Raw genomic sequence first — 55,690 nt, forward strand, 5'->3', positions numbered from 1 at the left:
AGAGGGGGGACGTGATGCATGGGCAACAGCCTGTCCTCCATATGACATCGCCCAGGCTTGCATCCGACCAGGATGCATCACCCATGGCCTGTCATGACCGAGGGGGGCTTACTACTACTATGGGTGTATAAAAGTTACCCCTCACATTCTTATTAAATTTTCCCCTCTCACCTTAATCCTATGTCCTCTGGTTCTTGATTCCTGTACTGTGGTTTACAAATTCTGTGCATTCACCCTATCTATTCCCCTCATGATCTTATACACCTCTATAAGATCACTCCTCATCTGCGCTCCTGCGTTCCAAGGAGTAAAGTCCTAGCCTGCTCGACCTCTCCCTGTAGCTCAGGCTCTCGAGTCTTGGCAACATCCTCGTAAATCCTGCCTGCACTCTATTAAATTTAGTTCAGGCAGCCTTTGGAGTTGACACAAAATGCCGAAGTAACTCAGAGGGTCAGGCAGCGTCTCTGGAGAAAAGGACTAGGTGACGTTTCGGGTCGAAACTCTTCTTCAGACTGTGAGTCAGGGGAGAGGGAAACTAGACGTATGGCAAGGTTCAGAACAAGTGACCAAGGAAAGGTGGAGCCCACAATGGTCAAATGGGTTTAGTTTAGTTTAGTCTAGAGATACAGCGCGGAAACAGGCCCTTCGGCCCACCGAATCCGCGTTGACCAGCAATACCCGCACACTATCCTACAAACACTAGGGACAATTTACATTCATACCGAATCAATTAACCTACAAACTTTGTAGTGTGGGAGGACACTGAAGATCCCAGAGAAAACCCACGCGGTCAGAGGGAGTACGTACAAACTCCGCACACAGCGCCCATGGTTGGGATTGAACCTGCGTCTCTAGCGCTGTAAGACAGCAACTCTACTACTGCGCAACCGTGCTGCCCTAATGTGTCATGTGTACGTAATAATTAGTCATATGGAAAATATGTCAAATAATATTTTGGTTTTGCAGAAAAGAAGATATTTTTAAAAGTTTGCCCACTCATATGTTCTAGGACATTTAAGTTTGTGAGACTGCACCTTCCATATCCAACTAATGACGAACTGCCTTCCTGAACAGTATTTGGTGAAAGTTCTGCTTGCATCTTGTTGAAGATCCGTCTGAAGAAGGGTCTCGGCCAGGAACGTCACCCATTCCTTCTCTCCACAGACGTTGCCTGTCCCGCTGAGTTACTCCAGCATTTTGGATCCATCTTTAGCATCTTGTTCCAAGGTCTTGCCATAATTTAGAGCCATCTTTCAATAGTGACAGAGCTGGAGGGGATCCAGTGGATGGTGGTGTTCCTATGCATCTATTACCTTAGCCCTTTTTTGATGTAGAGTTGACTGCAGGTATTTGGAAGGTATTGTCAGAGTAGCCAACACAAGCAGTTGCAGAGTAGATACAAGGAACTGCAGATACAGGTTTAGAAAGAAAAAGACACAAAGTGCTGGAGTAACTCAGTGGGTCAGTCAGCAGCTCCAGAGAACATGAACAGGTGATGTTTTGGGTTGGGACCCTTAATCAGACTGGAGAAGGATTCCGAGTAGAAATGTTACCTATCCATGTTCTCCGAAGATGCTGGAGTGACTGACCTGCTGAGTAACTCCAGCACTTTGTGACTTTTTACAAGTTTAGTTTAATTTAGTGTAGAGATACAGCCTGGGAACAGGCCCTTCGACCCACCGGGTCTGTGCTGACCAACGATAACCCTTACACTAGTTCTATCCTACACACTAGGGACAACTTACAGAAGCTGGATTTAGCCTACAAACCGGCACTTCTTTGGAACGTGGGAGGAAACCGGAGCACCCGGAAAAAAACCAATGCGGTCACAGGGAGAACGTGGAAACTCCGTACAGACAGCACCCGTAGTCAGGATCGAACCTGGGTCTCTGGCGTTGTAAGGCTGCAACTCTACCTCTGCGCCACCGAGTAACTCCAAGTAACGACAGTGCGTTTTGTATGCGGTGAGGTGGTTGTGGAGACTATGCAAATGGAGGATGAGTTACTGACCAAGTGCACACCTTTGCCCTGGATGGTGTTGAGGCTGTTGAGAGTTGCTAGAGATACATTCTTCCAGGCTGGCAGTGAGTGCCTTGAATAACTGCCCTGACTTGTGCCTTGCCGATGGTGGAAAGACTTTGCAGCATCAGGAGATGAGTCGCTCACGACTGCATGTCCACCATTTTATTGCAGTCACAAAATTTAGCTCTTACCCCGATGAAGCCACAGTTGGGTCAAAGTGGAGGTTTAATGGTGCAAAGTCGGGAAGAGAACTGAGCAAGTGGTCAATGTGAGCTGATCGAACCAAGGGTCCAAAGGACCATCGATCTGACTGGAAACAAGGAATTGCAGACGCAGGTTTATAAAACAAAAGACATAAAGTGCTGGAGTAATTCAGCAGGTGAGGCAAAATGGATTGGTGACGTTTCAGGGCCCTTCTTCAGACTGCTTGTAGGACACAGAGGGGCAAGAGAAAGCTGGAAGAGATGAGAGGCGGAACAAAGCCAGGTTGAGACAGATGACAATAGACAATAGGTGCAGGAGGAGGCCATTTGGCCCTTCGAGCCAGTACCGCCATTCAATGTGATCAGTGCTGATCATCCCCAATCAGTACCCCGTTCCTGCCTTCTCCCCATATCCCCTGACTCCGCTATTTTTAAGAGCCCTATCTAGCTCTCTCTTGAAAGCATCCAGAGAACCTGCCTCCACCGCCCTCTGAGGCAGAGAATTCCACAGACTCTGTGAGAAAAAATGTTTCCTTGTCTCCGTTCTAAATGGCTTACCCCTTATTCTTAAACTGTGGCCCCTGGTTCTGGACTCCCTAACATCGGGGACATGTTTCCTGCCTCTAGCGTGTCCAAGTCCTTAACAATCTTATATGTTTCAATAAGATGCCCTCTCATCCTTCTAAACTCCAGAGTGTACAAGACCAGCTGCTCCATTCTCTCAGCATATGACAGTCCCGCCATCCCGGGAATTAACCTTGTGAACCTGCGCTGCACTCCCTCAATAGCAAGAATGTCCTTCCTCAAATTAGGGGACCAAAACTGCACACAATACTCCAGGTGTGGTCTCACCAGGGCTTTGTACATGATGAGGTGGGTTTAAGATGGTTGGACAAAGGCCAGAGGTAAAAAGACAGAAGGTTTGAGACAAGTGGATTGAAGAGTTGCAAATTGTGAATCTGGAGAAAGGAATGGAGGTGAGAGGGAAGGGGAGGGGATAAATAGGTGTAAGTCGAGGTGGAGTGCAGGAGAGACAGGGGAGGTGGAGGGGGATGGTCTGGGGGATGAATGCGGAGGGGGGGAATTTCGTAGTCACTTAAAAATGGCGAATTGAATGTTCATACCGTTGGGTTGTCAGCTACCCAAGCAGAATATGAGGCGCATTCACTCCAATTTGTGTGTGGCCTCACTCTGGCAATGGAGGGGGGCCAGGACACAAACGTCAGTGTGGGAATGGGAAGAGGAGTTAAAACGATGAGCAGCCGGGAGATCCAGCAGGTGTTCGGCGAAACGGTCGCAGAGTTTACGCTCTGTCTCGTCGGTGTACAGGAGGCCTCATCGGGAACACCGGATGCAGTAGATGAGCTTAGAGGAGGTGCACATGAATCTGATCTGCTGCTGCTTGATCCGCTGAATTAGAATTAGAATGCCTTTCTTGCCGTTCGTTCCCTGCAGTCATAACAGCAAAAAAAAAAAAACACACACAATTAACACAATTCCACACAAACATCCATCACAGTGAATCTCCAAACACCTCCTCACTGTGATTAAAGGCAAAAGTCTTATCTCTACCCTGTTCTTCTCCCGTGGTCAGGCAGTCAAACTGCTGCATTTGATCAAGGCTCTTGATGTTAACGTGCCAACACGTTAATTTGCAAGTCAAATCTGCAGTAAGAAAGGAAAATTCAATGCTAGCATTTATATCAAGAGAACTGGAATGCAATAACAGGGATGTAATACTGAGGCTCTATAAGGCGCTGGTCAGGCTGCATTTGAAGGTCTGAGCAGATTTGGGTCCCAAATCTGAGGAAGGATGTGATGCCTCTGGAGAGGGTCCAGAGGAGATTTACAAGAATGATTTCAGGAATTAGTGGGTTAGCATATGATGAGCGTTTGACAGCACTGGGCCTCTACTCACTGGAGTTTAGAAGGTTGAGGGGGAACTTAATTGAAACTTACAGAATAATGAAAGGCATAGATAGAGTGGATGTGGAAAAGATGTTTCCACTGGTGGGAGAGTCTAGGACCAGAGGTCACAGCCTCAGAATTAAAGGGTGCTCTTTCAGAAATGAGGCGAGGAGGAACTTCTTTAGTCAGAGGGTAGTTAATCTGTGGAACTCATTGTCACAGAAGGCTGTGGAGGCCAAGTCAGTGGATATTTTTATGGCAGAGATAGACAAATTCTTGATTAGAACGGGTGACAAGGGTTATGGGGAGAAGGCAGGAAAATTGAATTAGGAGGCAGAGATCAGCCATGATTGGCGGAGTAGGCTCGATGGGCCGAATGGCCTGATTCTACTCCTCTAACTTGTGAACCTGTGATCCCCGCACACTAACACTATCCTACACACACTAGGGACAATTAACATTTATACCAAGCCAACTAACCTACTGACCTGTGCGTCTTTGGAGTGTGGGAGGGAACCAAAGATCTCGGATAAAACCCACACAGGTCACGGGGAGAACGTACAAACTCCGTACAGGCAGCGCCCGTAGTCAGGATCGAACCCGGGTCTCTGGCGCTGTGAGATAGCAACTCTACCGCTGCGCTATCGTGCCGCCCATTTGAAACCTGATGTATACAAGATAATGCCGGAAATATGGTGACTATCTACTATTCTTACTCAAATCATTGCACCCTTGTAATTAAGTGTGATGGTGCTTATGTATGGAAACATTTTACTGAATTGTACACAAAAGAAAAGAAAATTCTATATCTAGCTACATGTGATAATAAAGTACCATTGAACCATTGATTATGTGGCTGGAGTAATTAAGTTTCTGGTCCAGGGAAGTTGATAGTGAGAGACTTTAAATGACATTTTAAGTCACTTCCCAACCCTTTTAGTCCACATTGCATTTATCACCAAAGTATAGGAAGGGATTGTCAACAGTGCTAACAAGAGGTAATTAATCATCAATCATAGGGCAGCGCAGAGTCGCTGAGACCCGGGTTCGATCCTGACCTCAGGTGCTGTCTGTGTGGAGTTTTCACGTTCTCCCCTGTGACCTCATGGGTTTCCTCCAGGCGCTCCGGTTCCCTCCCACATCCCAAAGACGTGCGGGTTTGTAGGTTAATTGACCCTCTGTAAATTGCCCCCTAGTATGTAGGGAGTGGATGAGAAAGCAGGATTACATCGAACCAGTGTGAACGGGTCTATTCGCAAAACGTCACCTATCCCATTTCTCCAGAGATGCTGCCTGACCCGCTGAGTTACTCCAGCACTTTGTGTCTATGAACGAGCGCTCAATAGTCGACATTGACCCGATGGGCTGAAGAGCCTGTTTCCATACTGTATCTTTAGACTATCAATGTTGTTTTGATGGTTACTTGCTGTCAACATCATTCCAGTCTGGGTTCAATCATGGTCCAAAGAGCTGAATTCTAGGTTTGATGCATCTGCCTTTAATATCAAAACTGCATTTGAATACATGTGGCAGCTGGATCCCCTGATATTTGGGAAATAAATCCCTAGTGAGAGCTTCATCCATAATGGAAGAGGGGAACCCCCATTCCATAAACAATGAAGACATCTCCAATGACCTGGTACGGAAAACCTCATCCTGGGCACAGATGCTGCGTAGACTTGGGAGTAGGGGATAGAGTCTTAACAGGAAGCAGGGTGGGAAAAAGTGTAGTCCAGATAGCTATGGGAGTCAGTGGGTTTGTAATTGATGTCAGTCGATAGCCTGGCTCCTGTGATGGAGACGGTGAGATCTCCTGTAGAAACGGTTGGGAGATGTCGGAGATGGTCCAAGTGAATTTGAGTGCAGGATGGAAATTGATAAAGTCAGTGAGTTCTGCATGGGTGCAGGAGGCAGCACCGATGCAGTCGTCAATGTAGCGGAGGTAGAGTTCGGGGATAGGGCCAGTGTACGCTTGGAACAGGGATTGTTCGACGTACCCTACAAAGAGGCAGGCATAGCTGGGGTCCATGCACGTGCCCATAGCTACGCCATGGATTTGGAGTAGGAGGAGTCAAATGAGAAGTTATTGAGGGTAACAGGTGTGGGACCAGCATTCTGGCAGGCAGGTTTGCCACTGCTACACGGGTGGCTTTAAACTGAATAAGGGGGATGGGGTGTTGAATGGGACAGTGGAGGATGGAGTTAAAGGGAAAGGGTTTCTTAAATGTGTGAGCGTAGAGACCGAAGGGTGTAAAATGAGAGTAGAAGAAATAGGTAGCAAGGTGAAAAGTAAAAGTGGCAGGCAGACAAAACCAGGGCAAAAATCAAAAAGGGCCACTTTTCAACATAATTGTATAAGGGGTAAGAGTGTTGTAAAAACAAGCCTGAAGGCTTTGTGTCTCAATGCAAGGAGCATTTGGAATAAGGTGGATGAGTTGAATGTGCAGATAGCTATTAATGACTATGATATAGTTGGGATCACGGAGACATGGCTCCAGGGTGACCAAGGCTGGGAGCTGAACATCCAGGGATATTCAATATTCAGGAGGGATAGACAGAAAGGAAAAGGAGGTGGGGTAGTGTTACTGATTAGAGAGGGGATTAATGCAATGGAAAGGAAGGACATTAGTTTGGAGGATGTGGAATCGGTATGGGTAGAGCTGTGAAACACTAAGGGGCAGAAAACGCTGGTGGGTGTTGTGTACAGGCCATCTAACAGTAGTAGTGAAGTTGGAGATGGTATCAAACAGGAAATTAGAAATGCGTGCGACAAAGGCAAAACGGTTATAATGGGTGACTTCAATCTACATATAGATTGGGTGAATCAAATTGGCAGGGGTGCTGAGGAAGAGGATTTCTTGGAATGTATGCGGGATAGTTATCTAAATCAACATGTAGAGGAACCAACGAGAGAGCAGGCTATTTTAGACTGGGTATTGAGTAATGAGGAAGGGTTAGTTAGCAATCTTGTTGTACGTGCCCCCTTGGGCAAGAGTGACCATAATATGGTTGAGTTCTTCATTAGGATGGAGAGTGACATTGTTAATTCAGAAACAATGGTTCTGAACTTAAAGAAAGGTAACTTTGAGGGTATGAGACGTGAATTGGCCAAGATTGACTGGCAATTAATTCTAAAAGGGTTGACGGTGATATGCAATGGAAGACATTTAAAGACTGCATGGATGAACTACAAAAATTGTTCATCCCAGTTTGGCAAAAGAATAAATCAGGGAAGGTAGTACATCCATGGATAACAAGGGAAATCAGGGATAGTATCAAAGCGAAGGATGATGCGTACAAATTAGCCAGAAAAAGCAGCATACCGGAGGACTGGGAGAAATTCAAAGACCAGCAGAGGAGGACAAAGGGCTTAATTAGGAAAGGAAAAATAGATTATGAAAGAAAACTGGCAGGGAACATAAAAACTGACTGCAAAAGTTTTTATAGATATGTAAAAAGAAAGAGATTAGTTAAAACAAATGTAGGTCCCTTGCAGTCAGAAACAGGTGAGTTGATCATGGGGAACAAGGATATGGCGGACCAATTGAATAACTACTTTGGTTCCGTCTTCACTAAGGAAGACATACATAATTTGCCGGAAATAGCAGGGGACCGCGGGTCATAGGAGTTGGAGGAATTGAGTGAAATCCAGGTTAGCCGGGAAGTGGTGTTGGGTAAACTGAATGGATTAAAGGCCGATAAATCCCCAGGGCCAGATAGGCTGCAACCCAGAGTACTTAAGGAAGTAGCTCCAGAAATAGTGGATGCATTAGTAATAATCTTTCAAAACTCTTTAGATTCTGGAGTAGTTCCTGAAGATTGGCGGGTAGCAAACGTAACCCCACTTTTTAAGAAGGGAGGGAGAGAGAAAATGGGGAATTACAGACCAGTTAGTCTAACATCGGTAGTGGGGAAACTGCTAGAGTCAGTTATTAAAGATGGGATAGCAGCACATTTGGAAAGTGGTGAAATCATTGGACAAAGTCGGCATGGATTTACGAAAGGTAAATCATGTCTGACGAATCTTATAGAATTTTTCGAGGATGTAACTAGTAGCGTTGATAGGGGAGAACCAGTGGATGTGGTGTATCTGGACTTCCAGAAGGCTTTCGACAAGGTCCCACATAAGAGATTAGTATACAAACCTAAAGCACAAGGCATTGGGGGTTCAGTATTGATGTGGATAGTGAACTGGCTGGCAAACAGGAAGCAAAGAGTAGGAGTAAACGGGTCCTTTTCACAATGGCAGGCAGTGACTAGTGGGGTACCCCAAGGCTCAGTACTGGGACCCCAGCTATTTACAATATATATTAATGATCTGGATGAGGGAATTGAAGGCAATATCTCCACGTTTGCGGATGACACTAAGCTGGGGGGGCAGTGTTAGCTGTGAGGAGGATGCTAGGAGACTGCAGGGTGACTTGGATAGGCTGGGTGAGTGGGCAAATGTTTGGCAGATGCAGTATAATGTGGATAAATGTGAGGTTATCCATTTTGGTGGCAAAAACAGGAAAGCAGACTATTATCTAAATGGTGGCCGATTGGGAAAGGGGGAGATGCAGCGAGACCTGGGTGTCATGGTACACCAGTCATTGAAGGTAGGCATGCAGGTGCAGCAGGCAGTAAAGAAAGTGAATGGTATGTTAGCTTTCATTGCTAAAGGATTTGAGTATAGGAGCAGAGTTGTTCTACTGCAGTTGTACAGGGTCTTGGTGAGACCACACCTGGAGTATTGCGTACAGTTTTGGTCTCCAAATCTGAGGAAGGACATTATTGCCATAGAGGGAGTGCAGAGACGGTTCACCAGACTGATTCCTGGGATGTCAGGACTGTCTTATGAAGAAAGACTGGATAGACTTGGTTTATACTCTCTATAATTTAGAAGATTGAGAGGGGATCTTATAGAAACTTACAAAATTCTTAAGGGGTTGGACAGGATAGATGCAGGGAGATTTTTCCCGATGTGAGGGAAGTCCAGGACAAGGGGGCACAGCTTAAGGATAAAGGGGAAATCCTTTAAAAACCGAGATGAGAAGAACTTTTTTCACACAGAGAGTGGTGAATCTCTGGAACTCTCTGCCACAGAGGGTAGTTCAGGCCAGTTCATTGGCTATATTTAAGAGGGAGTTAGATGTGGCCCTTGTGGCTAAGGGGATCAGGGGGTATGGAGAGAAGGCAGGTACGGGATACTGAGTTGGATGATCAGCCATGATCATATTGAATGGCGGTGCAGGCTCGAAGGGCCGAATGGCCTACTCCTGCACCTAATTTCTATGTTTCTATGTTTCTATGTAAGGACCAGCTCCGCTAGGCTGGGGAAAGTGTTAGTAGACGGAAATTGGCTGATTCTGCGGTCGAGGAAGAAACGGAGGGCTTTAAGACCTTCCTGGTGGGGGACGGAGGTGCAGAGTGACTGGACATCCATAGTAAAAATGAGGTAGTGGAGGCCTGCAAAACGGAAGTCATTGAAGAGACGAAGAGCGTGTGAGATGTCTTGGACATAGGTAGTGAGGGACTGCGCCGGGGGGAATAGGATGGAGTCGATGTATGTGGAAATTAATTCAGTGGGACATGAACAAGCAGAACCAATGGGCCTGTCAGGACAGTTATGGTTGTGGATTTTGGGGAGATAGTAAATCTAGGCCGTGCGGGGCTGGGGAACGATAAGGTTGGAGGCTTTGGAGGGCAGAGAGCCGGAAGTAGTAAAGTCAGAAATGGAATGTGATATAAAGGCCTGGTGCTTGTCTGTGGGATCATGGTCCAAGGATAAGTAGGAGGTGGTGTCTGAGAGTTGTTGACTGGCCTCAGCCCAGTAGAGGTCAGCGCCCCAGACTTCCACGCTTGAGGTTAGAGCAGATAAGGGGAGTGGAAAAGTTGAGACAGTTGATGGCCCGCCAACATGTGGAAATAAAAAGGTTTGAGAGGGTAGAGGGTGGGGGTTGGAGTCAGAGGAGGGCAGGTGAGTAGATGGAGGCCGAGGCGATGTCTGGTGGGGGGATGGTGGGTGTTCAGAGAGGAGGGGGGCATGAGGACTATTGAATGGGTGGGGATTAAGTGGGGCAACCTGGTTAAAGGGGAAAGGGGTAGAAGTAAGGCGTTCAACAAGGTGGTCTGGAAGGTTAGATCGCATGGGATCCAAGGCAAGATAGCTGAATGGATGGCAAATTGGCTCCATGGAAGGAAGCAGAGGGAGATGGTGGAAGGTTGCTTATCAGACTGGAGTCCTGTGACAGAAGGTGTGCTTCAGGGTTTGGTGATTTGGATGAGAACATACAGGGCAAGATTAGCAGGTTTGCTGATGATACAAAAGTTAGTGGTTTTGCAGATAGTGAAGATGGTTGTGAAAGATTGGAGCAGGATCTGGATCGATCGGCCAGGTGGGCGGAGGAATAGTTGATGGAATTTAATACAGAAAAGTGTGAGGTGCTGTATTTTGGGACGTCGAACAAGGGCAGGAGCTACACAGTAAATGGTAGGCCTCTGGGTAGTGTTGTAGAGCAGAAGGATCTAGGAGTATAAGTGCATGGTTCCTTGAAGGTCGTCGCAGGTAGATAAGGTGGTCAAAAAGGCTTTTGGCACTTTGGCCTTCATCAGTCAGAGTGTTGAGTATAGAAGTTGGGATGTCATGTCGCAGTTGTAAAAGATGTTGGTGAGACCGCATTTAGAATATTGTGTTCATTTCTGGGCACCGTGTTACAGGAAAGATACTGTCAAACTTGAAAGGGTTCAGAAAAGATTTATGAGGATGTTGCCAGGACTAGAGGGTGTGAGCTCTCTAGGAGGATGATGGGAGATCTTATAGAGGTATACAAAATCTTGAGAGGAATAGATCGGGTGGATGCACAGGGTCTCTTGCCTAGAGTAGGGGGATCGAGGACCAGAAGACATAGGTTCCAGGTGAAGGGAAAAAGATTTGGTAGGAATCCGAGGAGTAACCTTTTCACACAAAGGGTGGTGGGTGTATGGAACAAGCTGCCAGAGGAGGTAGTTAAGGCCGAGACTATCCAAATCGTTTAAGAAACAATTAGACAGGTAAATGGATAGGACAGGTTTGTAGGGATATAGACCAAGCACATGCAAGTGGGACTAGTTTAGCTGGGACATTGTTGGCCGGTGTGAGCTGGGGGGGCCGAAGGGCCTGTTTCCACACTATAGCACTCAATGACTCTAACCAGAGGAACCCCTTATGCTGTTCCCTGTAGGAGAGGGGGGGGGGGAGCAGTAGGACCCAGCAGAGTCAGACCACATGCTGTTGGATTCTGCATCGTGGAGACTGTAGGCCCGGTGCTGAGCCTGGGACTCAGGTAAAGTGACAGCTGCGGCCTGCTGGTGGGCAGTGGAGCGGTGAGGGTCGATGGAGTTGCTGGTGGAGTTACCCGCGGGAGGGGGGGGGCTGGAGTCCGGGTCAGCGGACAAAGCGTTGGTTAGTCCCGGTCAGCGGATGGCCGGGGAGGCGGCGAGGGTCGGTGGCCGCCTACTCACCTGCCCTCCTCCGACCCCAGCCCCCACCCTGGTCTTGTCATCATCATCCCCCCCTGACCTCCCACTTCCTGATACGGAACGTCTGCCCTCAGCAGAGGCCTTACCTTGGCTTGGATCCCCTCCACCCCCACCTCAACGAATTCCGGGTCCGTCACGACCTGGAGCATTTCTTCCATTTCCCGGTTGTTCAACTCTTTAAATCCTCCTTCCCATTCTCAATCTGACCTTTCTGTCCTGGGCCTCCTCCGTTGTCAGAGTGAGGCCCAGCGCATATTGGAGGAGCAGCACCTCATATATCGCTTGGGCAGCTTACACTCCAGGCCTTGTCTCTCCATCCCCTGCGCCTTCCCAGTTCTCCCACCAGTCTTACTACACTTACTCCCACTACATTTTACCTCTGCACCGCCCACTCCCCTGACTCTCGGTCTGAAGAAGGGTCCCGACCTATTCCTTTTCTCCAGAGATGCCCCCTGAAATGCTGAGTTACTCCAGCTTTTTGCGTCTATCTTCCTAATAACGAGGAAGATGACTGATTGTTGGAGGCATCGGAGTCACTGCAGACAGGACACTATTGTGGAATGAGTCAGTGACTTCCCTCCATCATGTGTTAGAAGTACAGATGTGTGCTGCTGCTGCATGTTCTGCTTTTGGCTCCACTCCCAATTCCACAGACAATAAAGCAACTATGCTGCATAACAACTAATCAAAAATAATAAGATCAGTCTGAAGAAGGGTCTTGACCAGAAACGTCGCCTAATCCTTCTCTCCGTAGAGTTAAGCCCCTGTCCCACTTACGTGTCCTTGCCACGCTATTTACGTGACCTCGTGGTCGCTTTAAGGCGCGACGGTCCCCCGAAGGTCGCGCACGACTTCATGCGTCCGCACAGCCGTCTGGAGCGCGTGACGTCATTTGAAGATGGATACAAAATGCAGGAGTAACTCAGCGGGACCGGCAGATTCTCTGGCGAGAAGGAATGGGTGATGTTTCGGGTCGAGACTCTTCTTCAGTCTGAAAGAAGGGTCTTGACCCGAAACATCATCCATTCCGTAATTTGCGTGCCAAGGACACGTATGTGGGACAGGGCCTTTACTCCAGCATTTTGTGTCTAGCAGTAATAACAACATTCAAGTTCAGACTAACAAGTGTCAAGAGGCAAGTTAAAAGGCTTACAAGTCCCAACCATTGATCTTCTCAAGTAAGAGAGAGAGTCAAGAGAGTCAAAAGTTATGCGGCACGGTGGCGCAGCGGCAGAGTTGCTGCCTAATGGGCCTGTCCCACTTGGGCGACTTTTTAGGCGACTGCATGAGACTATGCAGTCGCCACATGTTCCCGGGTGGTTGCCGGGGAGTCGCCTTCATGGTCGTGAGGAGTTCCCGCATTCTGGGAACTTAGTCGCGGCCTCATTATGGTCGCCGTGAATTCTGCAACGTTGAAAAATAAGCAGCGACTGGAATGAAGCCGCCATGGAGAGTAGCGAGAATTCTCGAGCCGTAGGTGGGTCGCCAGGAGGTCGAAGGTTCTTGGAGGTTCTCGTAGGTTGGAGCCGGTGCTGACCGGTGAATTTCATTGGCTCATTGAGAAAAAAAAGGTAAGCAGTAGTTTTCAGAATTAAGGATAACCGACCAGTAATGTTAAATGTTCGCCGAGCTTCACAGCCGTGTATGTCTGGCTTATTAAAAGTTGCCTCTACTCCTTCTCCACCCTTCTCCACCCCCACGTCTCCCCGCCCTCTTTTAAAGGACTTACTGTACACTGTGTTTTAGCCGTCTTTTGACAGCGCCAACCTTCCTGTTCATCGCGGTGTGTGTCTATATCACATTGGCTTTGCACCGTTAATTTTTTAGACAGGGCAAGCAAGGGGAGGGCAGTCTAAAATATTCTCATGGGCTGGTGAAGGAAGTGATGTTTTTGTGTGTGAGTGGGTGGGTTCCACTCTGACAGTCGCCGTTCCAGTTCCCGGTTTTTCAGGCGACAGCCGGCAACTTGACAGTCGCCAGCCGTCCGCTGAAAAATCGCCTAAGTGGGACAGGCCCATTACAGCTCCAGAGAGCCGGGTTCAATCCAGACCACGGATGCTGTCTGTACGTTCTCACCGGGACCATGTGAGTTTTCTCCGAGATCTTTGGTTTCCTCCCACAGTCCAAAGACGTACGGGTTTGTAGGTTAATTGGCTTTGGTAGAAATGTAAAATTGTCCCCAGTGAGTGTAGGGTAGCGTTAATGTGCGGGGATCATTGTCGGCGCGGACTCGGTGGGCCTAAACCCCTGTTTCCACACTGTATCTGAAAACAAAACTAAAAAAAAGTAGTAGCAGGAACTGCAGATGCTGGTTTACTCACTGGAGTAGAAGGATGAGGGGAGATCTCATTGAAAGATACCGTATAGTGAAAGGCCTGGATAGAGTGGATGTGAAGAGGATGGTTCCACTAATGGGAGAGCTTAGGACGAGAGACCATACTCTCAGAATCTCCTGAGAAAGGAGATGAGGAGGAATTTCAGTGTAGTCCAAGTCATTAAGTATTTTTAAAACAGAGATTGACAATTTCTTGATTCGTATGGGTGTCAATAAACAATAAACAATAGGTGCAGGAATAGGCCATTCGGCCCTTCCGCCAGCACCACCATTCAATGTGATCATGGCAATGTGACCTTCGCTCCAAAATCCACAAATAGAACTGACCTGGCAGACCCATTGTTTCTGCTTGTTCATGTCCCACTGAATGAATTTCCACACACCTCGACTCCATCTTATTCCCCCCTGGTCCAATCCTTCACTACCTATGTCCAAGACATCTCACACGCTCTTCGTCTCTTCAATGACTTCCTTTTTCCAGGCCCCCACTCCCTCATCTTTACTATGGAGGTTGTCACTCTGCACCTCCATCCACCACCAGGAAGGTCTTAAAGCCCTCCGTTTCTTCCTCGACCGCAGAAACAGCCAATTTCCATCTACTAACACTCTCCTCCGCCTAGCAGAGCTGGTCCTCACCCTTAACAACTTCTCCTTCGACTCCTCCCACTTCCTCCAGATCCAAGGCGTAGCTATGGACACGCGCATGGGCCCCAGCTATGCCTGCCTCTTTGTAGGAAACGTCGTACAAAAAACTTATACATGACTATTCTGTCAGCGGTAAATTTTAGCCCGTTATTCCAAAAATACGAGTGGGTAATTCAATCTTTGGTATTAACGGAACAAGCTAGTTGCCATTCTTACACTACGATCGCACTCTTGTACTTAGGTGTGATTATCTTAGAGTCACACGATGGAAACAGGCTCTTCAGCCCAACCCAAGATGCCACATCGAAGCTGGGCCCATTCGCCCACATTTGGCCCATATCCCTCTAAACATTTTCTATCCATGTACCTGTCCAAGCGTCTTTTAAATGTTTTTATTGTACCTGCCTCAATTACCTCTTTAGTTTCGTTTAATTTAGCATATTTTAGTTTAGTTTAGATTAGTTTATAGATACAGCATGGAAATCTGTCCTTTGGCCCACCAAGTGCATGCTGACCATCGATCACCTGTTCACAAAAATGCTGGAGAAACTCAGCGGGTGCGGCAGCATCTATGGAGCGAAGGAAATAGGCGATGTTTCGGGCCGAAACCCTTCTTCAGACCTGATCACCTATTCACACCAGTTCAATGCTATTCCACTTGTGATCCACTTCCTATACGCTAAGGGCAATTTACAGAGGCCTATTAACCTACAAATCCACATGTCACGAGGCATGTTTCTGGCAGCTCGTTCCATACACCCACCACCCTCTGAGTGAAAACGTTGCTATTTAGGTTCCTATTAAACCTTTCTCCTCTCACCTTATACCTATGTCCTCTGGTTCTTGATTCCCCTCCTCTGAGTAAAAGATACTGTGTATTCACCTTATCTATTCCCCTGTTTAAGAAAGAACTGCAGATGCTGGAAAAATCGAAGGTAGACAAAAATGCTGGAGGAACTCAGCGGGTGAGGCGGCATCTATGGAAAGAAGGAATAGGCGACGTTTCGGGTCGAGACCCTTCTTCAGACTGATTCCTCTCAAGATTTTATGTACCTCTATAAAATCATCTCTTAATCTCCTGTACTCCATTCATTCATTCATTCATTCATTCATCATCGTTGAAAACATTCGCGACGCAGTGGTGCCGGTTTCCAAAAGGAACGATGAAGGACGCACCACACATCCCTGTCCTCCAGTTCCTGCAGACCTCCGCCGCTGGAAGTGTAGGATTTTGGTGTGTGTGTGCTTTATCATCATTCCTTACAATGCTATGTACGACAGTGATCGCAACGTCTACTGAAGTGTGGGTGGCCGTTGGCTCACAAGAAGCTCACATGCCCTTTGACAGGTCTTGTTCTTGGTCCTGCTGGGGGTCCACAGCCCCTTCCTCACCTGGCAAACCAGATGGGGGAGACGGTTTAGTCGCCGACTATCCGACCATGCCTCAATGACCTCCTCCATCAGTTCGTTCCATACACCTACCATCCTTTGTGTGGAAAAAGTTACCCCTCAAATTCCTATTAAATGTTCCCTGCCTCACCTTGATCATATGTCCTCTGGTTCTCCATTCCCCTACTCTGGGCAATGGGATGAGAGAGTGGTTGTTAATTTAAAAGAAGTAAACTAAGTTAGGCAGAGGCAGGGAACTTAATTACGGAGGGGGGGGCATCTGCCTGTAAACAGAAAGGCCCCCCTACACAGGGGCGGTGGAAAGCATCTTGTCCGGGAACATTACCATCTGGTTCGGGAATTGCTCTGCCAAGGACAAGAAGGCTCTGCAGAGAGTAGTGCGTTCGGCCGAACGCACTATGGGAACTTCACTCACCCCCCTGCAGGAACCATACAACAGGTTGCAGTGCCCTCCAGAGCAAACAAAATCCTTGCCTTCTGGCCTCTTCACACCCCTGCACCACGGATCTTTGGACAGCCGCTACAGTCAGGCAAACGCCTGGTCGGGTTGCTCCTGGGCCTGCCAAGGAGCCATCCACGAGTCAGGAGTTTCTTCCCAGAGGAAGCCGGGGTTATGTCCGCGCCCGGCTGGTACTAGAGAGGGACTACGCCCTGTCCACGGGCACCCTGGGGGGTTTCCGGGACCGCCGGGCACCACGAGGGGGAATGTATCCTTAATAAGGATGGGGACGAATAATTGTTGAATAGTATTATTGACATTTTAAAATATTTGTTTGATTTGTACAATGGGGGTGGGTTTTCATTTGAATTATTTAGTGTTGTAAATACTTGAATAAATCTAATTTTGAAAAAAAAAACAGAAACTTACTCCAGCACTTGGTGTATTTTTTAACCAGGGAGTTATTGTACCAGCGAGTAAAGCTAGGCGCCCTATTCATTATTCATTACCAGGGCGTGTTTAGTAACGCCCATATGTTTAATAAAGATGGTCATGTCAGGAACAGCCGTCCCCTGACTGAGTTGGCGTTTACACGTCTTGGGGAAGTTCAACTCAATCGACAAACGAGTGGAGTTTCACTTTGGTCCCAAGTTTAATTTGTGTCTGAAAGTTTCCTGGCTGCTGAAAGTTGTTTTCTGTCGGTAGTGTTTTTGCCACCAGACATGGCCTCGGTTGGAGCTGCCTGCCTGCCGGCTGTGCGGAGGATCGCTGTGTTCGGGGGCACCCACGGCAATGAGCTGTCGGGGGTATTTTTGGTCAGGCACTGGCTCCGGGACAGGTCGGAGATCCAGAGAGCGACGTGCGAGGTCCACCCTTTCCTCACCAACCCTGCCGCCGTGCAGAGGTGCACCCGCTACGTGGACTGTGATTTGAACCGAGCCTTCACCGCGGAAAACCTGAGGTGAGCCCTAGAACACGGGACTAACTGTACGGGGACAGGGAGATCTAGAACAGTGAACTGCACTTGGACAGGGAGATCTAGAACAATGTGCCTGTGCAGGGAGCACTAGAACAGTGAACTGTACATGGCCATTGAGATCTAGAATAGTGAACTGCACTTGGACAGGGAGATCTAGAACAATGTGCCTGTGCAGGGAGCACTAGAACAGTGGGTAACACTGGACAGGGAGATCTAGAACAGTGGGCAGCACCGGGGAGATCTAGAATACTGTGCGTGGGCAGGGAGATCTAGAACAGTGAACAAACGAGTGGAGTTTCACTTCTAGGTCCCAACCTGCACTTGGCCTGAGAGATCTAGTAGAACACTGTGCTGTGCAGGGAGATCTGAACGGTACAGTGGGGGACTGGGAGACCAGACAGTGGGCCTCGGTGGAGATCTGAACACTGTGCCTGGCCGGCTGATCTAGAACAGTCGCTGGTTTACGTGGCACCCACGGATCTAGAACAGCGGGTGCACTTTGAGTGGACTCTAGAACACTGGCTAGGACATGGACATGGGGAGATCCAGAGAGCGACGTGCGAGGGGCACCCTATCCTCACCAACCCTGCCGCTGTACAGAAATGATTATATTTGGCTACGTGGAAGATGGGAATTGAATTGAACACATCCGCGGAAATCTATTCCTTAATTATGAACTAATAATAGCAAAAAAAATAATACTTAAATTTTGGAAGGGACATCAAATACCAACGCTTAAAATGTGGATTGCAAGTATGTTGGACACACCACTAGAACAGTGAAGAAATGCGATTCTCCTAATGGATAATCAGACCAATGGGCATAACGAGGAGATCTCCATTCGTGTGCGTTTGAATCATATGGAGATCACAATTGTAAAAAATAACTGTTTCAGAACTGTACATGGCCATTGATATCTAGAACAGTGAACCTGCACTTGGCCGGAGAGATCTAGTAGAACACTGTGCCTGTGCAGGGAGATCTAGAACAGTGGACAGCACTGGGGACTGGGAGATCCAGAACAGTGGGCAGCACATGGAGATCTAGAACACTGTGCCTGGCCATGGCGATCTAGAACAGTGAGATGACTGTACGTGGACCTGGGATCTAGAACAGTGAACTGTACTTTGAGTGGACTCTAGAACAGTGGATAGGACATGGACACGGGAGATCTAGAACATTGTGCCTGGGCAGAGATATCTAAAACAGTGAACTGTACATGGCCATGGAGATCTAGAACAGTGAACTAATTGTACGTGGACCTGGGGATCTAGAACAGTGGGCTGCACCTGGGCAGGGAGATCTAGAACATCGGGCGACACAAGGGACAGGAGATCTAGAACATGAGCAGTACAGGAGCAGGAGTGCTAGAACTGTCCTAGAACATTGAATGGCACAGGAATGGGAGATCTCGCACGCTGCATGGTACAGGGGCAGGGATTCGAAAACACTCAACAGTACAGGAACGGGTGATCTAGAACAAAGGGTGGTGGGTGTATGGAACAAGCTGACAGAGGAGTTTGTTGAGGCAGGGGTTATCCCAACATGTAAGAAACAGTAAGACAGCAAGTTGGGCCGAAGGGCCTGGTTCCTCGCAGTATGACTATGACTCTACAAGACTGAACAGTACAGGAATATGAGTCCTAGAACACAGGGAGAAGGCATGTGCATGGGGTTAGGAGGGAGAGATAGATCAGCCATAATTGAATGGCGGTGCAGACTTGATAGGCTGAATGGTCTAATCCTGCTCCTAGAACTTATGAACAGTGAACTGAACAGGAACAGGAGTCCTGGAACACTGAACAGGCCTTTCGGCCCACATTGCTGATATTAAGACCTATCTTGCCTAATTAACAGATAGTATGTGTTTATCTTAGTTTAGTTTCATGTTTAGTTTATTGTCACGTGTACCGAGGTACAGTGAAAAGCTTTTTTGTTGCACGCTATCCAGTCAGCGGAGAGATTATACATGATTACAATCGAGCCGCCCACAGTGTACAGATACAGGATAAAGGGAATAATGTTTAGTGCAAGATAAAGTCCAGTAAGGTCCGATTACAGAAGTCTGAGGGTCTCCAATGACATTGATGTTAGTAGGTTGGGACCCATCTCTAGTTGTGGTAGGATGGTTCAGTTGCCTGATAACATCTGGGAAGAAACTGTCCCTGAATCTGGTGGTGTGCACTTTACATGCACTTTTGCACCTCTTGCCTGATGGGAGAGGGGAGAAGAGGGAGTGACAGGGGTGAGACTGGTCCGTGATTATGCTGCTGGCCTTGCTGAGGCAGTGTCAAGTGTAGATGGAGTCTATGGAAAGGAGGCTGGTTTGCGTGATGGTCTGGGCTGCGTCCACAATTCCCTGCGATTAGTTGCGGTCTTGGACTGTGCTGTTCCCAAGCCTTCTCCAAGCAGCTGTCTCATCTTAAGACAGGGATGAGAAGTAATTTTATCCCTGGTGTTATACGTCCTTGAACTAACCCATTTTGTAAGCTCAAGGCTGATAACGATACACTTCTGGTCACAGCACAGTCAACATTGTGAGGGTCAGTTAAGAAAATGAGAGTGAACCCCAAGACGTGATCAGTGATGATTATATTGAACAATGCAACAGGTTAGAGGGGCTGTAGTAACAAGGAACTGCAGGTGTCGGTTTACCAAAGAAAGACACAAAGTGCTGGAGGAACTCAGCATCTCGGGACACCATGGATAGGTGACGTTTGCCGTCGGGACCCTTCTGCACACCTGAGGGGCTGAACGGACTTTTCCAGCTCCTGTTTCAGATGACACGGTAGAGCTGCTGCCTCACAGCGCCAGAGACCCGGGTTCGATCCTGGCCTCGGGTGGTGTCAGTGGGTCAGGCAGCAACTCTGGAAAACATGGGTAGGTGACGTTTCGGGTCTTTCATTCCCGAAATGTCACAGGCCCTGCTTTACGGCGGCTAACTTAGTGCGGCACAGTGGCGCAGCGGGTAGAGCGGGTTGCTGCCCCACAGCGCCGGAGACCCCCGGTTCGATCCTGGCCTCGGGTGCTGCCTGTGTCTGTGTACGGTTTGCACGTTCTCCCTGTGACCATGTGAGTTTCCTCCGGGTCCTCCGGCTTCCTCCCACAATACAAAGACGTGCCGGTTTGTAGGTCAATTAGCCTCTGTAAATTCCCCCTAGTGTGTAGGGAGTGGATGAGAAAGTGGGATAACACAGAACCAGTGTGAACGGGTGATCGATGGTCAGCCTGAACCCGGAGGTCCGAAGGGCCTATTTCCATTCTGCATCTCTAAACTAAATTAAACGTTCTTCACAAGAAGTGGATCTTGCCGATGTTAACACTATCCTGTACGTCTTTGGAGTGTGGGAGGAAACCGAAGATCTCGGAGCAAACCCATGCAGAACGTACAAACTCCGTACAGACAGCACCCGTAGTCAGGATCGAACCCGGGTCTCTGGCGTTGTGAGGCAGCAACTCTACCGCTGAGCCACCGTGCTGCCCATAGCTGTAGGGCAAAGTGCCTCAGAAGGGGAAGTGGGCTGTGGAGATGGAAGACTAGGGAATTACAATGGGTATGGTCCTTCATTTTCTCACATTTCTTTTCCAATGAAACACCAACGGTGGTCTCTCTCTCCACTGATGTTGCCTGCAATAAACCCGTGTTTTAACCGACCTCTTTATAACGGATTTTGGTCATAGCGGACGAACCAACCGAACTTCGCTGACTTTAACAACGAGACCATGCAACAACACTGTATTGCAGGAGAAATGCGACAATGCACATTAGACTTGCTGCAGGTGTAGCGTGTAGTGAGGGTCTTCGTATGTGGGTGGACATACACATTAGCACAGGGGGCGGCACAGTGGCGCAGCGGTAGAGTTGCTGCCTTACAGCGCCAGAGACCCAGGTTCACTACTGGACTAGGGTAGTGTTAGTGTTACGGGGAGATCGCTGGTCGGTGTGGACTCGGTGGGCCAAAGGGCCTGGTTCCGCGCTGCATCTCTAAATAGACAATAGACAATAGGTGCAGGAGTAGGCCATTCGGCCCTTCGAGCCAGCACCGCCATTCAATATGATCATGGCTGATCATCCCCAATTTGTGCCCCGCTCCTGCCTTCTCCCCATATCCCTTGACTCCGCTATCTTTAAGAGCCCTATCTAGCTCTCTCTTAAAAGTATCCAGCGGACCGGCCTCCACCGCCCTCTGAGGCGGAGAATTCCAAAGTAAAGTGAAGCAAGTCTATCAATTGCAAAGAGTTGTAGATGTAACCCAGTCCGTCACACAGACCGGAATATCCACCACGGACTCCATCCACGGACTTCACGCTACCTCGGAAAAGCAGCCGACATAATCACAGACTGATCCCAGGTCATTCCGTGTTCCCACTCCCATCCAGCAGAAGGTACAGAAGCTTGAAAGTGCGCACCACCAGACTCAGGAACAGGTTCTTCCCCTCTGTTATCAGGCTTCTGAATGGTCCTTCCATAAGCTAGGGTACTGTCCCATTCACCTCTACCCCATTGCGGACATTGGACTTTGTCTCTGGAACTGATGCTACAATGCTGAGAACTATATTCTGCACTCTGTATCTTCCCCTTTGCTCTACCTAGTTTAATGCATTATGTTGTCTCTGTACTGTACACTGACAATGACAATTAAAATTGAATCTGAATCTGAATCTTGTGTTTGGCTTGGTTGTATCGGAATTGATTGGATAGCATGCAAAACAAAGATTTCACTTTACTTGGGTACTTGTAACAATATAAAACCTCAGCCTAAAGCTCCCTGTACTAAAGTAAGTAAGTAAGTAAGTAAGTAAGTTTTATTTATATAACACGTTTTAAGTCAACTCGCATTGACACCAAAGTGAAGGCATCAGCTTCTGTTGTGAGACCTGCCAACACTTCCTTGCCCTAGCACATGTGGGTTGAAAATGGAGTGGATTCCACCAGAAGTTGGCTGTTTGTCAGGCAGCTCTGTGTGTCTCTGTCTGTTGGGAGATTGTGTTGAGCTTGCCACCAAATACCTGCGTTCAGACCACCAAGACCTGCTGGATCTGCACGGTGGCGCAGCAGTGTGTTATGATTGTGTTTATAATTTGTTTGGTTGTTTTGTTGTTTGTCTTTTGCACAAAAGTCCGCGAGCATTGCCACTTTCATTTCACTGCACATCTCGTATGTGTATGTGACAAATAAACTTGACTTGACTTGACTTGACTTGACTTAACTTGACAGTAGAGTCGCTGCCTTACGGCGCCAGAGACCCGGGTTCGATCCTGACTACGGGCGCTGTCTGTACGGAATTTGTACATTTTCCCTGGGACTGCGTGGGTTTCCTCCCACACTCCAAAGACGTGCAGGTTTGTAGGTTACTTGGCCTTGATAACAATTGTAAATTGTCCTTCATATGTAGGATAGGGGTTAGTGTATGGGGGTGACCGCTGGTTGGCACAAACTCGGTGGGCCGAAGGGCCTTTTTCCATGCTGTATCTCGAAAGTCTAAAGTAAAGTAAACTAAACTAAAGTCTAAGATAAAATCTCCCAGTTGCTAACCATTTATAACTGAGGTGAGAAAAAACGTTTTCACCCAGAGAGTTGTGAATTTGTAGAATTCCCTGCCACAGAGGGCAGTGGAGACCAAATCACTGGATGGATTTAAGAGAGAGTTAGATAGAGCTCTAGGGGCTAGTGGAATCAAGGGTTATGGGGAGAAGGCAGGCACGGGTTATTGATTGGGGACGACCAGCCATGGTCACAATGAATGGCGGTGCTGGCTCGAAGGGCCGAATGGCCTCCTCCTGCACCTATTATCTATGTTTCTATGTTTCCCATTCCCATACTGACCTTTCAGTCCTGGGCCTCCTCCATTGCCGGAGTGAGGCTACACACAAACTGGAGGAACAGCACCTCATATTCCACAACCCAGCGGTATGGACATTGAATTCTCTAATTTTAGGTACCTAATCCACAAACACCCCCTCTCCTTTCCTTCCCTCCGCCCCTCACTTCCCTGTGTCCCATCTGGGCACAAATTTCTCCCAAAATCCCGCCAACTCCTCACACCTATATTCCTTCCTCTTGCTTCACTTCTCATCTCACACTTTTTGTCTTTTCATCCCTGGCCTTTGTCCACCCACCTGCAAATCAACCCTCCCCCCATCACCTGTATCCACCTATAACTTGTTTGGCTTTCTCACGCACCTACCTCTCTTTCAGCCCCGCCCCCCCCCTCCCCCATAGTGCAATCACTCTGAGGAGGGGTCCCGACCCAAAACGTTATGTCCTCCAGAGATGCTGCCTGAGCCGCTGAGTTACTCCAGCACATTGTGGGAAAGGGGTGTTTAATTGAGAGGTATAAACAAGGAACTGCAGATGCTGGTTTACAGAAGACGACACAAAGTGCTGGAGTAACTCAGCAGGTCAGGCAGCATCTCAAGATAACATGGATATGCATCGTTTCGGGTCAGGACCCTTTTATAGACTGATTTCAGGGTTTTATTTGTCAAGGCTGAGCAGACGAGCAAATCATTAATAATTCTGATGTAAGCAAAACGCGTGTATTGAGTAATTAAAGCATCACAGTCGGCGAAGGTAAGATTCTGAATATGAGGATGAATATTGTTAAATATTAATCTTGCCGATCAACTTTTTTGTTGCTGCCGCCAAACTCCTGGAAGGGGCTGGAATTTGTTCGGTGTGGGAGCTGAACCACATTTATGAAAGGGACGTGTGCAGGAAGGAACTGCAGATGCTGGTTTAAACTAAAGATAGACTCAAAATACTGGTGTAACTCAGCGGGACAGGCAGCGTCTCTGGAGAGAAGTAATGGGTGACGTTTCGGGTCGAGACTGTTTTTCAGACTAGTCGCGGGCAAGGGAAATGAGAGATATAGACGATGATGTCGGGAGTTAAAGAACAATGAATAAAAGATGTACAAAAAAGTAACGATGATAAAGGAAACAGGCCATTGTTAGCTGTTTGTTGGGTGATAAATCATCTTGGGATATAGGATAACATTCTCAGGGTACTGGATGCCATCATGAGGCATTGACTGAGAAAACAGGAGATATCCTTTAGACTTTAGACCTTAAAGGCCTGTCCCACTTGGGCGATTTTTCAGCAGACTGTCGGCGACTGCCAAGTTCACAGCACCCGCTGAAAAACTGGGAACTGGAACGGCGATTGTCAGAGTGGAACACACACACACACACACACACACACACACACACACACACACACACACACACACACACACACACACACAACACACACACACACACACGCACACACGCACACACACACACACACACACAGCAAAGGCGGGGGGGCCAGGGAAAGCGGGGGAGCACTGTCTGAAACTCACACGGTGCAAAGCCAAGGTGATACAGACACACACCGCGATGAACAGGAAGGTTAAAACGGCTAGCACAGTGTACATTAAGTCCTTTAAAAGTGGGAGGTAGGGGGGGAGGGGAGAAGGGGGCGGAAGGAGTGGTGACACTTTTAAGAAGCCAGACAACTTTGAATAAGCCAGAGATACACAGCTGTGAAGTTCGGCGGACATTTAACATTACCGGTCGGTTATCCTTGGTTCTGAAAACTCGTGCTTACATTTTTTTCCCGCAATGAGCCAATGAAAATGCCCGGTCAGCAAAGGCGATGAACTAAAACTACCTACGACTGCCCCGACTACCTATAACTACATGGTGACCCCACTACAACAACACCTACGACTACAGGATTATCGATTTTCTCCATGGCAACATGTTGAAATATTTGCAGCAACTATACTGAGGCGGCGACTAGTTCCCAGAATGCGGGAACTCCTCGCGACCGCGAAACTCACCAGAGACCACCAGCGAACATGTGACGACCATGTGGCGATCATGAGGCGAGCGCAGAGTCTCCTGCACTCGCCTAAAAAGTCGCCTAAGTGGGACAGGCCCATTAGACGTCAGAGATACAGTGTGGAAACAGGCGCTTCTGCCCTACTACCAGCGATCACCCCGTATCACTATCATTATCCTACACACACACACACACTCGGGACAATTTGCAATTTAACCAAGCCAATAACCTACAAACCCATACGTCTTTGGAGCGTGGGACGAAACCGCATCACCCGGAGAAAACCAACGCCGGTCAGAGGGGGAACGTACAAACTCCGTATATCCAGCAACAATAGTCAGGATCGCGTCCGGGTCTCTGGCGCCGTGAGGCAGCAACTCTACCGCCGCGCCACCGTGCTGCTACATTTTAATCTCGGATGTAGATGGAACTATCTGACAATAATTTTAAGGACAGGAGAAGTTTGGGCGGCACCCTGTCTGTGTAGGATAGTGTTGATGTGTGGGGATCGCTGGTCGGTGCGGACTCGGTGGGCCGAAGGGCCTGTTTCCGCGCTGTATCTCTAAACTAAAAAAACGAAGCTGCTAATTGCATTACAAGCCACTGATGAAAGGAGGGGTAAGAAGATAGCTTTAAAAGTAATTGAAAAAGTGCTCAGGTGCAGAGTACTGTCAGTTGGTAGAGGCGTTAAGTGGACTCCTTTGGGAGTTGCAGTTGCGTTTCATTGACATTAGTGCCCTGGACCTGAGGCCTTTGCTGATGGTATCGCGATAGCAAGAACAGAAGAGACAGTGCATGCAATTAAAGATTCATCACAGGATAGAGATCTAAAGTGCAGCATCTAGCTCATTTAATTAGTCCAATTTCAAGTCAAGAATATTTAATTGTCATATTTCATTAAACAGAACAATGAAACTCTTCCTTACTGCAGTACGACAGATATGTACAGAAACAGATATAGCTTAGTACTCTGTAAATAACATAATAAATAACAACATCGTTTGGTGTATATATTTCTCTCCATTTCTCCCTCCCCCTCCCCCTCCCCCTCAACCCTCCCTCCTCAACCTCCCTCTCCCCCCTCCCCTCCCCCCCCCCCCCCCCCCCCCCCCCCCCCCCCCCCCCTCCCCCGCCCTCTCTCCTTCTCCCCAATATAATATATATGGGAGATATTATAGATATATATCCACATATAATATACACACACCTGCGTGGATTTTCTCCGGGTGCTCCGGTTTACTCCCACACTCCAAAGACGTGCAGGTGTGTAGGTTAGTTAGCTTGGTAAAATTGCAAATTGTCCCTAGTGTGTGTAGGATAGCAGTAGTGTGCGGGGGTCGGTGGTCGGTGCGGACTTGTCGGGCCGAAGGGCCTGTTTCCACGCTGCATCTCTAAACCGAATTGAACTAATAACGGAACCAGTCTTTGCTACAACATGTTGTTAACCCTGCCCTTAATTCTTGACGGCAGCACTCCTGAATGAAGCAGTAGGGGCCTGAGCGTACAAACGTATTTCCATTCCTCTGGTCACACCGGCATCCCTAACATGGAGCGCAGCTGTTTCATATTGACTTACTGAGCCTGGGATCCCAGCCACTCCTTGCAGACTGCGGCACTTGATCCGGGTAGACGTGGAAACTGGGAATTGCAAAAGCCGCCCCTCGGGTCAAGTTGCCACAAGGCACAAGAGTGCGCATTTGACCAGAATAGATATATAGGTCACCAATGGTGAGTTTGGCAGCGCAATGGAGAGACACGGGGAACTGCAGGTGCCGGTTTGCAGAAAAATAGACACAAAGAGCTGGAGTAACTCGGTGGGTCAGGCAGCATCGCTGGAGAACATGGATAGGTGACTTTTCCGGTCGAGACCCTTCATCAGACATTTTGTAGTGGAGGGAGGTGGGGTGGGGAGAAAGATAGGTGGAAGGGGCAGGGGAGATGGGGCAGGACAAAGCATGACAGGTAATAGGTGAACACTTCGAGGGGGTGGTGGGTTGTTGAGAGATAGATGGTTGTACAAAGGCCAGATATGTTAAAACAGAGGGTTTAGGTTGGTTAGTATAGAGATTCAGCTAGGAAAAGGCCCTTCAGCCCATCGGGTCCATGCTGACCAGCGATCCCCGCACACTAATACTATCCTACACGCACTCGGACAACTAAAGGGCCTGTTCCACTTTCACGACCTTTCCGAGTTTGCCCTTGACTCATACTCGTAGCCTAGGTCATCACAAGGTCGTAGGTGGTCGTAGGTAGGTCTTAGCGTGATGCTAGTCGTAGGTACTCGTGGGTACTCGTGGCATCAAGTAGGTCGAGTAAAAAAGTGTGAATTAGGTTGTGAAAGTGGGACAGGCCCTTTACAGTTATACCAAGGCAGTTAACCAACAAACATGTACATCTTTGGAGTGTGGAAGGAAACTGGAGATCCCAGAAAGGACCTCGCACTGACCTCTGTAGTCATGAAGACCCTTGTGCTTGTGCTGGCCAAGCTGAAAAATATCACAATCCCCCTGCTGGACCCTCTGCAGTTTGCATATCGGGCCAATAAATCTGTGGATGACGCAGTCAACCTGGGCCTACACTTCATCCTCAAGCACCTAGACCGCCAGGGAACCTATGCGAGGATTTTGTTTGTTGATTTTTGCTCTGCATTCAACACCATTGTGCCAGAGCTACTCAACTCCAAACTTTCCAAGTTGACTGTGCCTGAACCCCTCTGTCGGTGGATCACCAGCTTTCTGACAGACAGGAAACACCATGTGAGGCTGGGAAAGCACATCTCGGACCCGCAGACCCCCAGCATAGGAGCACCGCAGGGCTGCGTACTCTCCCCTCTACTCTCCCTACATCAATGACTGCACCTCCACTGACTCCTCTCTCAGCTTCTCGAGTTTGTGGATGACACAACCCTGATTGGACTGATCCAGGATGGGGAGGAATCTGCCTATAGACAGGAAGTGACACAGCTGGTGTCCTGGTGCCATCGCAACAACCTAGAGCTCAATGCTCTTAAGACAGTGGAATTGATTGGAGACTTTAGTAAAGCTCCTCCTCCCCTCACCCCACTCACCATCAACACCACAGTCACATCTGTGGAGTCTTTTAAGTTCCTGGGAACCATCATCTCCAAGGACCTTAAGTGGGGGGGGCTACCATCGACTCCACAGTCAAAAAGGCACAACAGAGGATGTACTTCCTACGGCAGCTGAGGAAGCACAATCTGCCACAGGCAATGATGATCCAATACTACACGGCCATCGTAGAGTCTGTCCTCACCTTCTCCATCATGGCCTGGTTTGGCTCAGCCACCAAGCACGACACCTGGAGGCTGCAGCGAATCATCCGATCAGCTGAGAAGGTTATTGGCTTCCCTACCATTGATGAACTGTACACTGCAAGGGCCAGGAAGTGAGCGGGCAAGGTCATCTCTGACCCCTCTCACCCTGGCCACAAACTCTTTGAATCACTTCCCTCTGGAAGGCAACTCCGGACTGTCAAAGCTGCCACAGCCAGACATAAAAACAGTTTTTTTTCCACGAGTAGTTGCTCTACTCAACAGCCAAAAATCTGTAGCCTACTTTTGCTCTGGTATTTTATTTAATTCACATGTTTAATCAACAATGTTTTATTATTAATATTTTATGTGTCATTCCTAACTGTCACTGTATGTCATGTTGTCACTTGCGGGCGGAGCACCAAGGCAAATTCCTTGTATGTGAATACTTGGCCAATAAACTTATACATTCATTCATTCACTTATTCATTCAAACCCGGCACAGGTCACAGGGAGAAGGTACAAACTCCTTACAGACAAGTCTCCGTAGTCAGGATCGAACCCGGGTCTCTGGCGCCGTTATTCCACTGCTACGCCACCGTGCAGGTGTGAGACAAAAGGATTGAAGAGTTGCAAACTGCGTGGCCGGTGGAAGGAATGTAGGGGGGGGGGGGGGGGGGGGGGAGGGGCAAGGGAGGAGGACGAGATGCAAGGCAGAATCCCTGGAGAGCATGGGTAGGTGACATTTTGGGTCGGGACCTTTCTGCAGACTGATCAAATGAACTGGTCATTTGTCGAGTGCGACCCAGCTATCTGAACGTGCTTGTTACAGGTTTAACAAAAAACATTCTTACAAGTGAGAAATCTTTGTACACTGCAGCTTGCCGCAATGTGACTCCATGCTTCACGAGGTGAGGATCGCACAGCAGATCAACCAGATGTTCGGGCCAAAAGGCAGCGACTCTGCCTACGACCTTGCCCTCGATCTTCACAACACCACGTCCAACATGGGCAACTGCCTGATCCTGAAGACATCCAACGATGATTTCACCATCCAGCTGATTCATTATATCAAGGTGGGTGCCCTCAATGACCCCGTGTCGCGGGGTGACGCCTGTATGGCGGTGGGTAGTCGCCCAAAGAGTCGTACCTTTTTCTGGTCGCCGCTGGATTTTTAACATGTTGAAAATTTTCGGCGACCCGCTGCGATTATGACGGGTGCCGGCAGTCGCCGAAAAAATCCCGTAAGTGAGACAGGCCCTTGTCCTTCATTTAGAACGAGTGCTTGTAAGTTAATTGGCCGCTAGACATCGTCGCAAGTGTAGGTACATGGTGAAAGGCTCACGGTGGGTTTTAGCTTTAGCTACGTCAAGTTTAGAGATACAGCGCAGAAACAGGCCCTGTGGCCCACCAGGTCCGCGCCCACCAGCAATCCTCACACATTAACACTACCCCACACACACTAGGGATTTTTATTAACATTTACCAAGCCAGTCTACCTACAAACCTGCACGTCTTTGGAGTGTGGGAGGAAACCGGAGATCTTGGAGAAAACCCACGCAGCTTTTTTCCACGAGTAGTTGCTCTACTCAATAACCAAAACTCACGGGGAGAACGTACAAACTCCGTACAGACAACGCCCGCAGTCAGGATCGAACCCGGGTCTCTGGCGCTGCAAGCGCTGTAAGGCAGCAACTCTACCGCTGCGCCACCGTGCCGCAAATGGTTGATGAGCCTTTAAGAGAGAATAGATTGTCGAGCTTCCGGGGAGAAAATAATTTAACCATTGTCATCTCCAGGATGATTCGACAGCTGCGATATACTTTGGTGGTGAGAAAGCAAGAAGTGTTTCTCCAGATTCGGGGACAGTTTCTTCCCAGCTGTTATGAGGCAACTGAACCATCCCACCACAACCAGAGAGCAGTCCTGCGCTACTATCCACCTCTTTGCAGACCTTCGGACTATCTTTGATACGGGTGTATGGAGAGAAGGGTTGGAGAATAAGGTTAGGAGAGATCGATCAGCCATGATTAAATGGCACAGTAGACTTGATGGGCCAAATGGCCCAATTCTGCTCCTATCACGTATGACTTTACTGGCTTTATCTTGCACTAAACGTTATTCATGTTATTTCCATTATCATGTATCTATACATTGTGGACGGCTCAATTGTAATCATGTATTGTCTATTGTATTGACTGGTTAGCATGTATCAAAAGCTTTTCACTGTACCTCGGTACACGTGACAATAAACTAAACTCAAAAACCAAGAGAGAAAACGGGATTGCAGTGCAGTCATGAGCACTGTGTCATGAAATGGAAGAAGTGACACTTTTCTACTTTATTTTCTTGTTTAGTTTATTGTCACACGCTGCCTGCTGACCAGTCAGCGGAAAAACGATATATGGTCACAATCATGCCGTCCACATGAAAAAGTTCACTTAGAAACAGACAAAGACAAATACTTAAGACCATTCATAGCTTTAATTTTAACGTCCGACGGGTGTGGTTCTAGGGACTCAGAGGCAGCAGCAAAGATCCTATAGCGCAGCAAGATAGACCACGCCTTCTAAATGCAATGGGCTGACGTGTAGTACGCAACGGAACGGAACGTGGGCCTTTTTTCCATCCATTTCGGTAACCGGACCTGACCCGACTCGCAGTGTAATCATCATTGCAGGGGAACAGTTTGTGTTAATAAATTACAATTCTGAAAACGAGGAGAAGATTTTTCCCGAATAACTTTTTACGAGGATGTTTCCGTAACCGGCTTCCGTCTCCGCACTAGTATCTTCGCTAGTTTATCTACGGGACCTTTGGTGCGGAGACGGAAGCCGGTTACGGAAATGGGGCCGAAAATTACCCATGAATCTGCCCATGACCGTACTACGTCTTTTTTGTCGAGTGATCTATCTTGCTCGCTATAGGATCTTTGGGCAACAGTCTGTTCTTCTCCGCGGTTAGGCAGTCAAACCGCTGCGTCGATGTGATCGATGTTAACCCACCCCCCCACCACGGGCGATGGAAATTACCGTTGGATGCTCATCTGAACACAAAACTGACTTAAAACATCGATAAGCAAAACAATCTACTTGTTTGCCTCTCTCCTCTGTCTAAGAGTCAATATAAAATAAAGAATGAACATTTTAATTCTCCTAGACAACGACCAAAGAAAAAAGCTGTGGACAAAAGTACTGGAGAAACTCAGCGAGTGCAGCAGCATCTATGGAGCGAAGGAAATCCTTCGCTCCATAGATGCTGCTGCACCCGCTGAGTTTCTCCCGCACTTTTGTCTACCTTCGATTTTCCAGCATCTGCAGTTGCTTCTTAGTGAAAAAGCTGTGTATGGCTCGGCCCCCAAACTCTTGCAGTTTGACTGCCGGACCGCAGGAGAAGAACAGGGAAGAGATAAGACTTTTGCCTTCCATCACAGTGAGGAGGTGTTTGGAGATTCACTGTGATGGATGTTTGTGTGAAACTGTTAATTGTGTGTTGTGAGAACTCAGACGTAGACTGGTGCCTCTGGGTCCCTAGAACCACACCCGTCGGACGTTAAAATTACAGCTTTGAAGTAAGTAAGTAAGTTTATTGGCCAAGTATTCACATACAAGGAATTTGCCTTGGTGCTCCGCCCACAAGTAACAACATAACATACAGTGACAGTTACGAATGACTCAGAAAACACTAAACATTAATAATAATAAAACGTTAATGATAAAACTCCATTGATCAAGCATGTGAACCAACAAAATACCAGATCAAAGGGAGGCTACAGATTTTGGCTGTTGAGTAGAGCAACTACTCGTGGATAAAAGCTGTTTTTAAGTCTGGCTGTGGCAGCTTTGACAGTCCGGAGTTGCCTTCCAGAGGGAAGTGATTCAAAGATTTTGTGGCCAGGGTGAGAGGGGTCAGAGATGATCTTACCCGCTCACTTCCTGGCCCTTGCAGTGTATAGTTCATCAATGGAGGGAAGGCAATAACCTTCTCAGCTGATCGGATGATTCACTGCATCCTCCAGGTGTCGTGCTTGGTGACTGAGCCAAACCAGACCATGATGGAGAAGGTGAGGACAGACTCTACGATGGCCGTGTAGAATTGGACCATCATTACCTGTGGCAGATTGTGCTTCCTCAGCTGCCGTAGGTCTTAAATATCTGTCTTTGTCTGTTTCTAAGAGAACTTTTTCACACAGTGTGTAGATACATGATAACGGGAACATCGTCTAGTGCAAGACAATGTCCAGTGAAGTCCGATTAAAGATAGTCTGTTTTATAACCTCAGTTCCTTTTTAATACATCACCTATCCATGTTCTCCAGAGAGATACAAACTGACCCAATGAGTTACTGCAGCACATTGTGCCTTTTTTAAGTGATAGGTGGATACAGGTGATTAGTTGATGGGTGGCTAAAGGCCAGAGATTAAAATGATATGAAATAAGGAGTGAAGACAATGGTTTCCCTGGGGCAATTGGAATGAATCTCATATCTAATGAATGTGCTCTTTCCTCTCTAGAATACGTTGGCGTTTAGTAATTGTAACGTGCTACTGCTTGAAAACGCAGCGGTTCAATACGGTGCGATAAGAATGGTTGCCAAGCATTCTGTGGGTAAGCAATGACGTGAGGTGTACGCGGACATTTCCGCAAGAAAGATCATGATTTACTGTTTGGGAAAACTGCCCTCTGCCTAAGAACAGGAATCCTTTACACTTTAGAGATACCGTGCGGAATTAGACCCTTCGGCCCACCGAGCCCACACCCACCAGCGATCACCCCGTACACTAGCTCTGTCCTACACACTAGGGACAATTTACAATTTTATCAAAGCCAATTAGCCTACAAACCTTGTGTTAAAGAAGGAACTGCAGATGCTGGAGAATCGAAGGTACACAAAAAAGCTGGAGAAACTCAGCGGGTGCAGCAGCATCTATGGAGCGAAGGAAATAGGCAACGTTTCGGGCCGAAACCCTTCTTCAGACTGATCGGGGGCGGGGACAAGAAAGGAAAAAGGAGGAGGAGCCCGAAGGCTGGGGGATGGGAGGAGACAGCAGTGGGACTGAGGAAGGGGCAGGAGACAGCAAGGACTAACAAAAGTGGGCGAATTCGATGTTCAGGCTCCCAGGATGCAGACTCCCCAAACGGAATATGAGGTGCTTTCCTCCAATTTCCGCGCTGCACTATGCTGCCTATAATTTTCTTGCCTAGTCAGGAGTACTGCGGACCGAGCGGAGGCACGGCGACAACGATTCACCTCCACTGGCCTGCCTACAAACATTTTTGGCGTGTGGGAGGAATCCGGCGCTCCCGGAGAAAACTCCACGCGGTCACAGGGAGAACGTGCAAACTCCGTGCAGACAGCACCCGCGGTCAGGATCAAACCCGGGTTTCTGGCGCTGTAAGTCAGTAACTCTTCCGCTGCGCACTATGCTGCCTATATTTTTCTTGCCTAGTCAGGAGCACTGCACAATAGCAGACACACATTTCACCCTGGCCTGCTAAATTTCACTGGCACGTCAATGGAGTGGATTTGGGACCCAGCATTTAATGCACAGATTAACAATGTAGAACGTTTAGTACATGGGCACTGTGACGTCCGCCTACAGTCCTGACCAGGGAAACTGCACAACAGATTTGAATGAAAACAAGGGCTGTTTTGACTCAGTATCTTCCACATCCACATTTTGGAACGTATCACCCCCCCTCTCCACGCTCACATTTCATTCCTACCATCGGGAAGAAGGTGCAGGAGTCTGAAAAACTGTGACCAGCAGGTTCAAGAACAGCTTCTTCCCAACAGCCATCAAGCTCTTGAACACGACAAAACACTAATTGAACTGTGAACCATGAACCATCTTGCTTGCACTAAAGATATCACTCTGTTTGAGCTAATAGTGGCGTTTTAAATTTATTGTTTTTTAAGTTATTTATGTTATCTATGTGTATTGTGTTTACGGGCTGTTGAAAGTAAGAGTATTATTGTTCCATTTATGGTACATATGACAATTAAACACTTAAAGTGCTTTACAAGTCATGAAGTATTTCTGGAGACAGCCCAGGAGATAATCCAGGAGAGAGATCCCTTTTCGACAACAGATTTATTTTCCCCTTTCTCCAATAGTACCTTACAGCGCATACAATGCCAGAGACCTGGGTTCGATCCCGACTATGGGTGCCGTCTGTACGGAGTTTGTACGTCACAGTTCGATTAGCTACGATAGAAATGTATTTATCCCAGGAGGGAGATTGGTCTGCCAACAGTCTGCCACAAAACGCAACATGGGGCATGAAGTGCCGAGTGGGGATGTGGGGGTGGGGATGGGGAGTCAGTCTACCCCACGACAGAAGGGGGAAGAGTTGTACAGTTTGATAGCCGCAGGGAAAAAGGTGGTGTCCTGTACGTTCTCCCCGTGACCGCGTGGGTTTTCTCCGAGATCTTCGGTTTCCTCCCACACTACAAAGACGTCCAGGTTTACAGGTTAATTGGCCATGGTGTAAATTGTAAATTGTCCCTGGTGTGTGTAGGGTGGTGTTAATGTGCGGGGATCGCTGGTCGGCGCGGACTCGATGGGCCGAAGGGCCTGTTTCCACCCTGTATCTCTAAACTAAACTTAAAAAAACCGAAAAGTGTTGCCTGTGCTGCTTATAAACCAAGCGGGAGCACTGGGGAGTGGGTGCAGCGAGAACGGATTTACAGCCGGCACGGAGTAATGTTTGTGGCTGACACCAGAGCAAAGTTCATTCCGAACGCACTGGCGAATAGACTTGGAACTTGATGCTTCCCTGCATTGATTTCAGTGCAAATTTATCTTGTGCAAAAGTACACACTTCACAAAGCTCGCTCTGTGACTTGGCTCTGACCTTTGGTGTAGACTTTGCGGTGAATTAGATGGCTGAACTCTGAAAATTTCCAACGCAGTGGCGCAGTTGGAAGAGCTGCCGCCTCACAGCGTCAGAGACCCGGGTTTGATCCTGACTACGGGTACTGTCTGCACGTGGGCTTTCTCCGGGTGCTTCAGTTTCCTCCCACGTTCCAAAGACATGCGGGTTTGTAGGCGAATTGGCTTCTGTAAATTGCCACAAAGGTGTAGCATGCCAGACTGGGATTAATTAGAATTACGTTACTGGTGATCGATGGTCAGCGTGGACTCGGTGGTTTCCATGTGCTGTCTCCAAATCTCCTTCCCTTCCTGGAGCAGGATTAGGTTTTATCCGCTCCCTCTTTGGAGTGTGGGAGGAAACCGCTGCACCTGGAGAAAACCCACATGGTTACAGAGAGAACGTACAAACTCCATACAGACAGCACCCATAGTCAGGATGGAACCCGGATATCTGGTGCTGTAAGGCAGCAACTCTACCGCTGCGCCACTGTGCTGCCCCTAATCCATTATTTTTCATTACCCTCGTAGACCAGCCGATTCAAAGTACCAAAGTATTATAAGTGGATGAGAGGGCTCTTTGTGTAGAAAGGGCCTGCAGATGCTGGTACATACTGAAGATAGACGCAAACATAGAAACATAGAAACATTGAAAATAGGTGCAGGAATAGGCCATTTGGCCCTTCGAGTCTGCACCGTCATTCGATATGATTATGGCTGATCATCCAACTCAGTATCCCATCCCTGCCTTCTCTCCATTCCCCCTGATCCCTTTAGCCACAAGGGCCACATCTAACTCCCTCTTAAATATAGCCAATGAACTGGCCTCAACTACCTTCTGTGGCAGAGAAGTCCACAGATTCACCATTCTGTGTAAAAAATGATTTTTCTCATCTCGGTCCTAAAAGACTTCCCTCTTATCCTTAAACTGTGACCCTTTGTTCCAGACTTCCCCAACATCGGGAATAATCTTCCTGCATCTAGCCTGTCCAACCCCTTAAGAATTTTGTACGTTTCTATAAGATCCCCCCTCAATCTTCTAAATTCTAGCGTGTACAAGCCGAGTCTATCCAGTCTTTCTTCATATGAAAGTCCTGCCATCCCAGGAATCAGTCTGGTGAACCTTCTCTGTACTCCCTCTATGGCAAGAATGTCTTTCCTCAAATTAGGAGACCAAAACTGTACGCAATACTCCAGGTGTGGTCTCACCAAGACCCTGTACAACTGCAGGAGAACCTCCCTGCTCTTATACTCAAATCCTTTTGCTATGAATGCTAACATACCATTTGCTTTCTTCACTGCCTGCTGCACCTGCATTCCTACTTTCAATGACTGGTGTACCATGACACCCAGGTCTCGTTGCATCTCCCCTTTTCATAATCGGCCACCATTCAGATAATAGTCTACTTTCTGGTTTTTGCCACCAAAGTGGATAACCTCACATTTATCCACATTATACTGCATCTGCCATGGATTTGCCCACTCACCCAACCTTATGAGATGTTGCATTCAATTCCCTCGTCCAAATCATTAATATATATTGTAAATAGCTGCATCTGCCATGCATTTGCCCACTGACCCAACCTATCCAAGTCACCTTGCAGCCTCCTAGCATCCTCCTCACAGCTAACACTGGGAAAAAGGATGGGTGATGTTTCGGGTCGGGACCCTTCTTCAGACTGAAAGTAGATGGGAGATAACTGGAGGAGAGGGCTCTTTGATTGGGCAGGGTACCTGGAGCATGGAAGTCATGAGATGCAAGCAGCTAGAATGCATCAGCCAAGTGAGGCAAACCCCAAATCCACCTAATGCTCTGCTTTCTGATGTAGTGAAGAGGGGCTTGCAAGTCTAACGCAGGGGTCGGCAACGCAGGGGTCATAACTCAAAATCATCCGGCCCGCAGGCGTAGTTTTTTTCCCGTAATCATCCGGCCTGCCGAGCGCGGAGCGCTGTACTGCATCCTTACAAACGTACAAACTCCGTACAGACAGCACCCGAGGTCAGGATCGAACCCGGGTCTCTGGAGCTGCAAGGCAGCAACTCTATCGCTGTGCCACCTTGTGAAATTTATTTTCTCTCTGCCTTCCACAGGTCTGGAAGTGGGACCCCAGCCGCAAGGCGTGGTGAGGGCAAACATTTTGGAGAACATGAGGAAGCTGGTCAATAGTGCGTTGGACTTCACACAATTCTACAATGAAGGTGAGACTGAGCCTTGCCATTGTTTGTTCACAGCGGCATGGTGGCACAGCTGGTAGAGCCGCTGCCTCGCAGTACCGGAGACCCGGGTTTAATCCTGACCACGGATGCTATCTGTGTGGAGTTTGCATGTTCTATCATTGATCACCTTGGTCACCTCCTCTTTCCAAAGACGTGCGGGTTTGTAGGTTAATGGGCCCTCTGTAAAATTGCCCCTCTTGTGTCGGGAGTGGATGAAAAAATGGGATGACATGGAGCTACTGGGCTGCCATACAACGGCAGTGTATAAACGGTGGCACAGTGGTGTAGCGGTAGAGCTGCTGCCTCACAGCGCCAGAGACCCGGGTTCAATCCTGACCTCATCTGCTGTCCGTGTGGAGTTTGCACACTCTCCCTGTGACCACGTGTGTTTTCTCCTGTTTCCTCTCACATTCCAAAGGTTTTTAGGTTAATCGGCCTCTGTAAATTGTCACTAGTGTACGGGTGATCGGTGGTCGGCACGGACATGGTGGGCTGAAGGGCCTGTTTCATCACTGTATGTCTAAAGAGTGGCACAATGGCGTAATGAGGGTGGTAGAGTGGCGCAGCGGTAGAGTTGCTGCCTTATAGCGCTGGACCTGGGTTCAATCCTGACGTCATCTGCTGTCTGTGTGGAGTTTGCACGTTCTCCCTGCGACCGCATGGGTTTTCTCCGGGTGCTCCAGTTTCATCCCGCACTCCAAAGACGTGCAGGTCTGCAGATCAATTGGCTTTGGTAAAATCGTAAAGTGGCCGTAGTGAGTGGGATAGTGCGAGTGTACGGGGTGATCGCTGGTCGACGAGGACGCGGTGTTTCTGTGCTGTATTTCTTGGGTCCAAAGTCTTAAAAGCAAAACTAAAACTAAATGGGAGCTTTCCCTTTAAGTCCTTGAGCCTGTCAATACTGTTGGTAATGTGTGACCACACTCCAAAACTCTCCTTTCTCCTGTAGCTTTGAATAGTTTTGGGTTAGCAATAAGATAGCAACATCAGATTTTCAGTTACTCATTAACCTAGTATCTATTACAATTTGCAGTCGAGAGTAGCATTTCCTACCACTCTCTGCTTGGTGAATTTTTAGACTCTGGCCCCTCATCCTGAATTCCCCAACCGGCCCTATCTAGTTCATCTTGTTTCTTCCATATATTGATAACCTCAATCCAATCAACCTTTACCCTTCCAGATACACAGCCAGTACAATTCCAGTTTCAGTCATCTCTCCTCTTTATGCTTCTCTGGATGCTTTCAAGAGAGAGCTAGATAGGGTCTTAAAAATAGCGGAGTCAGGGGATATGGGGAGAAGGCAGGAACGGGGCACTGATTGGGGATGATCAGCCATGATCACATCGAAGGGCCGAATGGCCTACTCCTACACCTATTGTCTATTGTCTATTGTCTATTTAACTCTTGCCATCCAGATGCCATTCTGTTAACAAGGAAAAGACACAAAAAGTTGGAGTAACTCAGCGGGTCAGGCAGCATCTCTGGAGAAAAGGAATGGGTGACGTTTAGGGTCGACACCCTTCTTCAGACTGAGAGTCAGGGGAGAGGGAAACGAGAGATATGGATGGTCATATAGAGAGATATCGAGCAAATTAATGAAAGATATGAGAAAAAAGTTTTCCACCCCTAGAGTTGTGAATTTGTGGAATTCCCTGCCACAGAGGGCAGTGGAGGCCAATTCACTGGATGGATTTAAGAGAGAGTTAGATAGTGTTCTGGGGGCTGGTGGAATCAAGGGATGTGGGGAGAAGGCAGGCACGGGTTATTGATCGGGGACGATCAGCCATGATCACAATGAATGGCGGTGCTGGCTCGAAGGGCCGAATGGCCTCCTCCTGCACCTATTTTCAATGTTTCTATGTTTCTAATTGTATATGTTTCTATAAGATCCTATTGGCATGGATAGAAGATGGGATGACTATTGGGAAATGGAGAGTGGACTTAGATGAGTATTTAACGCTGGCAGGATGTTTTGAGTGTCATCGAGTCATACAGCTTAAAAACAGGCCATTCGGCCCAACCTTCCCATGCTGACCGAGATGACACTAGTCCCACCTGCCAGCATTTGGCCCACATCCCTCTAAATCTTTCCTATCCATGTACCTCTCTTTTATTTGGAGTGGTGCACCAATGAAGTTCCGGATGTGCCAGTGATCCAGAGAGACACAGGAGAGTAAGTCATGGAGATGACCCAAGGAAGCTACAGAGTTCGGGTTCAGCGGCAGCTTCTTCCCTCAGTAGGCCGCAGTCTAATGGAGTTCAGCTGTGCGGCCCGCTGGTCTAAACCGCTGGTCTGAATCCTTCTGTGATGGACCGGCATGGTGGCGCAATGGTAGAGTTGCTGCCTCACAGCGCCAGGGTCCCGGGTCCCCGGTTCGATCCTGACTCCGGGTGCCGTCTGTACGGAGTTTGTACGTTCTCCCCGTGACCTGCGTGGGTTTTCACCGAGATCTTCGATTTGCCCCCGCACTCCAACGAGGTACAGGTTAATTAGGTTAATTGGCTTGGTAAATGTAAATTGTCCTTAGTGTGTGTAGATAGCGTTAATGTGCGGGGATCGCTGGTCTCGATGTGGACTCGGAGGGCCGAAGGGCCTGTTTCTGCGCTGTATCTCTAAACTAAACTAAACTAAATTCAACTCATGGAACCAATATTTATATCCATGTAGGCAAGGAATTCCCACCATGTAAGCTTGACGTTTACAAGGCATTTGAGAAGGTCAACTACCCCAGGGATGAGGAAGGACAGATTATTGGCATCATTCACCCTCAGCTGCAGGTATGTGTGAAATGTATATTCCTCATCACTGTCTCCCTCTCTCTCGCCTTCCTTCCAAGAAATCTGGCCTTCGTTGTGAGGGCTCCAATCGCCCAGAACGCATGTAGAGAATGCTGAAGAGATTTATCCAAATGATCAAAAGACACAGATTGCTGGAGTAACTCAGTGGGTCAGGCAGGCAGCATCTCTGGAGAACGTGGATAGGCTACTTCATACTCCTCCACTGCGGCATCTCCTCAACCTATCTACCTTCTCCAGAGATGCTGCCTGACCCGCTGAGGTAGAACATAGAGCAGTACAGCACAAGAACAGGCCCTTCGGCCCGCAATGTCTGCGTTGAACATGATGCCAAGACCAACTCTTATCTGCCCGCGCATAATCAATAGACAATAGACAATAGTGCAGGAGTAGGCCTTTCGGCCCTTCAAGCCAGCACCGCCATTCAATATGATCATGGCTGATCATCCGCAATCAGTACCCCGTTCCTGCCTTCTCCCCATATCCCCTATTCTGCTATTTTTAAGAGGCCTATCAAGCTCTCTCTTGAAAGCATCCAGAGAACCTGCCTCCACCGCCCTCTGAGGCAGAGTCACCATTCTCTGAGAAAAAGTGTTTCCTCGTCTCCGTTCTAAATGGCTTACTTCTTATTCTTAAACTGTGGCCCCTGGTCTGGTCTCCCCAACATTGGGAACATGCTTCCTACCTCTAGCGTGTCCAAACCCTTAACAATCTTATATGTTCAATGAGATACCCTCTAATCCTTCTGAACTCCAGAGTGTATAAGCCCAGCCGCTCCATTCTCTCAGCATATGACAGTCCCGCCATCCCGGGAATTAACCTTTTAAACCAACGCTGCACTCCCTCAATAGCAAGAATGTCCTTTCTCAAATTAGGGGACCAAAACTGCACACAATACTCCAGGTGTGGTCTCACTAGGGCCATGTACAACTGCAGAAAGACCTCCATAGATAATAATCCAAAATCAACCATGGAACCATATTTATATCCTGTAGGCAAGGAATTCCCACCATGTACACTTGACGTTTACAAGGCATTTGAGAAGGTCAACTACCCCAGGGATGAGGAAGGACAGATCCCTCTATTACCTACATATCCATGTGCCGATCCAACAGTCTCTTAAACACTACTGGTGTATCTGTCTCAACCACTGCCCCCAGCAGTGTGTTCCAGGCACTCACCGCCCTCTGTGTGAATAGAGATTGCCCTGCATATTTCCTTTCAACTTTGCCCCTCTCACCTTAAAGCGATGCCCTCTAGTATTTAATGAGTTACTCCAGCACTTTGTGTTTTTGTTCAGGATTGCAGCATCTGCGGTTCCTTGTACTTACTCTTTATCTGAGCGATGCCATAGATGAGGGTCATCTGTTGCGTGGATGATGCGGGGAAGTTGCTGCTATTGTCCTTGGGTCAGGGGAGTGGATCTAATGAGGATCTAATCCGAGGGAAACGTCACCTATTCTTTTTCATCAGTTCATAAGTGATAGGTGCAGAATTAGGCCCTTCGAGCCTGCACCGCCATTCAATATGATCATGGCTGATCATCCAACTCAGTATCCCGTACCTTCCCTCTCTCCATACCTCCTGATCCCTTTAGCCACAAGGGCCACATCTAACTCCCTCTTAAATATAGCCAATTAACTGGCCTCAACTACTTTCTGAGGCAGAGAATTCCACAGATTCACCACTCTCTGTGTGAAAAAAAAAATTATCATCTCGGTCCTAAAAGACTTCCCCCTTATCCTTAAACTGTGACCCCTTGTTCTGGACTTCCCCAACATCGGGAACAATCATCTTGCATCTAGCCTGTCCAACCCCTTAAGAATTTTGTAAGTTTCTATAAGATAGAAAGATAAGATAGCCTTCTGTGGCAATGAATTGCACAGATTCACCACCCACTGACTAAAGAAATTCCTCCTCATCTCCTTCCTAAAGGAACGACCTTTAATTCTGAGGCTGTGACCTCTGGTCCTAGATTCTCCCATAAGTGGAAACATCCTCTCCACATTCACTCCATCCAGGCCTTTCACTATTTGGTATGTTTCAATGAGGTTCCCCCTCGTCCTTCTAAACTCCAATGAGTACAGGCCCCAGTGCTGTCAAATGCTCATCATATGTTTACCCACTCATTCCCGGGAGCATTCTCCAGCGATGCTGCCTGGCCCACTGAGTTACTCCAGCACTTGGTGTCTATCTTCCACCATTACCCTTTGCTTTCTTCCATGAAGCCTATTTTCTATTCAGTCAGCTAGTTCTTCCTGGATCCCATGTGATCTAACCTTCCAGAGCAGCCTACCATGCGGAACCGTGTAACACATGCCTTGCTGAAGTCCATATGGACAATGTCCATGGCTTTAACCTCGTCAACAGAGGAACATGATGTTTGAATGTCGGGTTTGATAAACGTACAAGTCCTCGCCCCGGTTAGCATAACAGCACGGCTTTGTGAATGACCTTGTTCCATAAGGTCAGAAGACCAAATCTTTTGAGTCGTGGGGCTACCTATTACTTAATTCCTTGGTCAGGTGTTGTGTGTTTTCCGAGTCAGATTAGTTACTTAATTGTTACATTGGACCAACTGATGTGTAAATTGCACAACCACAGTCTAAGTTGTACGTGTGAGTGCACCATAGGTTGCAAGATTCATTGATTTTAACCCAACATAAGTTACCAATTTAGTTTAGTTTAGTTTATGATTGTCACGTGTACCGAGGTACGGTGAAAAGCTTTTTGCTGCGCGCTAACCAGTCAGCTGAACGACTGTACATGGCAGCAATCATGCCGCCCACAGTATAGGGAGGTTTCACGGCAGTCGGGTCACGACCCATGACCCGTACTGTTGCTACGCTACTCCAAGTGGAGTACACGCGATGAACTGCAGGTAGGCACTTACCATTGTTTCCAGCGTAGCGGGCCCGTTAAAACCCGCTGAAATTGTCCATTTTTGCGCTGTAAATAATTATGGAAATCGGGATAAGCGTGAGAGACATTTAGCCGACTTCAGAATTCCAAAAGTGAGGAGAAATGACGGTAGATAAAAACGAGAGCTGAAGGGACAACAACAGCCAGAGTGCTTGGCGAACATTGGCCGTTTGCTCACTGCATTTCATCAACTAAGGCATTATTTGTGGGGTTTTTTTATTCCTTTGGCATCTAAAAAGTTTCAGAAGTGATAAATCTGGCTGTAATGTTTTTAAATCGCCCATGGTTCTCAAGTGGGTTTTTACATACAAAATGAAAACGCATCTGAAGAAAAATTTACAGCCAGATTTATCACTTCGGAGACTTTTTAGATACCAAAGGAATCAAGAAAAAACACAAATAATGCCTTACTTGATGAAATGCAGTGAGCAAAAGCGATAATTCCCAATATTGTCAATTTCGATATCTGCACGGCCAATGTTTACCAAGCACTTTAGCTGTTGTTGTCGTCCCTTCAGTTCTCGCTTCTCTATACCTTCCTTTCGCTTCATGTTTGGAATTCTAAAGTTGGGTACATGTCCCTCACACTTACCCCGACTCCCACAATTTTTTACAGCGCAAAAATTCAACATTTTGGTGTTTTTAACAGGTAGGAAAGTACGCGTTTCTAGCATTAATAACATATACCGGAAGTGACGGATGTCCTCCAGATGGATTGAGTGGCTCCGCGAGTCAAGCCCTGTGACCCAGTGACCTTACGTGCAACCCCCCTATAGACACTGGATAAAGGATACAGCTCCACCATCGTTTTTCCGGCACCCTTGGTTCCAGAGCCTTCCTGGATTATCCGTTGTGCCGGAACCAACAGAGGTCACGGCCTTGGGGGGGATGGGCTGAGATACTGGCTGCGGAAGTCGGCTATGGGAACGTATATGCCGGTTCTGGCCGGGCCGGAGTTCCAAAGCCCTGGCTGCAGGGGACAAGTTCAACCCTCCGATCGGTCGTGGAAGTCCAGGTGAGGTTGAGATCGGTCGCCTCACCTGACCTAGGCACCACATTTTCAGGTGGACTTAGACAATAGACAATAGGTGCAGGAGTAGTCCATTCAGCCCTTCGCGCCAGCACCGCCATTCAATGTGATTATGGCTGATCATCCCCAATCAGTACCCCGTTCCTCCTGCCTGCTCCCCATCACAGGAGCTGGACGTTTGAATGTCGGACTTCTGGGGGAAGGGGGGAATTCTGTCCAGATTAAAGGCGGGGGGGCTCAGGGAATCCAGTTGCTGGAAAATCAGGAGCGGACCTGTATAATGTTTAGTGAAGTTAAATGTAAAGTTCAATTAAAGATGGTTTGAAGGACTCCAACGAGGTCGATGGTAGGTCAGGATCGCTCTCTAATTGGCGAGAGGACGGGTCATTTGCCTGATTACAGAAACTGTCCCTGAATCTGGAGGTGTGCGTTTTCACACTTCTGTACCTCTTGCCTGACGGGAGAGGGGAGAAGGGGGAATGACCGGGGTGAGACTGGTCCTTGATTATGCTGGAATTTATTGCCACAAGAGGCTGTGGAGGCCAAGTCAATGGATATTTCACATGTGGAGATTGACAGGTTCTTGGTTAGTACGAGTATCGGGGGTTAAGGGGAGAAGACGGCAGAATGGGGTCAAGGGGGAAATAAACTATAAACACACCTGGTTCATTTATGTTCTTGAGGGAATTTTGTATTCGTTACTGATAAATGTGGTTGATTCTGAACTGCCTTCTTTGACCTGGAATGATATCTGGGTTAGGGGGTATTAACCACAGGGAGAGGTTGGACAGACATGGATTGTTTTCTCTGGAACACCAGAGGTTGTGGGGAGACCTGATAGAAGTATATAAAATGATGAGAGGAATAGATAGGGTAGACAGTCAGAACCTTTTTCCTAGGATGGAAACATCAAATACGAGGGGGCATAGCTTTAAAATGAGAGGGGCTAAGGTTAAAGGGGATGTGGGGGGTAAGTTTTTAACACAGCAGTCGGTGAGTGCCTGGGTTGCACTGCTGGGGCAGATACAATAGTGGTGTTTAAGAGACTTTTGGATAGGCAGGGAATGGAGGGATATGGATCATGTACAGGCAGATATGAGTTGATCCTGACAGAAGGGTCTCGTCCCAAAACGTCGCCAATTCCTTCTCTCCATAGATGTTGCCTCACCCGCTGAGTATATACTATATATATATATATATTCGTAAGTTGTAATACCAGAATTAGCTCATCAAGTCTACTTTGCCATTCAATCATGGCTGATCTATCTTTCAGTCATAACACACAGATGCACACATATATACATATATCTATACACACACACACACACACACACACACACACACACACACACACACACACACACATATATATTCCCACACCCACGTATGTATATGTGTGTGTATATATATATATATATATGTATATATATATATATATATATATATATATATATATATGTGTGTGCGTGTGTGTATATATATATATATGTATATATATATATATATGTGTATATATGTGTGTATATATATATATATATATATAAAAGAGATACCGTACTTCTAATGTATTCAGCACAGACAGTGTGGGCTGAAGGGCCTGTTCCTGTGCTGCACTGTTCTATGTTTGGGGGCAAGTTAGGGTGGTCAATAAGTGCAGATGCTGCCACTAGTGTCCACGTTCGGTGATTAAACAGACACCTTTTCGTTTCTTTGTCAGGACAGTGACTGGAAAGAACTGAATCCGGGCGACCCGTCGTTCCTGACCTTGGACGGCAAGACCATTACTTACAGCGGCAGCAGTGCCGTGTACCCGGTGTTTGTGAACGAAGCGGCTTATTATGAGAAGGATTCGGCCTTTCTGTTAACTCAGAAAGTCACACTGACGGCAAACAGTGTGAAGGTGTCAAAACATTAACCCAAGGAATCCTCCTCAAAGTCTTAAATGATGTCAGACCAAAGATGGGTCCCGACAGTAGCACGTACAATGGATGGGAAACCTGGTGATTACTCTTATATATATATATATACATATATATGTTTAAGAAAGAACTGCAGATGCCGGTAAAATTGAAGGTAGACACAAAATGCTGGAGAAACTCAACGGGTGAGGCAGCATCTGTGGGAGAGAAGGAATTGGCGACGTTTCGGATCGAGACAGAAGAGTCTCGACCTGAAACGTCGCCAATTCCTTCTCTCCATAGATGTTGGCTCACCCGCAGAGTATATGTGTATATATATATATATATAATACATACGTTCATAAGTTGGATTAGCAGAATTAGCCCATCAAGTCTCCTTTGCTATTCAATCATGGCTGATCTATCTTTCAGTCATAACACACAGACACACACATATATATCTATAGACACACACACACACACACACACACACACATATATATATATATATATATATATACACTGTATATACCCACACCCACATATGTATATATGTGTGTGTATGTGTATATATATATATATATATATATATGTGTGTGTGTGATTTTCCCCAGACAATGTGAGAGAGGGAGAACATAGTTGCCACATGATATGTCCACTCAACTTGATCGATTGATTCAACGGCACGGCATTGATACAGGCCCTTCAGCCCACCGATTCCACACCGACCATAGTTCATCCGTTCACACTTCCTCATCCACACTAGGGGGCAATTTACAGGCTAATTAACCTACAAACCCGCACGAGTTTTGGGATGTGGGAAGAAACCGGAGCACCAGGAGGAAACCCACGAGGTCACAGGGAGAACCTGCAAACTCCACACACAGACAGCACCCGAGGTCAGGATCGAACCCGGGTCCCTGGTGTTGTGAGGCAGCAACTCTACCAGCTGCGCCACCGTGCCGCCGTTAAAATGAGAAAATCATCTTCCTTGATCCATTGTCCACAACGTCCTGGCCACGAGACCAGTTGCATTGGAATGCTGCCGACTAAAGATTACATCAGTCGAGTATTATTTTCGATTGAAATTAAATTAATTTACCACTCAGTAATTAATTTAGATTATTTGCACATTGTGATTTGCAGCATTACGGGAGATTTATTTTGTTCTGATTTTCTATGCAGCACTTTGATAAACAGTTACATAAATGTAAAGTTGTTCCTAAAAAAAACTCTGAATAAATGGATATGAATCTTTGCTAATACAGGTGAGGTATTTTTAGAGTCACAGAGTCATACAGCATGGAAACAGGCCCTTCAGCCCATCTTGCCCATGCCGACCATTTACACTAGTCCCACCTGTCTGCGTTTGGCCCATATCCCTCTAAACCTGTCCTATCCATGTACCTGTCTAAATGTTTCTTAAACATTGTGATAGTACCTGCCTCAACCACCTCCTCAGGCACCTTGTTCCAAACACCCACCACCCTATGCATGAAAAAATGTTGCCCCTCAGGTTCCTATTAAATCTTTGACCCTCTCACCTTAAACCCATGTCCTCTGGTTCTTGACTCGGTGCATTCACCCTCTCTATTCCTCTCATGATTTTGTACACCTCTATAAGATCACCCCTCATCCTCTTGCGCTCCAAGGAATAGAGTCCTCGCCTGCCCAACCTCTCCCTGTAGCCGAGTCCTCGAGTCCTGGCAACATCCTTGCAACATCTTGTTGCGATTTATTAAGGAGCAATAAATTCTCCATCTTAAATATCTGTATGCGCGCCCTATAACGTTATTGAAGGTGATGTGAAGCGGGAATATCAATGGCGTAAAACTCCCGAATATTTTCATCATCTATTCCCTATCAAATGTGCAGTAGAATCTAAATCAGTATTAATATAGTTTAGAGTTACAGCATGGAAACAGGCCCTTCGGCCCGCAGAGTCCACGCCGACCATTGATCACCCGTACACACTAAAGGGCCTGTCCTACTTTCACGACCTAATTCAGGAACTCTGCCGAGTTTGCCCTTGACTCGTACTCACAGCATGGTTGTTAGGAGGTCGTAGGTAGGTCGTGATGCTAGTCGTAGGTACTAGTGGCATCAAGCAGGTCGGGGCTTTTTTTCTAACCTGATGAAAAATGTCCACGTGTCAAAAAGGTCGTGAAAGTGGGACAGGCCCTTTAATCATCGCATCCCTTGTACATTGGAATAATCTCGTTTGAATTTTCTTAACATCATCCTCTTAAAGGTGCATAAATCCTAACTGCCCTGTAAGGCTGTGGGAGGAGAGGCAAGGTTCTGATCTGCTCAAAGACTTTGAAGTTTGATTTAAGGAATATGAACTGCCATAATTGGAAAGCCCACATGCCGATCATGATGAGCTGTGAAAATTACGTTGCTATCATGAAGTATTTTATCTCCTACTAGATCTATGCTCTCTAGTTTCCTTAGCGTCATAGTGTAGAAACAGGCCCTTCGGCCCAACTTGTCCACACTGACCAACCTGCCCCATCTGCACTAGTCCCACCTTCCTGCATTTGGCCCATATCCTTCTATACCTGTCCTATCCATGCATCTGTCTAATTGCTCCTTAAATGATGCGATAGTCCCTGCCTCAACTACCTCCTCCAGCAACTCGTTCCATGCACCTCTTACCCTTTGTGTGAAAAGTTTACCCCTCTGATTCCTATAAAATATTTCCCCCTTCACCTTAAACCTGTGCCCTCTGGTTCTTGATTAGATTGCAGCAGACTCGTGTGCGGACTGTTGTCAACGCTACTTGCAGTTGTATTTCAGCAGAGATCTGGTGCTTTGCGTTTGTAGGGGACAGCACACTGTGTTATAGAAGCCAGCCACCCTTGGATGAACTGAGAACTACTAAGAACTACTCAGAGGTGGCACGGAGGCGCAGCGGTAGATTTGCTGCCTCACAGCGCCAGAGACCCAGGTTCGATCCTGACCACAGGTGCTCTCTGTAAAGAGTTTGTACAATCACCCTGGGTTTTCTCCAGGTGCTCCGTTTTCCTCCCACACCCCAAAGACGTACCTGTTTGTAGGTTTATTGGCTCCGGTAAAATTGTAAATAGTCCCTAGTGTGTAGGGTGGTGCTAGTGTACAGGGTGATTGCTGGCCTGTGTGGGCATGGTGGACCGAAGGGCCTGTTTCTGCACTGTATCTCTAAAGTAAAGTCTAAAAGTTAAGTAAGACTCGAGATTGGACTGAAAATAGTAAGATCAACAAGTACAGACGTATAAAGCTTAGAGGTGGAATACCCAATGACCCTTTAGTTTCTACACTCAAAATTTAGAATCATACAGTCATCGAGTGATACAGTGTGGAAACAGACCCTTCGGTCCAACTTGCCCACAACATGTCCCAGCTACACTAGTCCCACCTGCCCACTTTGGTCCATATCCATCCAAACCTGTCCTGTCCATGTACCTGCACAACTCTTTCTTAAACATTGGGATAGTCCCTGCCTCAACTACTCTCTTTGATCTAACAAAGTTTTCCATTTGTAATTTGAGATGTAACTTTTGTTAGAAAAGCTAATTTTTGAAGGTATGTGGTGTTTTTATCTCACCTAATATCTAAACTACCAAATAACGTTTTACTTAATTCTAACTCATTGATAAATTCTTCAAATGTAATAATTTCAGAAAATGCCAGTTTTGGGATATTTATTTTACAAGTGAATTCATTATGTTTTAATGACACTCAGGGCAAATTTTAACTATTTTAACTGAAAGGAAATTAATTTTCTAGGGTATTGTTTAAACTAATTTTTTCTTGCAAAATATGATGAGATTTTTCACTAATTTTACTTGTTCTAGCGTTATTATCATTAGAGATGTCTACAAATTCAATGTGTTTTAAAAATAACTTTGTGTGTTTGTTTTAGAGGTTTAGTGGTAGTTATTGATGTATCATTGGTTAACTATGCAAACTATATAATCACTGGAGGAGTCCTTCCCAGTAAAGGTGCAGTCAGTTTTTCAACATCGAGGTTCTTTATGAAATCTAGCCATAATAATTGACAGAAAGATTTATTTTACTTAATAATTTCTTCAATTTTGATTGTTCGAACTGCCATTATGTTTTCTGGACATGTTTTAACAGTATTAAAATGATTTCAAATAAAATGTATTAAGTGCTAATAAAAATGTGATTGTCTTAATGTTCATGTTATAGGATTTGAATTAGGCCATTCGGCCCATTAAGTCCACTTCGCTATTCAATCATGGCTGATCTATCTCACCCTCTCAACCCCATTCTCCTGCCTTCTCCCCATAACCCCTGGCATCCTAATCAAAAATCTGTCAATTGCTGCCTTAAAAATATCCATTGGCTTGGTAACGGATTCCACAGATTCACCACCCTCTGACAAAAAAAATCCTCTTCACCTCCTTTCTAAAGGTAGTTAATTGTATTCTGAGTCTCTGGCCTCATGGACACTCATCGACTCTCCCACTAGTGGAATACATCCTCTCCACATTCACTCTATCCAAGCCTTTCACTATTTGGTATGTTTCAATGAGATCCCACCTCATTCTTCTAAACTCCAGCGAGTACAGGCCCAGTGCCGTCAAATGCTCGTCATATGTTAACCCACTGATTCCTGGGATCATTCTCGTAAACCTCCTCTGGACCCTCTCCAACGCCAGCACATCCTTCCTCAGATATGGGGCCCAAAGCTACTCGCAATACTCCAAATAAACCTCAATGTTTCATTTCAAACAGTGAAATATTTTAGCTTAAATTTCAGTGGGAAGTAGTATGTTATTTTGGTAAAATCTAGCATTGAATAGGGCAGCACGATGGTGCAGCGGTTGAGTTGCTGCCTTACAGCGCCAGAGACCCGGATTCGATCCTGACCACGGGTGCTGTCTGTACGGAGTTTGCAAGTTCTCCCCGTGACCTGCGTGGGTTTTTCTCGGGGTGCTCCGGTTTCCTCCCACTTTCCAAAGACGTGCAGCTTTGTAGCTGAATTGGCTTTGGTAAAATTGTAAATTGTCCCTAGTGTGTGTAGGATTGGGCTAGTGTATGGATATCGTTGAACGGCATGGACTCGGTGGGCCGAAGGGCCTGTATCCGGGCTGTATCTCTAAAGTAAAGACTGATTTATTCTCCAAGACAGCTTGTCAGAAACCCTAGTCACTTGCCTTTGAAGTGAATTCAGCTGTTCTACATGTTGACCAAAGATCTTATAGCAGATCTTTGATGTTGACTCCCAGAAGTCTCTCAGACTTCAGTCTAAAATTTGAATTCAAAAGAACAAAGATATTTGAATTTTAAAAAAAAGATGCAAAGTCGGGACAAAACTGCTCTTGAAGTTTTACTCTGTTCCCTACGGTGTATCATTAGTCTAGTTGACGCCGATGTACATGAATCAAAAGTGATGCACGGTGGCGCAGCGGTAGAGTTGCTGCCTTACAGCGAATGCAGCTTCGGAGGCCCGGGTTAGCTCCCGACTACGGGTGCTGGCTGTACGGAGTTTGTACGTTCTACCCGTGATCACATGGGATTTCTCCGAGATCTTCGGCTTCCTCCCGCACTCCAAAGACGTGCAGGTTTGTAGGTTAATTGTCTATCTTCAGGTTTGTAGGCTAATTGGCTTGGTTAATGTAACAAATTGTCCCTAGTGTGTAGGATACCATTAATTTGCAGGGATCACTGGTCGGCGCAGACCCGGTGGGCCGAATGGCCTATTTCGCTAAACTAAAAAAAAGAAGTTAGCAAGTGCAAATCGGTCAGTTATCTAGATATAGACACAAGGACACACAGACACCATGTGTAGGAAGGAACTGCAGATGCTGATTTACACCGAAGATAGATACAAAGTGCTGGAGTAATTCTTTGGGCAGGCAGCATCTCTGGAGAACATGGAAGGGTGACATTTCAGGTCAGGACCCTTCTAAACTAAACTAAAGTTGGGTCACCTATCCATTCTCTCCAGAGATGCTGCCCAACTCTCTGAGTAACTCCAGCATTTTGTGTCAACAGGAATTGCAGATGCTGGCTTATTTTTTTTAAAAGACAGAAAATGCTGAGTCACAGTGATGTGTCTCCAACATTCCTCCTCCTCTTGGGCCCCACCCCCAACATTTTCAGTATTTTGCTGTCTTCCTCTCAGCTGGGACTTTTCTGAAATGCAAAGTCCAATAACTATATATTTAAGCAATATTATTCTATTAAATGTGATCTTGAGAGTACATAATATTTTCTGTTGTATTCATAACACAACAATAATAAAAAGATCTTTGTTTTTGATTGCACCTACCAACATGCATACATTATTATATTACTGTGGCGGTCCCTGAGTGGTAGGCCACTCCTTGGATCATCCCCCTCGCCGATTGAGGGACAGGGGCGTTGGTCTGCCACGGGGTTTTCCGGTCGACTACTGAGGGGTAGAGATAAGAGTGTCAGTGTGTACTTGGACTGTTGGAATTAAAAAGCTTCTTTTGAATCCGCCTGGCGTCCGGTCTTTTCCTGACCTTGACCAGGCCACTACACTGGTGACTCCGACGTCGTTAATATGTACCGAGGGCAATTTTTTGTTCCAATACTCCCCATTCCCAATTACTTTTACATTGAAGTGATTGAAATCCAAGTGAAGTTTAAATGGCATCAGAAAAATAAAACCTCCGGAATGGATGATATTCATTACGTGATCGGTTGGAGTCAGTATCAGCACAATTACTATATGAAACTTTGAATTTTCAGATGTCCTTGTTCAAGCTAAAACCAAAGGCAAATAATAACCTCCTCACACATTCTCCTCTAAGTATCTCTGTCACTCCTTTAAAATATGCCCCTTCTTTGAAGAAGCTCTTAACCATCGCATCTGAATCAGTTTCCATCTGATTACACTCCTTGAGGATGCTCATCTACATGTTCAATTAATAAAACAACAAGATTGGGGACATTTCTACTCAACCTGTCAAAGGAATTTGGGGGGGGGGGGGTGTTAGAAATAGTCAGTGTGGTAAACCAACATAATAGTTGAGTGGCAAATGACAATAGTGCTACCTTCCTAATATGTAACTGAAGGAAATAATGGGTTATCATGGCTGTATACTGTGACAGACAGCCTGACACCTTGCATGTCATTTTAATATTACACTTATCCCATCCCCCTAGATATTCCGGATTAATAAATTAAGGTTTTGTCAACTAATTACAAATCAGGCTAATTACAAATCAATAACATTAGCCAACTCCGAAACACAAAGCACTAAGCATTGGGATCCAGACATCATGGACAACTGACCACTTTCTCTGTCTGAACCAGGGGCCGCGGAGCGTTTTTGAAAGTGGGGAGGCTGTGCGATCACTGATCACTGGCCTTGGGGGTAACCGGCGAGGGAGTGGAGCAATCGAGTGGGGAGAGGGTGTGGAAGTAGGGTGTCTCCCCCTCCGAGGGTAGGGACTTTTTGAAATTTGATGTATTAAAATCATGTTTTGTTTGAAGTATTTTTAAGAGGTAACATTTTAAGGGGTAACTTTTTCCACACAAAGGGTGGTGGGTGTATGGAACAAGCTGCCAGAGGAGGTAGTTAAGGCAGGGGCTATCCCAACATTTAAGAAACAGTTAGACTGATACATGGATAGGACAGGTTTGGAGGGATATGGACCAAAAGCAGGTAGGGTAGCTGGGACATGTAGGCGGATGTGGGCAAGGTGCGCCGAAGGGCCTGTTTTCACACTGTATCACTATATGATTACATTATACCTCCACCATGCATGAATGCTTCAAAATCAAGTGGTCGAGTTTTATTGCCATATACTCAAGCATAGAAACATAGACAATAGGTGCAGGAATAGGCCCTTCGGCCCTTCGAGCTAGCACTGCCATTCAATATAATCATGGCTGTTCATCTAAAATCAGTACCTCTTTCCTGTTTTTTTCCCCTAATCCCTTGATGTCGTTAGCCCCAAGACCTAAATGTAACTCTCTCCTGAAAACATCCAGTGAATTGGCCGCCACTGCCTTCTGTGGCAGAGAATTCCACAAATTCACAACTCTCTGCGTGAAGAAAGTTTGTCCTCATCTCAGTCCTAACTGGCCTACCCTTTATTCTTAAACTGTGACCCATGGTTCTGAACGCCCCCAACATCGGGAACATTTGTGTCCTGCAGTTACAGTAAGTGAAAATCTAGCAGGCAAGCAGGATGCTTTCTCCAACCACCCCCATTTGAAATCCACTATCTTCCACAGTTTCTACCCAGTGCTTGGTACTTACTTCCAGCAGCCACTGGTTGTCCACCAGGATGCACCGAGCCGCAGCCTGATCCATGCTGGTCACCTGGGCAAATTCGGCACAGAAACTTTCACGGCAGTGGCGCAACGCTTCCGACGGCCCGGGACTCTTGCAATGAGGGTGCTCCATGGCCGGAGCTGCAGCGAGTGACTCGCCAGCCCGGCAAACACTCGCCGGCCCGGTAAACACTCGCCAGCCCCGGCTCCCCGTCCGCATCTGTCCCCACCGCCGCTTCTGCTTCCATCCCTCCCTCAGCCCCGGCTCACCAACATCCATGCAGTTGATATGAGTTTTGAAATTTTCGTTGATCACAGAATTTCTCACGACAGAGAGTGAGAAATTTGTGATCAGCGTGAGAGCGTGACAATTTAGCGAAATGCGTGATTCTCACTCTCAATGTTGGCAGCCTTTGTCACCCACTTCCTACACACTGGGGGCAATTTTACAGAGGACCAATTAACCGACAACCCCGCACGTCTTTGGGATGTGGAAGGAAACAGGGGCATCCGGAGGAAACCCACGCGTTCACACGGAGAACGTGCAAACTCCACACGGCCAGCAACCGAGGTCAGGATCGGACCCGGGCCTCTGGCGCAGGGAGCCAGCAGCTTCACCCACTGCGCCACTGTGTGTCACTTTTTACCTTTTACCTTTTAACCACTAGTTACAAGTATCTTCACATGGTATCTGACGACCCTGCAAATCCTCTTGCAACAAAATGAATCACTTCCAATGAAGAAGCAGCTCTCTGATAAAGGAGCACTCCACTGGTGCTGGACGTTAGCACTGGGCCAGAGTTTGTGCCAGGAACTAAACGAGACCATGAATAGGCGAAAAGTTCAGCCAAACAATCCTCTCAGCTTCCATTAACATCACGTGAGCAGCCAGAAAGAGATCTTACCCTTTATATGATGGAGACTATTTCCCACGCACATACACACTCATGCACGCACGGACACACACAGGCACACACATACGCATGCACACACACATGCACATACATAGGCACAAACATACACAAGCACGCACAAACAAACACGTATACACACATACACTCAGGTGTACACATACATGCACACACACACACATACGCATACGCCGACGGGTCTGTTTCCACACTGTACGACTCTATAAAGTTATTTT

General features: G+C 47.1%; 1 protein-coding gene across 1 annotated transcript; it reads left to right on the forward strand.

Annotated features, from left to right (window-relative positions):
* The first annotated feature begins 17,003 nt into the window (after nucleotides 1–17,003).
* aspa (aspartoacylase) lies at nucleotides 17,004–46,519 on the forward strand. Its single transcript, XM_055657563.1, has 6 exons — nucleotides 17,004–17,423; nucleotides 29,424–29,619; nucleotides 33,057–33,150; nucleotides 37,509–37,616; nucleotides 40,303–40,412; nucleotides 46,100–46,519. The coding sequence occupies exons 1-6, from the start codon at nucleotides 17,185–17,187 to the stop codon at nucleotides 46,295–46,297; spliced, it is 945 nt and encodes a 314-aa protein (XP_055513538.1). The 5' UTR covers nucleotides 17,004–17,184; the 3' UTR covers nucleotides 46,298–46,519.
* Nucleotides 46,520–55,690: the final 9,171 nt, after the last annotated feature.

This window comes from Leucoraja erinacea, chromosome 28, assembly GCF_028641065.1.
Source record: "Leucoraja erinacea ecotype New England chromosome 28, Leri_hhj_1, whole genome shotgun sequence".
Classification (NCBI taxonomy): domain Eukaryota; kingdom Metazoa; phylum Chordata; class Chondrichthyes; order Rajiformes; family Rajidae; genus Leucoraja; species Leucoraja erinaceus.

Coding starts and splice junctions, on each gene's coding strand:
- aspa (XM_055657563.1), top strand. CDS start 17,185: ATGGCCTCGGTTGGAGCTGCCTGCCTGCCGGCTGTGCGGAGGATCGCT. Junction 37,617..40,302: donor CACACAATTCTACAATGAAG/GTGAGACTGAGC, acceptor ATATCCATGTAG/GCAAGGAATTCCCACCATGT. Junction 40,413..46,099: donor TCATTCACCCTCAGCTGCAG/GTATGTGTGAAA, acceptor TTTCTTTGTCAG/GACAGTGACTGGAAAGAACT.